This window comes from Trachemys scripta, chromosome 10, assembly GCF_013100865.1.
Source record: "Trachemys scripta elegans isolate TJP31775 chromosome 10, CAS_Tse_1.0, whole genome shotgun sequence".
Lineage (NCBI taxonomy): Eukaryota > Metazoa > Chordata > Testudines > Emydidae > Trachemys > Trachemys scripta.
The window spans coordinates 51,015,549-51,076,496 of NC_048307.1; the positions used below are offsets into that span (position 1 = coordinate 51,015,549).

Consider the following 60,948-nt stretch of genomic DNA (forward strand, 5'->3'; position numbering starts at 1 on the left):
ATAGTGCTTAGGAGTCCTAGTCATGGATCAGGATCCCATTGCAGTGGGTGCTGTACAAACAGAATAAAAAGAGGGTCCTTGCCCCAAGAGCTTTCTCAGCCTGTATCTCTGATATCTGTTCCAGGCCTTACTACTTTGGGTTCAAGTTTAGTACCTGGTTTACTAATAACCTTTCCAGTTATCTTTTTGAACAAAAATATCCAAGGTGTTATTTGGAGGGAAATCCTGTAAAGTGTATTCTAACCTGTCCCTCTGGTGACCATTCCTTCAGCAGGTATGCATGATATTTTATAGAGGCTAGATATGACAGTATTAAAACTCCCAAAGTGCTGTACCAGCACACATGGGTGTCTTTGTAAAACATAGGATGGATTATTTGGGAATGGCCCCTTCAGTTGTTCCAAAGTTCTGGTCGGGAATATGCAGGAGATCCAGCCATCTAGGAGACTTTTCTTCACAGCCTCATTTTGGGTTCAGTACGTTTTTACCCCTTCTCTGCACATACTAACCACCTCAGCCTTACATTTTTTTTTAAGATAGTTAAATAGGAGGGAAAGCTTGGTGCAGGGAATCTTGGTCAGTCCAGGTCCTAAGAGAGAAGACCAGAGGGGAAACCCCTCCCACACACCAAGGGATATACGAGAGACCTTAACTAGTCATTTCCTGGTTATTAGATGTTTGAGTCTGTGGTTGTGAAGTCCCCCCTAATGGAAGGGTACAGAGGCAGAAGGCACTGATGTGTGGCAAACAAACAACTCCATCTTAATAAAGTTTAATCCAGCATTGCTCCCTTGCTTTCTCTCCCCGATCCCAAATAAGCTAGGTAAAATACTAATTGTTAATGCTGTACATTTGTTCTCTACAATTTGGCTGAGGCTGAAGCCTGAACAGCAGGATGCTGAGTGCCCATTAGTTTACATAGTGGTGAAACAGACAAATCTTCTAATGGATGTGATGAAACCAAAGACTGGAGGGGGTCCTGAAAGAACAGAGTTATGCAGAGACCATGAGGATTCTTACCTGAGATGCCTATAAGTTTTACATGGAGGAGGTTGAAGCTGGGTGACCTTGGATAAGTCACTGTTTCCCTTCCCAATCTTTGTCTATGTCACCTATTGAGAATGTGAGCTCTGCAGAGCAGCGACTGACTTTTACTACATGTTTGTACAATTTCTAGCACAATGGGTCTCTTGTTTGGAGCCTCTAGGTCAGGGGTGGGCAAACTTTTTGGTCCAAGGGCCACATCGGAGTTGCACAATTGTATGGAGGGCCAGTTAGGGAAGGCTGTGCCTCCCCAAACAGCCTGGCCTCCGCCCCCTCCCACTTCCCGCCCCCGACTGCCCCCCTCAGAGCCCCCAACCCATCCAACCCCCCCTGCTCCTTGTCCCCTGACCACCCCCTCCCGGGACCCCCGCCCCCTACCCAATCCCCCTGCTCTCTGTCCCCTGACTTCCCCTCCTCTATCCACACTCCCGCCCCCTGGGACTCCCACCCCCTATCCAACCGTCTTCTGCTCCTCGTCCCCTGACCACCCTCTCCCGGGACCCCCCCACCCCCTTATCCAACCTCTCCCCCTGCTCCCTGTCCCCTGACTGCCCTCCCGACCCCTATCCACATCCCCGCTCGGTCCCCCCAGGACTCCCACTCCCAACCCTTCCTGTCCCCCAACCCCTGGCCGCCGCCCCCAGAACCTCCGCCCCATCCAACCGCCCCCTCATCCCTGACTGCTCCCCAGGACCCCCTGCTCCCCATCCCCTTACCAGCAGCCGCGACACCCAGCCAGAGCCAGCTGTGCTCCCCACGCTGCCCAGCGGGAGCGGCGGGCCAGACCGCGGCCCGGCTGCGGGAGAGGGGGGACAGCGGGGGAGGGGCCGGGGACTAGGCTCCACGGCTGTGAGCTCAGGAGCTGGGCAGGACAGTCCTGTTGGCGTTTGCCCACATCTGCTTTAGGTGATACCATCATACAAATAACTGGCCCAGTCACTATCAACATAGGCACTGGGTCACTGCAATAGGCAGGGCAGACTCTGATCTCAATATTCAAGCCAATGCTCCATATTTAAAGCAATACATTTGTTAGACCAAAATTCCATAGCAACTCATAGGAGCAGATCTTAGAGATGAATGGAAGGGCTAGCCTATAAAAGCAAAGCTGGCTGGGGTGAAGAGACTCTTCTCTTCTGGGACACTGGAGATTACGGCAAGTACATTACAGAAATATGATAAGACCAGGTGAATTCTCACCTGTAATTAGTGTGTTATTGATCAGACAGATGTTCCCTAGGAGTAAGCCAATGGCAAACAACACAACGGCAGCCAAGAGCAGCAGTCAGTCAATCTGTAGAAGATGACACAGTTTTATAAGTTAAACTTTGGTAAGGAAGAATATCAGCCCTGCCATTTAAGGACAAGCAGATGAAATATCTACTGCTGGTGACTGTGGCCCCTGTTCATGGTCAGAAAGACTGAAGCCAAGACACAAGGTCTCAGTGAGGAACATTGCTGGGTGTCAGGGGAGTTCTTTAGTGCAGCAGAAGCAAGGAAGAGGACACCTTCCTCTCTGGGAGGTGGAACTTATTTTGGGGCATTCTAAATCTCCCTCTCTTCTCAGGATACAGAAGTGGCCTGGCTGACCTTCTCAGCTAAGGAGCCCCTGAGCTCCCTCCTCAGCTCTCTAAGACACCTCAACACGAGGTTAGTTCTCTACTTGGTCTTCCTGGAGGAATTAATCCCTCAGCACTAGGTATCTTGCATTTTAACCCCAAAAGTTTTTATAATAGAAAAGAATGGTTCCTGGAACTGGCCCCCAAACATGTTAAATACAAATTGCTCAGGCCATTTGTTATCATCAAATTATCACGTACCTTAAATATGGTACTTTCCATCCTGGAGGACCTTCAGGGCCCTGAACAATCTGGTACAGGATGTCTAGAATTTACATTCAGAATGGATGAAATACTCAAGAATATTCCACAAGGAGTTGCATTGCATGGCAGCCCAGATGTCATGGAAATGGACCAAATCTCCAGTGTCCATGATTCTGTCGTAGTGGGATCATTTGCCTTCCATCCAAATGCAACCATCTCTGAACTAGTCATTTTGGAGCAGTGACATTCCACAACAGATTGTAGCAAAACATCAAGGGAGTGGGGAAGGGACAGAGCAGCCAGGAGGGAGGACGGTAAGAGATGGGCAAAGGAAGAACTGAGAAAGCCAGGGAAGTAGAAGGGAAGGGATCACAGCTTCACTTACACTGCCCCCTGCTGGAGAGGATCCCAGCTGATTCACACAGCTTCAAGAAAGTTTCACATTTAATCACTAACATGAAATGCCTTCACTCTCTATCTCTCCATAGTTCTAGAATTTCACTCACTTTGTCAGTATGAGAAGAAACAATGCAGCTATAGTCAGTAATAAAACAGTAGCCAGTCCAGATGCACTAGACTGTTTAGGAGACTTCGAGTACTATTGAGAGTATTGATAGATTATTTTTGTATATACAAGAGAATCTGGCAAACCTTTCCAGATGTCTCAAGTTGCTCAAAAGCAACCAAGTGCTGCTGCTCACACCTCCACCTCCTAGAAAGCACCGGGCAGGCTAGGAGCTTCCTGGCCTTACATTCAGGTAAGAGACAAAGGCAGGTAGATGGGTTAGGCCACTATGACATCACTGCTGCACCATTGGGACTGCGAGGTGAGGAAGGGAATTTAGCTGGGGGGGCCTGGATTTATAAATACCAAAGTGAGAAAGCCTCTGAATTCTAGAATTTCCAAAGAAGAGTTTAATTAGTGAACCAGAAAAATCTCTGGAAAACCTTAAAGGCAGAGACCCATTCCTCAGTAGCAGAAGGCCCCATCATAGAAGATGGCAAAGCAATCCTTCCCTCCCACTCTAAACCAGGTTATGTTTATGTAGAGAAACCCTCAGGGAGATGTTCGACCAACACCAAGTTGATAATTCTCTTATATTCTTCTTATATTCCAAGGTTCTACAATGACTGAATTTTAATCAGCCTTTGGTGGAGGGGGGTGAGGGAGGAAGACATCTTGCTGCCCAGTTCTGCGTGTAGCCAAACCATCTATCCACTCAAGAGTTTGGGAGAGGCTGAATCCATCTCTGCCTTGTAGCTCAGACCCATCTCCAGCTTTAATAAATTCAACTAGAATTTAAATAACTATCTCAATTATATAAAGACCCAGGGTCAGCTGCAAACTGTCTTGGTCTCATCATTAGCTGCACATATATCCTCTTCTGAAGGATATCACTGGGGTAGGAGTGGGGATCTTGTTGTTTAGGAGACAATAGTCTAGGGTGTAATTCTCTTCACCTTGTGTTGTCTCTTACACTCACTTTGTGGAGGTGTAAAGTGCTACCACTCTGATTTGGTAGTGTTTCACCCTCACTATTGTATGAGGTGCGAGGCTGTGGAGAATCAGGCCCTGAATGTTTGGTCTCTGGAATCACAAGTCATTATTACATACACATCTCTTTTCAGCAGGTGGCACTGCTCTTCTGTGTGAGAAGGAAGAACCAGGTGGCTCTGGAAATACCATTATAAAATTTCACTCTGATGAACTCAAAGAAAAGAGCAAGAGACAATTCCACCTTGGTCATTTTTCTTTAGGGGCTTCACAATCCCCACTTCCTGGGAACAGGAGTGATCCAAACTCCTGAGCATTGAAAGACAATCCCAGGAACTCTAGGAAAGGTTGGGATCACTCTCAGGCTGCCCAGCACTGGCATAGCTCTGCTGGGAATGTCAAATCAGCTCTCCTCTCTGCTTGGGTAGCAGCCCGTGCTTAGACACTGAGCTTCATATTGTTTTGCAACAAATGCTAGTTGGAGAGAACTCTCATTTTGGAGAGGGCACTAAAGATGCCACTCACCCCCCCGGCATGCAAAGGAAAATAAATCCCAATTTCCTGTAGTAACTCAGCACATTCTCTTTGTGTTATCATGACTACAACTATGATTGCCTTCCTTGTCGCTCTTGAACTTAGATCACAAAATAATCTTAAATGACTATTTGCCCCTGTATATATTGTGCACTTCTGCCTCCTACTGCACTAATAGACTCCATTATGCTATTATCCTTGTTGCAATTGTCATCTACATTTGAGATGAATTCTAGGCTTAGTTCATTTCCAGGCTCTTTTGGTCCTTCATTATTTTCTTGACACTTTCTGGGAAGAGTCTGTCTCTATTATCTGCTGCCATATCTGGAATAATTTTTAGAAGGTACGTTAATGTGCCATTCATTCTATCAGTGTTTTCCTTTCACAAGTGCTTGTTTTTATGCATGGGTTTTTGAGGCACCTTCCCACATGAATGCTTGGCTTTACGCAAGTCCAGAGCCTACCCTTTCACTTATTGAAATGCCAAGAGCCCTCAGTTCCGGCTGATATCATTGGGAGCTTTGCAGAATTAGGATTCTGAATCCGTTTACCCTGATGCCAGTTTCTTTTGCAGCTTCATGGCTCACTCCATCTCTTTTTCATCTCTGCTGCATCTCTGTCACAGCTAGCAAACAAATGGTTTTCTAGGCAAATGTAGCTCCAAATATTTATTATGCTGAATTATTCTAGCTGAATATTCTACTTTCTCAGAATTGTAAACTCTAGTAGCATTACTGTGTATCATCTTTTGGCTCACAGTCATGGTTTCAGAGGATCTTTCTTTGCTTGTTTCAAATGAAGGGAGGAGTTAGATGTTCCACACTGTTGAAACTGGAAAAAAAATCATAAAAACAAGTGTGAGCTATGATATTCAGTAAAGTGCATATCTCTAATTAAGATAGACATTTTTATTAGATGCTCTCCTGCCTTGTGACACAAAGCAACCCAGTTTTTCCACCTCTGTCTGACTAGTGCCACATTTCTTGCTCCCCTGTGTCTGTGTCCATGACAGTGACATCTTTCTCAATGGTTTTCTTATGTCTCATCTGTTGTCCTCTTTCCCATCTTCCACCAAGTGGTACCCAATTAAGGGCTTGTCTAAGAATACCTTTTTTTGACATCTGTACAACATGCCCAAACCACTTCAGTCTTCTTTTTCGGATTATTATCCCTACAGTCTGTTGGCCAGTCCTAACACATCAGCATTAGTTAGTTTTTCCCCACCTGCAGACTCCAAGTCTTCTCTGCAAGCATCTCTGATGGCATGCACGTGCATTACATTTCCTGTTGTGGGTGTCTAGCATTGGCTAAGTTTCAGAAGCATGTAACAATGTGGGGATCTCAATAATATTGTGAAACTTTATCTTGGTTGTTGTATGAGTCTCATTATTTTTCCATATATTTGCCAGTATTGAAACTGTATGAGCGGAAGTGGAGATCTTCTGGTGACAGCACACATTTTATCTGTACAACTGCAAGGCCATTGTTTAGACATATGCACATTTGGTTTTATCTGGTCACCTTTCCTTCAACTCAGTTACTCACCAGTCAAAGAATGATGAAAGGCTGAGTCAGGTCTGCTGGGGTACAAACCTAGACTCTGAACCCTATCCCTTTTCCAGACATCTGTCTGATGTACTCCCTTTTGCCTTCAGTCTCTCCCTCAAATAGTCTCCCTCTGTGGCTGTGACCTAGATTGTGTTCCCATAATATTATCAGCAAATGGTTTCTCATGACATTTCAGCAGAAACTAATCTAGAGCCTAACCTGTGGCCAGACTGACCTTGGTTTCCACTCATCCCCCAGCTCCTTGATCTGTGCATGAGTGATTCTATTTCTGCCTTGCATGTGTGTCTGTCTTTGAACAACAGACAACTAATTACTTGTTCTTAGAGACAGACTCACGTGCAAGGGAGAAATCATGGACATGAGCCATAATATTCATAAGTCCTTTCTTTCTCCGAGATCATATCTGCCACTGGCGGCAAAGCCATAGATGTATACATGCCTCTTCCAGATTTCCAGAATTTTAAAACAAAAATAATATTGAACCTGCAAGTAGAAAATAATAAAAAATCACAAATAACTGCAAAAACATTACATAGATTATTAATCATGCCCCATCAATTACCATATACCCCACCTTTACTATGCTAACCAATATGCCAATCCAACCATGTATTCTGTGTGGAATGACATATAGTCAATAATAAACCAACCATGCAGAATCCAAGATACATGCATTAGTCTCTTCCTTTGGGTTATTTGATGACGATATGGTGGGAAAAAACATATATAGAAAGAGCCTCAGATTATAAACCTATTTTGACCTGATGCAGTCTGTTAGATTTCTCCTTGGAAATAATGATCTTGAAACAGCCTTTTGGGAAGAATGTGCAGGTATTTAACACAGCTAAACACACTACTTATACACAGCTATAAGCCATACCTAACATGCCTGACAACTGGTGCTTTTTGTTTATTCATTTCTCCAAACCAACCCCTCTCCTCACCTATCTAGTGTCCCTCCCAATCAGCTCTGCCACAGTGAACCGAAGCCTTTCCTCCCAGCCCTCCACAGCAGTAGTTCCCCTCCTTTAGAGAATGAGCAGAGACTCCTGACATCAGAATGTTCAGCTTGCAAGGTCTCAGATCCTTAATCTCATGAGAGAAGGGCTCAATTAAAGACTTGCTAGTACATCCAGGCTCACAAGGGCTATCACCCCATTCCTTGAGCCTCTCCAGAGAGACTACTGTTGAACATGGATTCGGAAAGCCGAGCTCCTACCATGGGTTAGTAAAGACATACATTTCTGTTCACCCTACTCCAGGCAGTTCTGCAGGTACATACAAATTCAAAGGTATGTGACACCTCCAAGAGCACCCACAAAAGATGTATGTTAGTACTATAAAGAAAAAACTAGCATCCAGATCATCTGCTTGTGAGTTCATTGGGTTTATTGCTGCAAAGTAACTTATTCCAGGAGAGAGCTCAATGCAACTCACTACAGCTAAGGCACAGGGAAACCAACTACAGTAATGATTGGAGCCATGGGGGAGGGGCGGTGAGCTTCCTTCCAGGGACATCTGGCCATTGACCCTCCTGGGACCAGGGTTTTCAGGTCATTTCATTACAGCCAATAGGCTGTAGAGAAGGGAATCCTAACTTGGTGCAGCAGTGTCTTAATCACACCTTTTGGGACTTAAATGTTGGTAGGTATTGATTGAGGTGGGGCTGGGTAGAGAGAGGGTCACAGCTGCCCTCATCTTTCATATGGGGGTTGAGGTCCACAGAGACCACAGATTCTAGCATGCAATGTTCCATATTGATTCAGATGGTCTGGAAATTAAAAAGCCCCAATTATTGCTTCAGGCCATTTGCTTTCCACTACATGAAGTGTATCAGGCCTGGCCAGACAGCCTGGCCATGCAGAAAGGTGGATGCACTCAGCCGTACCTCCAGATTAAAGCTGAGCATGGCTCCCTTCCGTGCAAATTATGTGCTGTTCTCAGACTCCAAACAATTGCATGGAATGGGCCAGGTTTGGGCACCCCTGGACTGAGACACATCTGTTGAACCCAATAGAGTGAAAGTGGTGTGGAAAGGGCTGGAGTCCCAGCTCCACATGAAAAGTTGAGAAGGGAGGCACTGAAATAGTGGGGATGATGAAACTGGTTGTCTCATTGTTGGTTGCAGTTTAGTGCATGGCTGGGGAAGAGTATTTATAAGATACCAATTGCTCAGCAAGCTCTGTGAGGAATGGACCGTTTTCCCTACTGCGATCGTTGTTTCAGGAGAGCCACACCCTGTGCTAGATTTTCAGAGACTGGAAGCTTGGGAAATTCACATCCACCCATCATCAGTTCTGTGGCTCAAAACATATGCCAACTTCTCAACCAGGAAATGTACATGTTTTGTATAAGCGGGCAGGATTTCTCTCCTGCTCCAAAATATACACTGCTACCCCCACTGTCTTGCAAGGAGGTTTGTTTTCTTAACAAAAGCCAGCAAACAAACAATAAAATAGTTTTAACTCAGTCCTTTCAAATTTTAGCTCCACCTGGCTCAGGGGTTTCTGGCAGGTTCCCAGCTCTTCTTCCTCTCTGGGGCAGCAGTCTCAGGGCTGTGTCCTGGAGCACCTGGCCCCCTTCTCGAGGAGACCCACCACACTACTCCATGCTACTCCACTGTGGCTTTCCCTCCCCACCTACCTGTCTTACTCTATCTCTCCTCTTCCCCTTCCCCCCAGCAGCCTTTTATAGGTCGAGGTGTTGCCCAACCCTTTTTAATTGGCTGGATTGGATACACCTGTTCAGGTCCAGAGCTGCTGGGCCTAGTCTATGAACAGGGACCAGCTAACCTATGACATTTCCCTTCCTCTATTTTCTGTGGTTTGTATTATTTGCTGAATATCTGACAACACTCTCTTTACCTCAGCTGTGAGACTTTTCTATGGCTTCCCCTCAACTCTTGGAATTTCAGAAATAAATCACCCTATTCCCCAAACAAACTGAAGAGAAAAACTAATCCTTTGTTTTCATATTTATATTCTCAGTAATAGTTATGATTATTCAGTGGTCACAGATGACCAGACAACTGAACAAGACATCTAGATTCTAAGTATTTCCAGAAACAACAGTGTACTGTACTTCATCACATGCTACAGACAATACAAAGTCTGTGAGGCAGGCTTCTTGCAACTCCAATCAATGCCTTCTGGCTACTGTTGCCACATCCAGAATTGGAGGAGCGCATTTATTATGCTAATATAAGGCAAATATTGTTATTAAAGTCATACACACTTAGCACATTATATTATTATTATTTATTTATTTGTATTACCCCATAGCATTTAGGATTGTTTGTTAATTTTATATGCACTGTTGTTGTAGTCGTGTGGGTCCTAGGATATTGGAGAGACAAGGTGAGTGAGGCAATATCTTTGATTGGATCAACCTCTATTGGTGAGAAAGATGAGTTTTCAAGCTGCACAGAGATCAAAAAGAGCTATGTGTAGCTTGAAGGCTCATCTCTCTCACCAACAGAAGTTGGTCCACTGGAAGATACACCTCTACCCCAATATAACATTGTCCTTGGGAGCCAAAAAATCTTACTACATTATAGGTGAAACCACATTATATCAAACTTGCTTTGATCTGCTGGAGTGCTGCTTTATCGCGTTATATCCGAATTCATGTTATATTGGGTCGCGTTGTATCGGGGTAGAGATGTATTGCCTTACCTACCTCGTCTCTCTGTTACTTTTACAGTCAGACGTGTGGGTGGCACTTTACAGACATTAGAGTTTGATTCTTAACAGAAAGACCCCCAGGGGTGAAAGTAAGTTAAAGGACTTACTGGTACGCCGGAGTCCTGGGCAGGGGCGGGGCCTCAACCAGAAGAGGCGGGGCCTTTACATCAAGATTTAAAGCCCCAGGGCTCCGGCTGTGGCTGGGAGCCCCAGGGCCTTTAAATCACCCCCAGAGCTAACAGCTGCAGAGGCGGCTGGGAGCCCTGGGACTCCAGGGAGATTTAAAGGGACCGGGGCTCTGGCCGCCGCTACCGCAGCGGAGCTCCGGGCCCTTTAAATCTCCGACGGAGCACTGCCGCTGCTACCCCAGAGCTCAGGCAGCCAGGCTGCGGTGGTGATTTAAAGGGCTGGGGCTCCCCGCAGCGGCAGGAGCCCCGGCCCTTTAAAGCGCTGCCCAAGTCTGGCTGCTGTAGCCCTGGGGTAGCGGCGGCAGGGCTCTGGCTGTGATTTAAAGGGCCAGGGGCTCCTACTGCTGCGGGGAGCCCTGGCCCTTTAAAGCACCACCCGAGCCCCACTGCCTGAGCCGGGGAGCGGCGGCAGGGCTCAGGAGGCAATTTAAAGGGCCCTGGGCTCTGGCCGCTGCAGGGAGCCCTGGCCCTTTAAATCACCAGTCTGGGGAAGTCGGTCGGGTCCAGCACTGCGTACCGGCTCGTATCGGCTTACTTTCACCTCTGAAGACCCCCCACCCCAATAATATAAGGGCCTCATTGTGCAACACTTACTCACCTTGAGTAGCATTTAAGCAAGTCGCCCTAATGTCTTCTGTGGGACTTCTTGTGTGAATAAGCACTATTCATTGTAAGGGCTGCAGGACGGAGGCCTTAGTCAGATGGTAATAAACAGATAAAGGAAGTTTGAGAAAAGGATCTAACAAAATTATTACAACAGAACATAGAAATCAACAAGCATTTGTTAAAAATAGATTGTCAGATTTTAGTGGATACACCATGGCACTTGTCAAAAAGGAGGGAAATGCATGAAATTCTCAGCCAGTGAGCATCAGGGTATTTCCATGTTCTCACCCTTTTCTCTAGACAGCAGGCTGATCTCATCTGGTTATGACCAGCTGATGTGAATTGTCCCGTTTACCAGACATATGCTAGTGCACTACCATGAGACAGTCATGCTCCATTCCACATGAAAGAATTGTTCCCAAACCACTACATTTGGTGCTTCTGCTTCTGGACACCCAGCTGCAATGAGTGCTATTGATAAGCAGAACTCTTCAACCATCTCTTTATTTAATCAGCTCCAGGAATTTATTTCATTCCCTTTTTGCCTGTTGATAAATGTTTTCTAATTCTTATCCCCAAGTCCTCTCCTTTCCCAGAATATAACTGGATATTTCTTACCTAGACATTTCCCTTCCTTTGGTTTGCTGTAGCATACAAATAAAAACTGGCTAAGTGGCACCTTAATTACTTCAGCATCCCAACGACAAGCTTCAGGCAAAAAGATCATAATTACTTATTCAAAAGTATTCATAAAATTAACATATCCTGAATGAATTCAAACTTCATTTAACAGGCCACTGCACTTATTATGAGCATTTAGTACAGGCAATTGTTTAAACTTAGTGGAGAGCAACTTGCTCTTTCATAAGATATCAGGGTCAAAAGTGGATGAAGCAGCAGTTCGCCCTAACAAGAAGAAATGTCAAATGGTTTAGGGAGCTATACAGCAATCTGGTCACATGCTTGTAATTTAAAGGCATTCAATGAAGCCATTCCCAAGCCTTTAATTTGTCGCACAGAATTCTAACTGCTCCTAAAATGCTGTTTCTCACCCAATATTTATCAAGAAGGAAAAAAACTCCTGATGGGAAGAAATGATAAACTGTTCTTCTGTGGAGCTGATTAGGGGCTTTGTTCACAAGGAAAACTCTTCTGTGTTTCCAGATATTATAGTCTGACTTTTTGCACATATATCTGCAGTACCAAATGCACTTAATTCCCACTGTGGCTGTTATTTGGGGTGGGGTATATGTGGATTTTTTTGCACAGAAATGAAGCATATAAAACTGCTTTGTAACAATGTCGGTTTCCACAGCCAAATGTAAATGATTTATGAAAATCATGGGATTACTTGTACATTTCAGCAGTGCTATCCATCGTTAAAATCTGCTGGACTGCACAATATACCACTCGGTTAACAAAATGGTGTCTGTCACAAAACTCTCGTCATATTTTTAACTCTCCAGACAGCCAACAATGTGCTGGTAAAATGTACTATGTCAGGGAGGCAGGGGCATGCTGGCACAAGACCTGTTTCAAGGTGATTGCTAGAATCCATTTTAAAGGGAATAAAATTAGTTTGTGGGTGATCTCGATGGTGAACCATGAAACTAACGAGGCCGGCACAAAGAAAGCTCACTTATAGTCCCATCTATCTCAGGGTATGTCTACACAGCAATGAAACCCATGGTAGAGAGTCTCACGGTCTAGGTCACCTGACTTGGCCTCATGCTGTGGAGCTAAAAATTGCAGTTGATCTCCTAGACCAGTGGTGGGCAACCTGCAGCCCACGGGCCGCATGCGGCCTGTCAGGGTAATCTGATTGCGGGCTGCGAGACATTTTGCTGACGTTGACCATCCACAGGCATGGCCCCCCGCAGCTCCCAGTGGCCACGGTTTGCTGTTCCCGGCCAGTGGGAGCTGCGGGAAGCAGCAGCCAGCACGTCCCTGCAGGCCACACGTTGCCCACCACTGTCCTAGACCCTCTCCCCCTCACTGGGTCTCATAGCCTGGTCTCCAGCCCGAACCTGGCTATCTACTGTGCTGTTTTTAGCCCTGCAGCATAAGCCCAAGTCAGTTGACTCGGGCTCTAAGAGTCGCTGCTGCAAGTTATTTGTTTGTTGTGTAGACATACCCTAAAGTGATTATATGGCCTTATTACCATAGTGTCTGGGTGCCTCACAATCTTTAGTGTGCTTATCCTCACAACACTGTGAGGCAGGACAGTGCTATTCCCCACATTTTGCAGATGGGGAACTGAGACACTAAGTAACTTGCCTAAGGTCACAGAAGACGTCTGTGGCAGAGCAGGGAATTCAACATAAGTCTCTTAAATCCCAGTCTGAACCATCGAACCACCCTTCCTTTCCATCTACACTACAAATATTTATCAGAAACTAGAGACACTACAGGAAGCCCATGAGCCTCCTACTCAAAACCACCCTTCCTCTGTTCCCTAGCTGTTACCTTCTTGGAGAAAAGCTCACTGGCCCTGCTACCCCAAACTTGCTCCCTCCTCTGGTGTTTTCATGGAGCATCTTCTCCTCTCAAACACCCCTTAATGTTTTTCACTGTCATGTCCTTCTGCCACCTTTAATGCATCTCCTCCCCTCTCCCTTCATTGTACACTTTCTCCTCCATTGCTTTGAGGTTCCCCCTTCTCCTGTATTCTCCTGCCCCCAGTGCAGGTTTCCTCTTCCCCATCACTGTGGATTTTTCTTCCTACATAGCCCTCCTGCTGTGGGTTCCCCTTTCTCCTCAGTCACTGTAACATTCCCCTTTTCTCTCTGTTTCCTCCTTCTCTATGGAGTTCCCCCTGCCCCTCATTGCTATGCGGTTCCCCATTCCACTTGTGTCCATCCCTTACATAAGAACATAAGAACGGTGGTACTGGATCAGACCAAAGGTCCATCTAGCCCAGTATCCTGTCTTCCTATAGTGGCCAATGCCAGGTGCTCCATAGGGAGTGAACCTAATAGGTAAGGATCAAGTGATCTCTCTCCCGCCGTCCATCTCCACCCTCTGACAAACAGAATCTAGGGACACCATTCCTTACCCATCCTGGCTAATAGCCATTAATGGACTTATCCTCCATGAATTTATCCAGTTCTCTTTTAAACGCTGTTATAGTCCTAGCCTTCACAACCTCCTCAGGTAAGGAGTTCTACAAGTTGACTGTGCGCTGTGTGAAGAAGAACTTCCTTTTGTTTGTTTTAAACCTGCTGCCCATTAATTTCATTTGGTGACTCCTAGTGCTTGTATTATGGGAATAAGTAAATAACTTTTCCTTATCTACTTTCTCCACATCACTCATGATTTTATATACCTCTATCATATCCCCCCTTAGTCTCCTCTTTTCCAAGCTGAAAAGTCCTAGCCTCTTTAATTTCTCCTCATATGGGACCCGTTCCAGACCCCTGATAATTTTAGTTGCCCTTCTCTGAACCTTTTCTAGTGCCAGTATATCTTTTTTGAGATGAGGAGACCACATCTGTACGCAGTATTCGAGATGTGGGTGTACCATGGATTTATATAAGGGCAATAAGATATTCTCCGTCTTATTCTCTATCCCCTTTTTAATGATTCCTAACATCCTGTTTGCTTTTTGCTTCCTCTCCCCCACCCCACAATATGCAGTTCCCAGCCTGAACTTTGTGGGGCAGTCCCTCAATTTAAAGGGCTGGTCTCCAAGTACCTCAGTGCATTTGAGTAGGACTCGTGATGGCCTGATTTTCTCCTAGTCCCTTTGCTGGGCCTGCAACTGTGTGATGGCAACAGTGTCAGGCTGAGGCCACCTCATCGTGATGCAGAAGGGGCTGGCCAAGTGTGTGATAAATGAAGGGGGGGATAGCTCCCTTTCATGGACACTCAGCCAGCCAGTTAGCTATAAAATTCCTCTTAGTAGCTGTTCTCTACTTGCTTTACCTGTAAAGGGTTAAAAAGTCCACAGGCGGTTCTCTGGGAAAGAAGGGAACAGGGTGCAGTTATGCTGTGAGACGCTGAAGGCCAGATATGAAAATCATCAGATCATATCTAGAACTACTTATTTAACAACCCAGATATGTAAGTAGATCAGGAAGGTTTAGAAAGACACGATTAGGTTTATTTCTGTTTATTTTTTATTGGCTTGTGGACTCCTTGGTGCTAACCCCAAATGCTTTTCGTTTTGCTTGTAACCTTTAAGCTGGACCTCAAGAAGTTTATTCTTGATGTTTCATTTTTGTGAGTTGTTTTTTTAAATCTAGCAAAAGCCTAAGTTCCAATGTATTTTCTTTCTTTTTGTTTTTAATTAAATTTACCCTTTTTAAGGACAGGATTGGATTTTTGGTGTCCTAAAAGGTTTATGCATATGTTGTTTAATTAATTTAATTTAATTTAATTTAATAGCTGATTTCCTTTGTTTTCTTTCTCCGCTCTTCCCCGGAGGGTCGGGGATGTGTGTGAAAGGGCTTGAGGGTACCACACAGGGAGGAATTCCCAGGTGCGCCTTCCTGGGTCCCAAGGGGTTTTTTTGCACTTGGGTGGTGGCAGCACCTAACCATCCAAGGTCAGAAAGAAGCTGTGACCTTGGGAGTTTACTACCAGCCTGGAGTGGCCAGTATTAATTTTTAGAATGCTTGCGGGTCCCCACCTTCTGCACTCGAAGTGCCAGAGAGGGGAATCAGTCTTGACAAGGTGTCTCTCTGCTTTTCCACAGCAGGAGCTGGGCCTCTGGTGCCATGTTGTGGAGAGGGAGGTGGCAGCACTTTGGACAACTTTGGCAGTGGCTACAACAGCAGCTCAGAGTGATGCCCTCCCTGCATTGGGCCTCCTGCCCAGCAGTAGAGGGTGCTGTGTGGAGCCTGGATGCAGCCAGCTGCAGGTAGTGGAGCAGAGAAGCTGGAGAACCCCCAGGCACAGCCCTGCCCTCCTCTGCTGGGGTATTGAGAGATTCTCAGGTATTTTTTCCAGCAGAGTGACCTACCAGGAATTATTCACTCTTCTGATACTTCCTGCAGTTACTCAAACAAAAACATAAAACAATAGTTCTGTCCATGTAAGCGGTCCATTTATGGCACTCTTAGCGTTCCAATGGCTGGATTATATCATGGCCTGTTTTGAAGATTCTAACAGCTGTTGCATGAAGCCACCAACCATGATGTTTCTGTGGTAATCTGTCCTAAGGGGCCAGTTGCAGACTTTTATTATCCTTCGTGCCGGCACTAAACTGTTGACGTCAAATTAGTTGCTGGAATTGGGAAATAAATGGTATTTCAGAGATTATCATGCCAGTCAGCTCCAGATGATTCCAATTTATTTCACTAAACCACAACATTTTATATACGTACATTGTCTGCTGGCATGCCTGAAAAGGACTTGGACTTCTGGCTCTATAATATTTGCAATATGTCCGACTCCTCCGGCAATGTCCTGCTAAAAGAGTTTGAACTCAGCGTTAAAATGAAGGAAACTAAAATTATTAGGTACTCACATTGGATATGTGCAGTCCTGGCTTAAGCAGAAGTCTCATTTAGATCACTGCAAGTTTCATATGATTATGGGCTGCAGAGTCATGTGCAGCTAATCTAAATGTTCGCAAATAGCCCTGTTGTAGACTGATTCACTAATCGTCACTGTGGCACAGTACATATTTTGCACAGATGTTCACACACAGAACATTTTAAAAGTTCCTAAATACAGCAAAAGAAATGGCTTCAATAACCAGCAACCTCCTGGTAATATGAACATCTCTGCATTGACTCTGGCAATAAAATACTGGCTAAAGATCGCTATAAGGAATTACCACTGTAAATCATTTTGTCTTCAGAGGTAGCATGCTAGAGGCAGTGTGATCTAGTGAATACTGGACTGGGCCTCAGAAGACCTAAGTTCTATTTCCAGCTCTGCTTATAGCCTGCTGGATGACCTAGTGCAAGTCACTTCCCCTCTCTGCACCTCAGTTTCCCCATATGTAAAATGGAGAAATGATACTGACCTCAGTTGTAAAGTCCTTTGAGGTATACTGATGAAAAGCACTATATAAGAGCTGGATATTATTAGATCATAATCCCATTAGTGCATGTTTTAGGCCTTCATTGTAATGACTGAATGAAATCTAAACATGCAAAGGGCATCAGACCTGTTTTGCTGTTTATTTCACTTATATTGGGTCAACTCCTGCAGTCCTTATTCAGCACAAAACTTCCATTGACTTCAGTGCTGCTTTCTGTTCTCTCAGTGCAAAGTCTTGGGAAACTGCCTACAGATTAGGAGGAAGAAACCTTCTCTCTCCCTCAATTCAGCAGTTTGGTTTGGAGATCCTACACAGCTGCTCTTCTTCAGCTACTGTAGCCCCTGGGGTTCATCAGCCCAGTTGAGGGTGGGGAAAGAATGCACTAAATGCACAGGAAGGAATTGCAGAACTTTTGGGGAGCAGGGAACTCATGTAAATGAGCAGCACTATGTGTATTCTCAACCTGTGTCCTGGTGTACTGTATGCTGCATAAAATGGGCAATCCTGTTGGATCACTTGACATCTATCATGCTTTTATCACCTTTCAGCAATGTAATCTACCTGGGAATGAAAACTCCAGCCCTGGGAAAATTTACTGCAAGATCATCAGACCTGTCCTCCAATCTGTATACTCCAGTAAATAGCACACTGAGGTCAAGATCTTGGTCCTTTTCTTCAAGGCTCTTAACAATTTGGGTCCAGAGAACCAAAAAGATTATCTTGAGCTTCAAGATCACAGAGAGGGTATACAAACCTATGTAGAATAGAACAGAACTGACAAAGTCAATCCCATTCCTCTAGCACCATGGAGTTGTTACAGCCAGGGTACTACTCTGTGCAGGAGACGCAAGAGCTGGTCCAAAACTGTGAAACTCACTGGTACAGAACCTAAAAACCACCCCGAACATATAGTTGGACAGTTTGGCTTCTGTCCAATAGTGAGCAAAAATGCAGTTACTTGTATACTAACCCAGTGGTTCTCAAACTTTAGCAACCCGAGGACCCCCATTTTGATTTAAAAATGTTCACGGATGCCCAAGCCAGCTTCTAACTTTCCCTGGGGGTGCTCAACCCATGCTCAGCCCCAGGCCCTAGCCCTCACTCCACTCCTTCCCCCAATGCCCCACCCCTGCCCCACCTCTTCCCACCTCCACTCCACCCCTGCCCCTCCTCTTCCACGCCTCTTTCTGCCCCCTCCCCTGCGCACGCCCCGTCCCCACTCCTTCCCCCCGCAAGCGCTTCCTGCACGCTACTGAACAGCTGTTCCGCAGTGTGCAGGAGGCACTGGAAGGGAGGGGGAGGAGTTGATCAGCGGGGTTAGCGGCCCCGGACATGTCTTGTGGATCCCCTGGAGTCAGACATGACTTGCAGATCCGTGGACCCAGTTTGAGAATCGCTCCACTAACCAATTCATTGCAATATCACATCTCTGGCTGAGCTGTTCCTTTTCTCTTTTGGCTTGCCCAGTGTGAATCAGTTTGAATCCAACATCATTGCCTGTTCTGTTTATTGGCTTGTCTTTCTTTGTTTGTTTTTGTTTTGCTGTAGAAAAGAAAACAAAAGTTTTATGAGAGCACCACTATAACAACCGGCAAAAGCAGAGAAAGATCCCAATCTGAACCCTTGTAGTCCTGGGGCAGATGACGTGGCCTGATATCCCAGAACAGATTTTTTTTTTTTTAAGTTACACAAGTTAACTGGAGATCTCCGTAGAGATCAGGATAATCCTTATAGATGCCTTTATAGCATGTCATTCTCAGTATTCCATGCAATGCGCATGGTGGGCCTGATCCTACAAATACTTTCTTGACTCACATGAGTAGTGCAAATGAAATCAGTAGAAGACTGGTCGAGGGAGGATCAGGCCCTTAGATTGCAAGCTCCCCAGGCAAGGACCTTGTCTTTCATACATGCTTGGGGAACACCTCATTCTCTCTTGGCCCAGTATAAGCAATTCTTATTCAATAGTAATGCCCCAAGTTTGTGCCATCATCGGATGTGACAACTCATGGGAGATTGTTTCCCTCGCACATTCACTTGCATTGTCAGACATTTCCTAGTGACACAAGCAGAAAGACAATTGGCAACAGGCACTGGTCATCAGATGAGAAGTAGGGACTGCCTCAGGCTGAGGTGGATTGGAAAGACAGCAGACACACCGTGAACAGTTATGCTTATTGCAATCATTAAGCCACCCTCATGTCCAGATGGCTGTGGCAAACTGCATGTTTCACCTCAAATGCTACTAAGCCCTTTGACACTCGCTGCCTGCAGAATATAGCTTGGTGATGGCAAAAGTAGCTTCTGCTTTGCAGGAGGGGCTTGGCCTGCTGGCTAAAGCACTGAACTGTGTCCTGGTTCTGTTACAGCCTTGCTGTGTGCCTTTGGGCACGTCCCTGAGGACCTGAGCCAAAGCCTATGGAAGTCCGTGTAAATAGAGTCCTTTTGATCTCAATGGGCTTTGGATCAGGCCCTTAGTAACTGTGCTTTGTAACGCTGCGATAACGATACCCTCCCACCTTCCCTCACAGAGATGTTCTCAAGGACTTCATTTACTGATGTTTGTATAGCATGCTGAGATGGAACGTGCCACAGACGTGCCGGTTATTTGTAACTGCTATACTGAAATTGTATCATTCCCAAAAGTGGCCAAACTGCAGCAAATAAAAAAAGCCAGAGGTCTTTTTCAAAGCTTTTGGCCAATGGTCATTCAAAATCCCATGCGCTTAGATTTAGAACATTGCTGTATTGTAAGAGTCAGGGGACTCACTAATGCTGTTTGACTTTTGTGATCTTCCAGCTGTTTGTTGTAAGAATAAAACAAACACCTTGGGCCAGAAGGTACATCTACACACTGCAATCAGAGGTGTGACTGCAACATGGCAGCATGGGCTAGTCACCTGACTATGTACCCTGGATCCCAGGTGGGTGTATATAGCCCATGCTGCCACCTGTGCTGCTGCAGCTTCACTGCTATTGTTATCTGAGCTAGCTAGAGCAAAGCTAGCTTGGGTATTTGCTGCAGTCGCACCTCTGATTGGAGTGTAGCCAGCGTCTGCTCTCAATGTACACCCACATAAATCTAATGCAACACCACATAATAGGATTGCCAACCCTCCAGGATTGTCCTGGAGTCTCCAGGAATTAAAGATTAATCTTTAATGAAAGATTATGTCATGTGATGAAACTTCCAAGAATGTGTCCAACCAAAATTGGCAACCTTAAATCAGTAGAGTTGCAAAGTTGCTGTGATAGCACTATGACAGTAGGGAACTGCTGCAATGCCAAGCTGCAGGCAAGACTTCATTCCTGTAGCTAGTTTCCAGCACTAAAATAGATAAATTTCCTGTTACACAAAACAATCCATGTCTCAAGAATCTGCTTTTAATCATAACCTCACAACTCAGATTTACTGCTCGTATTTTGCTACATAGCAATTGCCAACTTGATGGATATCTGACCATTTTTGACAATCAGCGTGAAAACTCTCAAAAGGATAGTTGCTGGAACAGCAGAGTCATTTAGCACTATCCTTCCTAGAAAGCAGTCTCATGGGTCATGGCTTCCATTAAATACAGGCACTTGGTGTAGGGAAAGTTAGAGCGATGGCCCCGATCCTTCACCTAGATCCAGTGGCTGGAATCCTGCTTTGGGGAGCAGCCCCAGTGGCATAGCTGAGTGCAGGACTAGGAGGCCATGGTTACTCTTCAGATGCATTTGTAATGGGACACATTTAAAAACAATTAAGAAGCTCTGGCTAAAATATACCAATTGTCATGATCACCCTCAGTTCTGATCTCCCGTCCAGACAAGTGTGTGACTTCCATCTGAGCCAAAACATGCTGGGCCACATTCTGTTGAGCTGCATACTGTGGCCATATGTTGTGTGGCGAGAGAGAAACGGTCTCTGAGGCCTGGTCTACACTACAAGTTTAGGTCGAATTTAGCAGTGTTAAATCGAATTAAGCCTGGACACGTCCACACGATGAAGCCCTTTTTTTCGACTTAAAGGGCCCTTTAAACCGGTTTCTTTACTCCACCTCCGATGAGGGGATTAGCGCTAAGATCGGCCTTTGCGGGTCAGATTTGGGTAGTGTGAACGGAATTCGACATTATTGGCCTCCGGGAGCTATCCCACCGTGCTTCATTGTGATCGGTCTGGACAGCACTCTCAACTCAGATGCACTGACCAGGTAGACAGGAAAAGCCCCGTGAACTTTTGAATTTAATTTCCTGTTTGCCCAGCGTGGAGAGCACAGGTGACCACGCAGAGCTCATCAGCACAGGTAACCACGATGGAGTCCCAGGATCGCAAAAGAGCTCCAGCATGGACAGAACGGGAGGTACGGGATCTGCTCACCATATGGGGAGATGAATCAGTGCTAGCTGAACTCCGTAGCAGTAAACGAAATGGCAAAATATTAGAAAAAGTCTCAAAGGCCATGAAGGACAGAGGCCATAATAGGGACGCACAGCAGTGCCGCGTGAAAATTAAGGAGCTAAGGCAAGCCTACCACAAAGCCAGAGAGGCAAACGGAAGGTCCGGGGCAGAGCCGCAAACATGCCGCTTCTACACGGAGCTGCATGCCATGCTAGTGGGTGCAGCCACCACTACCCCAACCGTATGCTTTGACTCCATCAATGGAGAATCACGCAACAGGGAAGCGGGTTCGGGGTACGAGGAAGATGATGATGAAGACAATGAAGATAGCTCACAGCAAGGAAGCGGAGAAACAAGTTTCCCCAACAGCCAGGATATGTTTATCACCCAGGACCTGGAGCCAGTAACCCCCGAACTCACCCAAGGCGTGCTACCAGACCCTGAAGGCACACAAGGAACCTCTGGGGAGTGTACCTTTGTAAATATTACACATGGTTTAAAAGCAAGCGTGTTTAATGATTAATTATTAATTTTCCCTGACAATCGCAGCCAGTACAGCTACTGGAAAAGTCTGTTAACGTGTATGGGGACGGAGCGGAAATCCTCCAGGGACAACTCCAGAAAGCTCTCCTTCATGTACTCCCAATGCCTTTGCAAAGGGTTTCTGGGGAGGGCTGCCTTATCCCGTCTGCCATGGTAGGACACTTTACCACACCAGGCCAGTAGCACGTAGTCTGGAATCATTGCATAACAAAGCATGGCAGCGTATGGTCCCGGTGTTTGCTGGCATGCAGACAACATCCATTCCTTATCTCTCTTTGTTATCCTCAGGAGAGTGATATCATTCACAGTCACCTGGTTGAAATGGGGTGATTTTATTAAGGGGACATTCAGAGGTGCCCGTTCCTGCTCGGCTGAACAGAAATGTTCCCCGCTGTTAGCCACGCAGTAGGGGGGAGGGGTGAAGTGATCATCCCAGAGAATTGGGTGTGGGGGGTGGGGTAGTTGGGTTTGTGCTGCATGTTAATCCGGAAACCGCAGCCCCTCCTTTTACATTGCAAACCCATTTTAAATGGCCAACCCAAGAGGTGCTTGGTATGGGAAATGAGGGCGCTACTGTTTGAAACTATTCCCACATGTTAAGAAGGTTAAAAAATCCAAAAGACTGAGGCTTATCATGGCTGCCTGCAAGCCGAAATCTGTTGCCTGGCACTGTGTGAGTGATCTCTCACACCAAACTGGCAGGCCCTCAATATAAGAGGAAAAATGCGACCTTGTAACAAAAGCACATGTGCTGTGTAATGTGAACAGCAAAATTTAACGTGAAAGAGTGTACCCATTGTTCTCTAAAATGTGTCTTTTTTAACCACCTCTCCCTTCTCCTCCACCAGCTGCAAATGTTTCTCCTTCACAGAGGCTAGTGAAGATTAGAAGGAGAAAACGGCGGACTCGGGATGATATGTTCTCGGAGCTCCAGATGTCCTCCCACGCTGACAGAGCACAGCAGAATGCGTGGAGGCAGTCAATGTCAGAGTGCAAAAAAGCACAATATGAACGAGAGGAGAGGTGGCGGGCTGAATCGCGGGATGAACAGAGCAAGTGGCGGGCTGAAGAGGATAGGTGGGGTCAGCTTGCTGACAGAAGGCAAGAGTCGATGCTCCGGCTGCTGGAGCATCAAACTGATATGCTCTAGCGTATGGTTGAGCTGCAGGAAAGGCAGCAGAAGCAGAGACCACCGCTACTGTCCCTGTGTAACCAACAGCCCTCCTCCCCAACTTCCATAGCCTCCTCACCCAGACACCCAAGAACGCGGTGGGGGGGCCACCGGCCACCCAGTCACTCCACCCCAGATGATTGCCTGAGCATCAGAAGGCTGGCCTTCAATAACTGTTAAAGTTTTAAAGTTTTAAACTGCAGTGTGTCCTTTTCCTTCCCTCCTCCCCCACCCCTCCCGGGCTACCTTGGCAGTTATACCCCTAGTTATGCGACGAATTAATAAAGAATGCATGAATATGAAGTAACAATGACTTTATTGCCTCTGCAAGCGATGCTCGAAGGCGGGAGGGGAGGGTGGTTAGCTTACAGGGAAGTAGAGTGAACCGGCGGGGGTGGGGGGGGGTGGGGCGGAGGGTTCATCAAGGAGAAACAAAGAAGTTTCATACCGTAGCCTGGCCACGTCACAAAACTCGTTTTCAAAGCTTCTCTGATGCGCACCGCGCCCTGCTGTACTCTTCTAACCGCCCTGGTGTCTGGCTGCACGTAATCAGCGGCCAGGCGATTTGCCTCAACCTTCCACCCTGCCATAAATGTCTCCCCCTTACTCTCACAGATATTGTGGAGCGCACAGCAAGCAGCAACAACAATTGGAATATTGGCTTTGCTGAGGTCTATCCAAGTCAGTAAACTGCACCAGCACGCTTTTAAATGTCCAAATGCACATTCCACCACCATTTGGCACTTGCTCAGCCTATAGTTGAACAGGTCCTGACTACTGTCCAGGCTGCCTGTGTACGGCTTCATGAGCCATGGCATTAAGGGGTAGGCCACGTCCCCAAAGATAACAATAGGCATTTCAACATCCCCAACGGTTATTTTCTGGTCTGGGAAGGAAGTCCCTTCCTCCAGCTTTTGAAACAGACCAGAGTTCCTGAAGACGTGAGCATCATGTACCTTTCCTGGCCATCCCACGTTGATGTTAGTGAAACGTCCCTTGTGATCCACCAGGGCTTGCAGCAGCATTGAAAAGTACCCCTTGCGGTTTATGTACTCGGTGGCTTGGTGCTCCGGTGACAAGATAGGGATATGGGTTCTGTCTATCGCCCCACCACAGTTTGGGAATCCCATTGCAGCAAAGCCATCCACTATGGCCTGCACATTTCCCAGAGTCACTACCCTTGATATCAGCAGGTCTTTGATTGCGTTGGCTACTTGGATCACAGCAGCCCCCACAGTAGATTTGCCCACTCCAAATTGATTCCCGACTGACCGGTAGCTGTCTGGCGTTGCAAGCTTCCACAGGGCTATCGCCACTCGCTTCTCAACTGTGACGGCTTCTCTCATCCTGGTATTCTGGTGCTTCAGGGCAGGGGAAAGCAAGTCACAAAGTTCCATGAAAGTGCCCTTACGCATGCGAAAGTTTCGCAGCCACTGGGAATCGTCCCAGACCTGCAACATGATGCGGTCCCACCAGTCTGTGCTTGTTTCCCGGGCCCAGAATCGGCGTTCCACGACATGACCCTGCCCCAGTAACACCATGATTTGCACATTGCTGGGGCCTGTACTATGTGAGAGGTCTATGTCCATGTCAATTTCCTCATCACTCTTGTCGACGCGCTGCAATCGCCTCCTCGCCTGGTTTTGCTTTGGCAGGTTCTGGCTCTGCATATACTCCAGGACAATGCGTGTGGTGTTTATAGTGCTCATAATTGCCGTGGTGATCTGAGCAGGCTCCATGATCCCAGTGCTATGGCGTCTGGGCTGAAAAAAGGCGCGACACTATTGTCTTACGGAGGGAGGGAGGGGCGAGTGATGACATGGCTTTACAGGTACAATTAAAATCAACAAAGGTGTCTGTGCATCAAGGAGAAACACAAATAACTGTCACACTGAATGGCCCCCCCCAAAGATTGAAGTCAAAACCCTGGGTTTAGCAGGCCGTTGATTTCACGGAGGGAGGGGGAAGCAAATGAATACAGAACAAATCTGGTCCATCTGTTTTTTACATCTTAAGCTGGCAGCAGACAGTGCAGCATGATTGATAGCTATCGGCATCTTCTGGGTGCTTGGCAGAAGATGCTGTATTACGACTGCTAGATATCATCATCAAGTTGGTTCAATAGGACTGCGGGCAGGACTGAGTCTCCAGGAGACAAAACATGTTTGCCCAGGTGCCTCTGACCGAACTCACTGAGGAATACGATGACGATGGATACCAGTTGTAATACACCATCTACTGCCAAAAGGCAAGGAGCTGCTGCTGTATAGCAATACAGCCCCACGTCTGCCAGCACCCAGATGACATATGGTGACGCTGAGCTGAGCTGAGCTGAGCGGGCTCCATGCTTGCCGTGGTATGTTGTCTGCACAGGTAACCCAGGTAAAAAGGTGCAAATCGATTGTCTGCCGGTGCTCTGACCGAGTGGGAGGGGCCTGACGACATGTACCCAGAACCCCCCAGCGACACTGTTTTTGCATCATCAGGCATTGGGATCTCAACCCAGAATTCCAATGGGCAGCGGAGACTGCAGGAACTGTGGGATAGCTACCCACAGTGCAACGCTGTGGAAGTTGACGCTAGCCTCGGTACTGTGGACGCGGTCCGCCGACTTAAAATGCACTTAGAGCATTTTATGTGGGGACACACACAATCAACTGTATAAAACCGATTTCTATAAAACCGGCTTCTATAAATTCGACCTAATTTCGTAGTGTAGACATACCCTTACGAAGGTAGATTCCAGGCCATTCAGGTGTAGGTAGTGTGAGTCAAGTCTGGTAAAGGCTCCAGAAGATGGATGATCTGGGCCTGGTCTACACTAGAAGCTTTTCCTGGTAAAGCAATGTTAATTAGGGATGCAATTTTGTTTTTACAACATTTCTACTCTGGCAAAAGCTCTAGGCCAAGATCTTCACAGGTGTTTTAAATGCCTAACTCCCCCTGATTTAAGCAAGGAGCTGGGCCCTAACATAGACACAGTTATAACACAAAAAAGTGCTTTTGCCAGTATTGCTTATTACATTCATGGAACTAATATAAGCTAAATCGGCACAAGTTCCCTTTTTCAGGTATAAGCTGCATGTACACTAGGAGGGTTCGCTGGTATAGCTATACAGGCAAACTTTTTCTGGTGCAGATTAGGTCCGAATGTTTCAGATGCTGATGGTCTGCCTGTGTAAATCTTCTCTCTTATCTTTATGGACCTCTCTATCAGTTTTGCCCCATCACCACACCCTGGTAAATTGGGCAATATATTTCCCATTTTACATATCTAAGGCACTGAGAAACTAATGGCTTGAGTTTCAGATGTGCCAACCTCTTGCACCTCCTAGTGCCTTCAGCTGGAGACAGGGTGCACAATATGTCTGAAAAAATCAGGTCATGAGTGACTTGCCCAAAAATTCTCACAGCACATCTATGGCAGAACTAGGAATTGAACTGAGCTCTCCTGAATCCTACCCCAGAGCCTTAAAGACAAGACTTATTCTTTCTCCCATGGATTACTGTTGGAAGGGACATTGTAGTGGACTAATGCAATTCTTAAAAAATATTTCTTCCTCTCTTCAATTTTTCCTCAGCTAAGCAAATTTTCTCTTCAGTTTGTAACAGCCCCATGCTGTTGGATTGTTCTTACTTGTTATTATTAAGCTCGTTATATGCCTGCATCCACAGTAATTCAAGCCAGGTCAGAACTTGGAAAAGGAGCCTTGCAGGAAAATCAGGTGCTGCATGATATGATGTTAGCAATGGGAAGATGGGACTCTCGCCTCTGGTTTAGCGTTGAACCATGCCCAAGCACACTGTTATAGGATACTATGCTGCTGGACCATTCTTTAAAACCAGGTTCCTGGCTACTTGTGCTTATTAAAAACCCAATGGCATATGTATGTATGTATATATGGCAAAATAAGGATGTTGACTGTGATATCAAATTCCAGTGTAGGGAAATTAAATTCAGCCCACCTACATTTTCTCTGCAAGTAAATGGATGTGCTGTTCTTCACTTCCTGTCTTTAAGTGGTGTGTATTATTGTCAAAAAAGCCACATGTTTGGATCGTTGTCACATTGAGGGCAAATGTTTGTTCCATCTAACTGTAAGATGCATTCTCTCCATGTTGCAGGAAGCAAGTTACTCACGCTGCAGTTCAGATTATTAGTGAACCTGAAGGAGGATCTTCACAGACATAGAGTACCCAGGGAGTCCTCATTCAGATACCAGAGGAACATTGAGGACATGGGAGATTCTGTACAGATAGACAGATATTTTTAACCTGGCACATTGTGAGATGCTCTGAAAGCCACACAATGCATGCAAGATTTGCAGCGATATGTAGCTCTGTACATTTTTGTGGGTATTGGTTGTAGCAGGGTTTACCCACAGATGGATTTCTAAAAGCTACTAATTTTCTTATCCCCATCAGAAAACCACCACACTAATTAACAGTGTTGGCAGTTTGTGCTCAAGAACTCCCTGGGACAGAAATAGCCAGTTTTTCTGTTCTCATTTTTCTGGACACTTCATTATGTATGTTTTAAAGGGAAAGAGCAACATTTGCTGTGGTAACACTGGGGGGAGGTTGAGGGGGAGGGGGAGATTGTGAAGAAAAATGGGGTGCCTGACTCATTTGCATCTTAGTGCCCTGGAGATACTTCAAGCTTGGATCTAACCCGTAACAGTGCTGGTGTCTGAGCTCCACTCAGCAGGCATGGAGATACTTTCTGTGGTTCTCAAGCTATGGTCCACCAAGCCCTTTCTGGCTCTTCACAGGTTGAAATATTGAGGCACAAGTAGTGAGCGGGAAGGGGGTGCTGAGAGACGCCATGGGTCCATAAGAAATTCTCAGTGTTATAAGTGAACCACAAAAGGAAAAGTTCAGTAGGGGGTCTCCGTAGCTTTCCTCTGCTCTACCCTTTAATGACAAAGGATAGTAGGCAAGGTGTGTTATGGTCTGACTGCTCTCTGGAGAGATCCAAGATGTCCTGGTGTGATAGCAATCACTGTGAGAAATTACAAAAACATTGTTTGCCTTTAAATCAAACTTGGGGTTTTATTGTGAGTGGCTAATGGAGGGGCGAGCAAACTTTTTGGCCTGAGGGCTGCACTGGATTTCGGAAATTGTATGGAGGGCCGGTTAGAGGAGGCTGTGCCTCCTCAAACAGCCAAGCGTGGCCCAGCTCCCACCCCCTATCCGCCCCCACCCTGTTTCTCACCCCCTGACAACCCCCCCAGAACCCCTGCCCCATCCACACCCCCCCGCTTCCTGTCCCCGGAACCCCCACCCCTGACTTCCCCCCTGCTGTCCCACCTAACCCCTCCTCTCATTCCTGACTGTCCCCCCAGGACCCCACCCTATCCAACCACCCCTCTCTTTCCTGATTGCCCCCCGGGACTCCTGCCCCATCCAACCACCCCTTCTCCCTGTCCCCTGACTGTCCCCGGAACCCCTGCCCCTGGCTACCCCCCGCTGCCCCATCCAACCCTCCCTCCTTCCTGATTGCCCCCCAGGATCCCTGTCCCCATTCAACCCCCATTACCCGCCTTCTGACCGCTCCGACCCCTATCCACACCCCCACCCCTGATCACCACCCCAAACTCCCCTGCCCTCTATCTAACCCCCCTGCTCCCTGCCCCCTTTACCGTGCTGCCTGGAGCACCGGTGGCTGGTGGTGCTACAGCTGCACTGCCCGGCTGGAGCCAGCCACGCCGTCGCCACCACGCAGCACAGAGCACCGGCTCAGGCCAGGCTCTGCAGCTGTGCTGCTCCAGGAGCTTGCAGCCCCGCCACCCAAAGCATTGCACTGGCGGTGCAGTAAGCTGAGGCTGTGGGGGAGGGGGAACAGCAGGGGAGGGGCCAGGGGCTAGCCTCCTGGGCCAGGAGCTCAGGGGCCAGGCTGGAGGGTCCTGCGGGCCAGATGTGGCCCGCAGGCCGTAGTTTGCCCACTTCTGGGCTAATAGCTGTCACCACTGGGGAAAGTGGGCTGATGCCAGTGTTAAAATGGTAGTTCCCGCCTAGCTATATTGTGGACATGTAGTGGGAGGAGCTTTCCCCACCTTGCATGGCTTGCAACAGAATGGCAGTCCCTCCACTCAAAGCAGCACAGAGATTGTTCCCTGGTGGTGCCCTAAAGGGGGTGTGAAGAGGTAGAGCGGAAGCAGAGCCATGGCTCTCTGCAGGAGCATGCTGCATCCCTTAAAAAGGGGTAGTAGCTGTGTACTCCCCTTACACATTGGAGAGCTCTGGAAGGCATGCAGAGAGTCTCCAGTGCTTCCCAGGCTCAGTGGGACGCTGCACTGCCCCCAACATGGGGCTGTGCCCAGTTGGCCCATACTAGCCCTAGAATGTTTTGTTGGGCTTTCAATCCAAAACACCTAACAAAACAGCTGTGAGTTATGCCCAATAAATTTAATAACCGATACAAATTTTTAACTACAAAATACAAAGTAGACAGAAAAGCGATGGCATAAGAATCAAAAGGAACAGTGTTTGTTATGCAAAACAAAAGCAAAATACACTTAACAATAGATATGGATTCTGTTATGACACACTTGGTCACATACAACGCTGCATTAGTAACAGTACACATAGATATTCATTATGCAGGATTTTCTCACAACGGCTGCCTCTTCATCCTCTACTCCATCCCAGATGACAAGTCAATTGGTGTTCTTCATTCTCTTACATAAATTCTTGTGCACACAACATCATCGGCACCAAAAGTCTTGAAAAGAAACAGAAATCAATCAGCAGAGAGGTAATAGGCAAAAATGACATACAATTTTTAGGAGTATATTAATTTTACCATACTAGCTAGTGGTATAGCACACATTAAATTGCAGCTTTGCCAAAGCAAAGGTTAATGTACTGGAGGTGGGTCTCTTTCCCAGACACAATGAAGTTTGTCAGAGAGAGAAATAACCCGGAACCTCATAATTTTTCTACAGTTTCTTAGCTTGCATTTGTGAATGGCAAGAGAAGTTGGAATGTACTAGGCTTTTATATTTGAAAACAGTCACAATTTTTGAATGGTTTTGTCTGAATTAAGGGTGCTATGGGTGGGATTCAGATCAGATTGACTGCATGTACAAGACTGACTGCTCAGCTGCCCAGTTCCTCAGCTGGTGTAAATCAGTGTAGCTCCAGTGAGGTCAATGGAGCAATGCTGATTTTCACCAGCTGAGGATCTGGTCCATATATACTATATATATATAAAACCTGTCAATGTATGATGCTGCTGTAAGATGTTGACATGACAGACCTACAGATTGAAATCCTCTTTTTCCAGCTATAGTGTAGACCGCATCAGTGTGAGTATCCCCACGCTGCTCTGACCGGGAGTCCTGACCCTGACCTGGATCTTTCTCCTTTGGGAGTGAGAGGGTAGCTGAGTCTCCTTGCATTACCCATTCGATCCTCGGCCCTTCTGCTGAATCTACCAATAAACTTGCCAATTCTGCTGATGATTTCTGACATGGGCACTTATCCACTTGGAATCTGTCTGAGGCAAACTCATTTCCCATCACCAAAAAGCCATCAGATGGCATCAACTTTTGATCATAACTGAGAGTCACTGATCTAGAGATCAGGGACTCTATATCCCATTAGCAATCCCCTAAGACATCCAATTCCCCAACCCCAGCCTCAGTAGTTGACCAGTTCATGGAAGCACCGGGTACCAAGAGCCGTATTTCTGGTGTTTGAATGGAGTTATAGATAGGCCCCCCAGATGTCTGTTGTGTTTTAAGTCACCAGTAGTACTGTAGTGCACTTAAATGGTAATTCTACTGGAGTGATTTCACAATATTGATTAATCAGGACATTGGGGGCAGGATAGTTATTGTGGGGGCCAGCCGGGGAACCTGTGTAAACACCAGTGTGTTTGTAGATACCTGCACTGCAGAGACTGATCAGACTGACTAACTAATTGCAAAAGCTAAAGATTAAATAAAATATTACTGGTGAAGGAATCAAGCAGAGAAGAGTCAGAAAATACTGACAAGAAAGAGTTCAAATGCAATATTCACTTAGCCATGTTGTACATTCAGTACTCTAAACTGGTGGTTTTTCAGGCCTGCATTTAGCAAGTTATGGGGTAGGATCCTCAGCTGGTGTAAACTGACATAGCTCCACTGAAGCCAGCTAATTGGGCTCAGATCCAGGGTTATGAAGATTTAGCTGTGGTTTACTTTAAAAAAAAAAATTCCAATGCTTTTTTTGGCCCACCATCTCTTTAAAACATTGTGGCCTAAAAACCGCACGTTTTTTTATTCTGTTGGCCTCGATGAGAAGAAAAAACATTTAATAGGTTTTGGGAGGGGGGGCAGAGGGCTGGTGGGGAGTGAAAAAAGTTATTTTTATGTGTATAAAGAGCTTATCGTATAAACCTTTATACCTTTTTAAAAAATCTGAACATCAAAATGGCTGGAAATGAACAGTTAAAGGATTCAGCCAGTTCCCCACAGCCATATAATCCAGCATCGCACACTAATACCCCACCAGATTTACCCCATCTTAAGATGGTTTTCTGATAAAATTTGCAAAAATATGCACACATGCCAGGTAACTTCAGCAGGAGCTATGCCAGAGAAAGGAGTGTAGGAATGGTGCCCCTGAGGGGTTTTATTGCTGTGATGGTTTTAAGCAATTTTATTTTGTTTATAAGAGTTTTGAGGCTGGATTTCCTTTTTATTATGTATGTACAGTGCTCAACACAATGGGGGTTGGGCCTTTAGGTGCTACTATAATACAAATAATATTAATAGAAATAAAACAAAATAAAACTGACTGTGGGCACACATTCTCTGCAAGAGTTAGGGGGCAAAAGTCCTCTACACTTCTTCCCTAGCTACACATGCAAAGTTTCCACGTGATTTAGAAGACTCTTTGCTAATAGTCACCTATTGAGTGCCATTGACATGACACTTCAAACAGAGCTAGACATTGTTCCTTTCCTGAAGAGCCAGACTAGATTATGTGGTTTCTCGGATGCTATAGGAGTGTGGTGCATTTTTTAGCTCTGATGTTTTATATTTTATAGGTAAATTTTTAAAACTTGGGTGCCTAAAGTTAGCCACCTGAATCCACAGTTGGACACCTAATAAGTGGTCTGATTTCCAGCCCCTTTGAAAGTAGAGCTACTTATTTAGGCGCCTAAATGTGGATTTAAGTTGTTAACTTTAGGCACCCATGTTGGAAAATTTTGAAAAGCCTAAAAGTTTAGCATAGTAGCATTATTAGTGAAATGGCATTAAACCATATTGTTGAGCAGAGAAAGTTATGAATTGGAGGGACATACTCATACTTGCTGCACTCCTTTTCTTTGAAGTTACACATGACTTTGCTTCACAGATACATGTTAAGGACACAGTTGTGCACCTCATACATTGGTGAGCATCTAGTCTTGTGAGATGTCCCATTAAAATCAACAGGAATGATCATATAAGTGTTCCCCTTCATAAGAATGGCACAATCAAGCCATAAATCAATTTACCATTCAACTCTAAACTACCAAAAAAACAGATGTTGAAGCCCTTCCCCACATGTAATGCCCATTGAGTTCTGCACACTGCTGGACCGTGAGCTCAGTTCCTAGACAGAGGAAAATACATTTTAATGGAGACTCAGAAGAGCTCTGACTAGACTTCTGCACAGTATAGGTCCAGTCCTGCAGCCATTTCATGAGCAGAACACACATCAACTTCAATGGGCAATTCCGTTGTTCAGGAAAGGCAGGACTCAGTCTCTATGATTCCAGTATATTATCTGAACTAAAACCAAACAGCATGTTCAGGCACAGGCCGGAATAAACCTTATAATGTATAAGACAATAAAACATGTTATATAAACTGTATGTGCCAGCATTTCACTTAGCAGCTAGCAGGATCCTTGGAGCATTAGCCTCACTGCTGTGCTGTACATGCGCAAAATGAAATGCCAGCAATTAGTCCTTGGAAATCTTGGCGAATTTGCTCAGCAATGTAAAATCCTTGTAATTTCCGAAGACCATCAATCAGCCTTGCTGAGCTGCAGCCACTGAACAACAACAACAACAAAAATCATGGGAACATTGCTCTTTAATTCAGCCCATTTGTAAAGGTCTGCTTTAAAAAGTTACACACTAAAAATATAAACAACCAGCTTGCATGGAGTTTAATTTATCAAATGTGCCCTATAATGAGAAACAGAGGGAAATAAACCCTTCAACCACTGCGGAATCCTTCACTTTCTAACTGAAATGGCTAGATAGAGAGAGGCCCAAATTTAGGCACAGATTCAGATGGAGGGATTCTAATCTAACAACCCCCTGCCCTGAAATTCACTGGATTTAGGGAGGGGGAGTGGTTTGAGGAGACAGGAGAGTCCCTCCATCTGAATCTGCCCCTAAGGTTTGGGTTCTAGATTGGAAGAGATGTGGAAGAAATCTCATCAGAATAGCAGATCTCATAAGAATATCATTATACAAGAGGGTAGAAATCAAGATAGACAGTACAGCGTGTCTGGGACTGAAATCTTCAAAAAGCATCTTGGAAGAGTCCAGCACTGTCAAATCTGAAACCAACACTAATGACAAAGGGGGGGATTTCAAAAGGCACCTAACATCCATTGTAAATCAACAGGAACTGGGCACACAATTCCCTTTAATGCTTTTGATATTTCCATCCTTTCTCATTAGCCTCAAACCTAAACTTTCATCTAAACTTAATCTGGATCCAAACCCAAATAATTGACTTTTAACCAGTCTCTTGCTTCTGTCTACTAAGTACAAATTTAAAGGAGAGCTATCATGTGAAACATAGGAAGCCAAGAATCAGCCCTGTCTAGACATAACAGCATAATGGGTGGAATTCAAGACTTTGTTTATATTAATATATTCTGCCACTGGCTCACTGTATAACCTTCAGACAGTCACGAGTCTTTTTCTGTCTCATTTTCCCCATCTGTACAATAGGGATAAAACTCACCTTACAAGGATGCAGTGAGGCTTAAGGTTTGTAAAGTGCTGGGGTATGTGCTGTATCTAAGTGTAAGTTATTATAGTGTCTTAAGTTTATTATTTCTGAAATTACAATATAGCATCCTACACAGGGCCAGCTCTACCTTTTTGTCGCTCCAAGCAAAAAACAAAAACAAAAAAACAAAAAGCCACCTGAACTGCCAAAGCAAAAAAAAAAAAAAAAGGCGCCCAGACTCTGCCACCCCAAGAATGGACAGAATGCCGCCCCTTAGCATGTGCCGCCCCAGGCACGTGCTTCCTTCGCTGGTGCCTGGAGCCGGCCCTGATCCTACACCTGCCTTGTCACAGCCTGTACCTGAAAGGGACAGAAAATTCAATGCAAACACAGCCTATGTCAGGCAGCCAGGGCAAAGGCAGTCTAGTCTAGTGGTCAGTGCCTAATGGTCAGAGCAGGCATCAGGAACCAAGGACTAGGGTCAGAGCTGCAGTCAGTACTTGGAAGCTGGAGCCAAGGGTCAAGCTGGAGGTCAGGAGCTAGATACCAGAGCTGAGGGAGTTAGGAATTCAAGGCAAGGGTGAGACAGAAGCAAGGCTGAGTGCAAGCACCCAGGAGCAGCAGGAAAGGTAACACAGGAGTAGGCACAGTGGTGGGCACAAGCACTTAGCAGCCAATGAGCTGCTGCTGGCTTACGAGCAGGACTGCTGGCCCCTAGATGGCATGGCCAATCAGGCAGCCTTCTGCTGGCCAGCTCTAGTGATGAGGCTGCTTGGAGCCTAGCTCTACTGCAGGCCCTAATTCCTTGCAGAATGGGATAATCCATCAATTTGCACTCTGCAATTTCACCCAGGACCTGATCAGTCAATGAACGGGCTCCCATTGACAACAGTGGACATTAGGGTGGCCAGATGAGATGAAGAAAATATCGAGACACTGGGGCTGGCAAAAAAAAAAAAAAAAAGGCCGAGTGCTGCCGGCCGAGCAAAAAAAAAAAAGCGAAGTGCTGCCGGGGGAGCAAAATATCGGGACAAATTGCGTCCCGACCAGAAATCGGTCGGGACGTGGGACAAAGAGCTAAAAATCGGGACGGTCCCGATTTTATCGGGACATCTGGTCACCCTAGTGGACATTAGCTAGGTCCCCAGTACTTTAATAGAGAGACTGCCACAGCTTTTTCATAGATTCCAAGGCCAGAAGGGACCATTGTGCTCATTTAGTCTGACCACCTGCATAAAATGGGCTGTAGAACTTCCCCAGCACAATTCCTGTTTGAACTAGAGCATATCTTTTATAAAACATTCAATTTTGATTTAAAAATTGCCAGTGATGAAGGTTCCACCCCAGCCATTAGTAGATTGTTCTAATGGTTAATTACCCCCACAGTTAAAAATATATACCTTATTTACAGTCTGAATTTGTCTAGCTTCAACTTCCAACCACTGGATCTTGTTATACCTTTGATAATGGTCTCTTCCCTCTAGCAGACAAATAGTTTTCCCCAAGAACGTATTTACAGACTGATCACATCACCCCTTAATCTTCTCTTTGTTAAGATAAATAGATTGAGCTCCTGGAGTCTATCACTGGGTCACTAATGTCAGTTTCTAATCCTTTGATCATTCTCATGGCTCTTCTCTGAACCCTCTCCAATTTATCAACATCCTTTTTGAACTGTGGACACCAGAACTGGACACAGTATTCCAGCAGTGGTTACACCAGTGCCAAATACAAAGATAAAATAACTTCTCTACTCCTACTCAAGATTCCCCTGTTTATGCATCCAAGGATCACATTAGCCCTTTTGACCTGAGCATCACACTGCGACCTCAAGTTCAGCTGATTATCCACCATGATCTCCAAATAATTTTCAGAGTCACTGCTTCCCAAGACAGAGTCCCCCGCCTTCTAAGTATGGCCTACATTCTTTGTTCCTAGATATATGCATTTACACTCACCTGTATGAAAAGGTATATTGTTTGCTTGTGACCAGCTTATCAAGTGAGCCAGATTGCTCTGTATCAGTGACCTGTCCTCTTTATTATTTACGATTTATAGTGCCCATCAAAGTCAATGCTCAGTACCCCTCAAAATCAGGCCACTTATTTGGATGCCTAAGTTTAGAATACCCAAGTTTGAAAATTGTCACACAGGAAGTGACAAAGGCAAGAATAGAAGCCAGATCTCCTGACTTGCAGTCCAATGGTCTATCCAATGGACAACTCTATCTCCTAACTTGTATTACTAAATACCCATATCAGTCAGTCAGTTGTATTACAGATGGTATTACAACAGGATGCATATTCAAATAATGCTTAAGGTATCTCCAGTACTTAAACATATATGGACATTGGATTCTGAGCTAGATCTTGCTTTTGTTGAGGCCAATGGCAAAACCTGCATTGACGTCAGTGGGAGCAGCAATATTTAATTTGTATTTCAAGAGGTGATGGGGCTCAAGCAATCTTTTTTACTTTCATAACCGATGCAGCAAGCCCAGAGTTGCCGGAGCTATGAACTGCCAAGCCTCGAGGTGCTGAGGCTCAAAAATTAAGCACTGGGGAGCAGACCCTCCACTTGATTACTTAAGATCATACTTTTTTAAAATATAGGAAGCATTAAACCTTTAAGTGGTTTAATTCCAAGGCTTAAACCCCCACAGACACACTTTGGCACTCAGCTGTGGAATATCTCTCCAATCTGTGTTGGGCCATCTTACCTGCCATGTTTAATTTCAGAATCCAGAAATATAATTTAAAAAATGTTCAATCATTCATCTATGCTCCACAGTTCACCAGTTTTAATCAACTATGGCATGATTTTTCCAGGGAGAGGAAGGGGACTGGAAACCAAGCTTCAGACCCCTCAAACATCTGATCTTTGACCCTTGCTATAATTGATTCTGAGAACCCCTGTGTGACATGTGAACTGTGCAAAATTTGGTTTGAAGCTGTTTTTTAAAGCCATGCTTCATAAATCATCTACTATATAGCATTTGTGATACAGAACATACTAAAAATTATAAGGGGCTGAGCAGTCATGAAAGAAGCAACACAGAAAAGATAGAATATAAATTATTCTAATTTGAACAGCTAATACTTGAAGGCAGCAACCTTTAATTCTGGGTAAGAGCAGACCCTTTGTCCCTCCTAATTTGCATGAGTGATGGACAGCTCATTAATGTCACAGAAGAGTGCAATAACAGCAAAAAAACAATAGAATCACAATTAGTGAGTAAGGAAAAAAGACCTTATTTTAAAATGACCTCAACCATACATCTTTATTTTTAGACCTGTACATGAAATACATATGCTGTGTCAGACTCTGGTCCTGATTACACTAGTATAAATCCAGAGTAACTCTAGCGAATGATGTTCTTGTGTAAATAAGATCAGAATCTGGCCCAGTATCTGCATTCGAATTTAAAAGTTAAGGATAGTTAAGGATACTCTCAAAGTAAGAAATCTGAACTTTCACAAGTTCCCTCCTCACCTCCCTTTTTGTTTGGACATCCCATGTAATCCTTTATATCCATTTTTATTCAAAAATATTTGAAAATCCAAGTTTTCAATACTCAAAAAAACCCCAAACCAAACAAGCACAACCTAACATTTCTGAGAAACCCTATACTAACAAATCTGTGATGGAGAATAATAATACTATTAAATATGAAGGCGCCATTGCCATACTTCCAATGGGATTACTATAAATAATAGTGGAGAAAGCATCTTTAAAATACTTTTAAAAAGTGTTAACGTGTCTTTTTTAAAAGAGGCATCTGATCCTGCCTCCATAGACCATCTGGCCTTAGATGAACAAGATTTATTCTTGACGTACCAAAAACACCTTTCCCAAATTTTCCCAAGATAAGATGAACAAAGAGCAAAGATGATTTTGGGGGAAGACAAACACAGATGCAAAAAAAAAAATCACCTTGGTAGTGAAATGTATGATGCTATACCTGAAATAACTCAATACTGTCTCTTTTCAAAGGATCAGGTACCAGCCCTGCACGGCTCATACACTACCAGCACAGGTTCTGCTCCATGCAAGGCAGCTGTCCCAGTTGCAGAGACCCCCAAAGCGCACAGGAATGGGGCTCCCTCCAGCTCATCTCCTGAGCTCTGCTAGAAGGGAGCTGGGGTAGGCTGACTGGGGAGCTATGGGAAGGATTACAGGAGAAGGAGGTGTTTCTTGAAGAGGAGGGAGGCCTGAGAAGGAGGTTAGAGCTGGGAAACATTAAGCTTTAAACCAATGCTTGCAGAAAATTGCACCAGGGTGAATTTCAACTCCCAGTCATTATGGTTCAAGCAAAAACCTTCAAAAGAGAAAGCCTTTTAAAATTAAGATTGGATATCTTTCTAAAAAAACATGCCCTAGTTCAGTGATTTTCAACCTGTGGTCTGCAGACCCCAAGATTTCCAGAGATTCATACCTCCATTTGAAATTTTTTAGGGTCCACAAATGAAAAAAGGTTGAAAACCACTGCTCTAGTTTAAATAGGAATTAATTCTGGGAAGTCCTATGGCCTCTGGTGATAGAGGAGGTTAGACTAGCTGAGTACAATGGTTCCTTCTAGCCTTATATTCTATGAGTCCATATTGTGTTTCTTAACCTCACTCTCCTTTCCCAGTTGGGTCAGTTTGTTTCGTGGCTGCAAGAGGTGACAGCATTACAATCGGATCTCCTGCTTGTACTGTAAGAGTTGGCCTTGGTTTTGCAGACGCCTCATGAGCAGGTTGCTTAGATGACAAAATCCAAAAATGCTTTGTTAGAGAGATGGAAAAATGACACTTGGAAATAAATTCTGTTTGTATCAGTAAAAAAAAGATATGTAACAGAGGGTAGAGCTCCCTGCTTCCTAAGTATCTGGGTAACATGAAGGCTTACTAAAGTTGAATAAATAGAAATAACCAAGGATCTGGGTGTTCATATTTATGGAAACCAGTGCGATTTCACTAATAACATCCACCCCATTCCTAGAAACACTGTTCCTTACTGTCTGAAATAACAACATTAACATTCTAAAAGCTTCTTGTCTACACAGGATCAGATCTAGGTTCCCCCCAGCCTTTTCCGATGAGACCTTAAAAAACAGAGCTCCTGTCTGGATTACATGAAGGTTAGATTGTATTGGTATCTTTCATAAGAGCAGAGGTATGCCCCAGTGTTCTGGACTAAAAATCCCCTCCTCATTGTTGTGTGTGCTATAAGTCAGTTGACTGCCTCCATCCCAGACAGCATGTTCTCCAGAAACTCTATTCCCTGGCTGAGGTACTATTCTGTCTGTCTATCTAAGATACTTATATGGTCCCCATCATTGTAGTATCTGAGTACCTTACAATCTTTAATGTACATATCCTTACAATACTCCTGTGAGATAAGGCACTGCTATTAGCACCATTTTACAGATAGGGAACTGAGGCATAGAGAGGCCAAGTGATTTGCCCGTGACTGCACAGGATGTCTGTGGCAGAGCAAGAACTACCTTGGATCTCCCACAGCAGAGACTACTGCTCTAACCACTGGACCATCCTTGGGATAGCTTGCTAGATTTACCCAGAATGCACTGATACAAACAGGCAATGCAGTGACTTTGGATGTGCAAACTGCTGTTGTGGGGAAAGGCTATTGTGTGGGCACAAATTGAATTGTGATACTTGTAATCATGTTAAAGTGACCATGTCTCTAGCCAGTTACAGATCACAGCTGCAGTTGTAGCAGGGCTGGGCACTGAGGTGAGATTCAGAGAAGAGATATCAGTACCAAGATGACAACTGTAGAAGAAATAAATAGACTGAATGTGACTGAGGGTACATCTACACCCCTACTGCGAGGGTGGAGGGTCCCAGGGCTCAGGCTCCAGCCTGAGCTTGAACATCTACACAGCAATTTTTAGCCCCACAATCTGAGCCCTGTAAACCCAAGTCAGCTGACCCAATCCGGCTGCGGCTGTGCCACAGGTCTTTGATGTATCCTGAGTAGATGTATCCTCACTGGCTCAGGTGGAGGGATCCAGTTCCAGATACATGAGGCAGAACTACTCCTGCCCGAGTGTGGAGTGTTATATAGGAGTGGCAGAGGGAACGCAAGGACTGAAGAAGCAGATTGATCGGAGCTGGACATAGGTGGATATGATTTCAGACATAAGGAAGAGCAAGTCCAGGAATCTTGAAAACAGAGGGCAATTCTGAATGGAGTTCAGAGATGAGCAGGGAGTCAGAGGTGATAAGAGGATGGGGTGACATGTTCCTACTTATCGGAGGGAGGTTATATAGTGCTAACAGTATGCCAGGCATTCCTTTGTCACACATCATGTGATAAGAAGCAACTTATTACACATGTACCAAAAAAAGGACGAGGAAAAGGATATTTTTCCAGATAAATCAAAGCAGGCAGTTCTCCAGAAATTAGGTCAAATTCTCTGCTCTGACTTACACTGATAAAATCTGCAATTACAACTGAAATCACTGGAGTTACTCTGCATTTATAGAACTGGAGTTGGCTCATTATGGTTATTTTACCACTAAGTGTTTAGACGCAGCTAAAACAAAAGAATATATTTTGGTAATTTTTTTGAGAACAACGATTTTAAAAAGCCATTGTCTGTGAATTGCACTGAAGAGGGGTTAGGAGCATCCTGGCCTTTCAAATGCATTTAATATATACAGCGTGTTTCACAATAATGAATGGAAAAAAGTAACAGTCCGATTACATAGCAACAAAACCTATTAGTACAATGTATGCACTGGAAAGGTGAAAGGTTCTTACCAAAATCAGCTCATCGTTAGCTAATTCCCGAGTCCAATATGTTTTAGGGCCCCCTCCCTCAATAAGAGTTTGTTTGCAATAGATCTTGTTTTCATTCTCCCAAGTGGCTAAACTCTGCAGGCAAGAAAACCATTAGTAACATTAATTATATTCCCTGGCAGCATGAGGCAGAGAGACAACAATGAACACTACAGAGAATAATTGCTGCAGTAAAAGAGCAACACATGGTAGATAATAGCAAGGGAGAAAGGCATATCAACAGAAAGTGGTAAAATAAAGAAGGTTGGGGATGGCTGTTTTGGAGATACACACGTATAATTAACAAGAATAATTGCAAATTTGACGTCTCAATGTAACACTGTGTTTATTTCCGTGCATCCAAATTAGGTCCTTTAATTCTCATAAAAATCTTAATGATGAGAACTGAGAAGTTTTATTAATTAACATGTAATAACTTAGTATCTTTGTAAAGATCTGGCATGAGCTGACATGTTATTTACCACCTCATGGCATAAAAGCAGCTTATAATCCATTTATAATCTTTATTCTATATGGCACTGTTCTAGGTTACTTGTAAGGTTAACATATGGTTCTAACAAGCAAGGTACAAAGCAACTAAATTAAAGTAGTAGCACTAGAATTTGGATATTTTGGGTTTTTTAAAAAATTAATATGGGGGAGGGTGTGAAGACTGAAATACACTAGGACATTTTTTCAGAGCACTTGGAATTATTACTATAAAGCTATTTTGAGGTGAGAAATCATGGCATTTCATACTGTTTTAACAAGCAGGCAAGCACAGGCTCTCCATTGCTTTTCCTCCTAGTGTTGAATTATTATTCCACAATGCAGTGGAACAGCTGTGCAGAAGGATGCCCCGTAATGAATGCACAAGTAATTGCTTTACAACTAGCACATGGGAGACATTCATTAGTCTGTGATGATAAAAAAAAATTTAAAGTCAACACTTCCCTGACTTTCCAAAGGAAAAACTTTTCTTTTATATAAAAAATTGCCATTTCCTTTATATAAAAAACAATGATTCTTTCAAAATTATAGCCTTTTAAAACCAATATGGCAGAGTTATACATGTTATGCTTTTCATTCCAACTATCCTGGATCCTTATTTGTTTGTGTGAACAATAGATCAGGTCAGACTGCAGAATAAGACCCTCTTTTCTTGTAAAGTGTTTCAGAATCTATAAACATTCAGCTATTTTGTCAGGTACTGCAAGCTATATCATGATGTTATTTTTCTGTCAATTTCTATATCATAGCCACAGCTCAATTTTATATTGAGCTCAGCAATATAATTCACTCATATAATTTCACACATGGAAAAAATTTACTGCATCACAAAACTCATTTTTAAAAAATTGCCCACTTTCAAAGCAATAATTATTGTTTTTCTATATGTAGCAATAAAACTTAAAATGGAGTCAGATGTGTTCTGGATGATCAAATTCAATTTTACTTTCACCAAGAGAAAGAAATTAACAAAACCAGTGAGATATTTCTTGAATTAGCTGTTTAATCTGTATACGTTGTTCATCCTAGAGATTCAATGGGAGTTTGCGGGTGCTCAAGATCTCCCAGGATCAGGCTCCCAGTTACACCAGTTTAAATCCATAGTAATTGTACTAAACTTGATGAAGTTACTCTGGATTTACATCAATGCAAATGAACTCAGAAGTTGGTCCTGGGATGATCAGAAATATTTTGCTACTATTTTGCCTTTTTAAAATATTACTCTTTGTTTGGGGCTAGATTCTGATATCTTTTAGTCGCACTGAGTTGCTTCTTACTTTGAAAGTAGTTCCATTGATATCAATGACACTACTCACACTGAGTAGCACTTGCATTGATGAGTAGTGTCATTGACATCAGTGGAACTACTTAGGGAACAAGATGCTACTCAGTGCGAGTAAAGGGCATCAGAACCTGGTCCTGTGTGAACTTTTTTTCATACAACCCCCTCCTCCCACCACAGAGGTCCCAATTCTCTATTTCATTATGCCTTGTGTATTCATATCAGTGTAAAGTGGATGTAAGATGCAACTAAATCAGAATGTAGTATTATACACCCACTTTGCACAAGTGTAAATGACTATACAAGGTACAGAGCAATGGAAACATGAGGCCCAGAGTTTCTCATCAAAGTGTAAAAAACCAAACCAAAACAAACAGATGAGACATCTCAAAGATAACACTGAACAAAGAAAGTGGTGTAATGAGGATGGACAGCCATTGAAGTTTACACTCATAAAATTAAAAATCACAATGTAATATTAGATCAAAGATACAAGCAATTAATATCTAAGCAAAAAATTAAGATATACATTTGAACTATGATAAAAGAATTTCAGGCCAAAGCTAAAAATATCCTGCAATTCTTATTTGAGACTAGGCTGTTTTGTTTTAGGATAAAAGTTATGAGCAAGTTTGTGCCACTAATTTCTGCTCAGCACTCAAGGCAGAGATCTTAGTTGCTTATCCACAGTCTGTGTTACAGTAAATCAAGGAATGTCTTTCACCAATAGGGACATATTAAAATAGAGAGAAGGAAAAGCAATCAGAAAAATTTCTGCATGTAAGGGATAGGGAGAAGAATTGTGTAAAATCATCTTGAGCTCTTATTTCAGGTCCTGATACTTTTTGCTGCTTTTCATTTTAAACTGCCCTCCCTGAGGAACAATGCCAGACTGAGGCCAAAAGCCAAACACTTCAGATTAGGGATGGATGAGGCAGAGAAGACCGAGTAAAGGAGTAAGTCGGCAATGCCATTGTCTTGAGCCAGTGGAAATTTATCTATCTGCCGCATATAAAAATTACAGAGATCTTAGAGAAATCCACTCTGGGAGAGCAAAGGGCTTTTCCTAGGACACAGGGGAAGCTGTGTCCACCTTTGGTCTGGTGTGTTCTATTCAGACTCTTACTCAATCCCCATTACCACTTTTACCAGGGTGGGGTTTCTGTTGGGAAAACACCATCAGCCAAGGCTGCGCGCGCGCGCGCACACACACACACACTCACTCACTCTCTCTTACACTTCTCCCTCACCCTTACCCTGCATTTTCTGCCATCCACAGTCTCCTCTTCGAAGCTCTCCCCTACTTTGAAATTGATCTCAGTGGTGCGGACGGTGGTAGACGTTTTGATGTAGAACTGGTCCCCATCCTGGCGGATCTCCACGTGCGGTTTGGAGGCGGCTGCCACTGCCACTTTCCTGAGCATCGCATTGACACCTGGGCAAAGGGGGAGACCAGGAAGCAGAGCATTAACCCAACCATCCGCCTCCAGGACCGGTAACCTCCCTGCTGTACAGCATGTGCACTATTAACCAGAGGGCACGCACCGCAATACAGCTGTTATTAAGAGGATTGCATTTAGTAGCGGGATCTTTAGTTAAACGGTGGCACTATTAATTATGAATGTGCCATTAATCATTGGGATGAATAGGTCTGCCCTGGATACTTGGGTTTAGTGATAGGACGGCGTTTATCAGTAGGGTTAGCAGTGATGGCTTGGCGTTTGCCAGAACCGTGCAGGTGCGTTAATCACTCAGACTACGGACAGGTTTGCACGGACCATGGTGGCACTGGCTAGTGTGAACGGCTCTGCGTGTGCCAGGCGGGCTAGTATCCACCTGCTGGCACGTCTCTTCCCAGGCTAGCATCTCTCACGGCCCCTCCGTGTGGCGAAGTCTCCGCAGCCCCCGGCCCCGCGGCTGCGGTGAGACGGCAGCAGACACCTGGCCCCGCACCGCCAGCGCAGCCGGGCCGGAGCCACGCGGCTGCAGATTGACTGACTTCACTGCAAACTCTCCGGGTCAGCGGGCTGCTCCCGCCGGCTCAGCCCAGCCAGTGTCCCGGCTGCCCGGCGCTGGGCAGACACGCGCCCCGCCCGCCCCTTACCCAGCGCTTTCAGGAGCTCGTCAAAGTTCTCGCTGCTCTTCATTTTCCAGGTGCCGGCGAAGTTGGGCATGTCGGAGGCGGCGGGGCGTGCGCGGCGGGGCAGGAGGGATCGACCCGGGCTCTGGCTGCTCTCAGCTCCGGCACCTTGTGAGCGGGGCGAGCTGAAGCGCCGGCTGTGTGAATGAGTCACTCCCACCCCCCGCTTCCACCTCGCCCCCCTTGGGACTCGGCAGCATCCATCCATCCACTCCCCCGTCCATCCATCATCCCGCCCTGCCTTCAGCCAGCTAGCCACCTCCTGGGGCTCCCCAAAGGGAGACCCCAACTGTCACTCGCCCTGCAGCTGGGAGCCGGCTAGAGATTCACCAGCTATTGAAAGGAGCAAGAGGCAGAGGGGGATCCGCAGAGGAACAGTGCCCAGGATGGACTTTAGCTGGGGCATTGTCCAAGGAGGCAGGCAGGGTATAGCCAGAATGATACATTAATTCCTCCAGTGACAGCTCCTCAGCCTCCTAAAGGGGGAAAGGTCCCTTTATCATCCCGCAATCTTGCAGGCATATGGGCCAAACACATGCCTGGTGTAATGGAATGAACCTAGCCAAATATTTCTGGTCCAGAAAACCTAGACACGGAAATGGGCCTTGACTCAGAAATGTAGCTAATTACAAACAGACAAGGAAAGGGCGAGACACACCTGAGAAACAACCCAAAACACCAAACACAAACCAATTTCCCCCGGTTTTTTGTTGTTGTTGTTATTGTTGTTTGTTTCAGTGAGAACTAAAGAAATTCAGTTTCAGTTCAAAACAAACCAACAATTTCTTTTTCAAGATTTTTCAGTTCGTCCTTAAACTGAAAAAATCCATGATTCCCTCGGGTCTAAATAAACCTCATCCCATCCATGAGACTACATACAATCAAGTATCAAATCACTCTTACTCACCTAACCCACTGAGTTAGCCTAGGATAGTAACAGAAATTAATCCACTACTCACTGCCATAATATCTCTCCTTCCCATATGGCTTCGTGCAGTTTTGGAAATGGGAGGGCAGGATCTGAAGAACTGGAAATTATTCCTGCCGCATCAGAAACTGCAGCGCTCATTGAAGAGTCACAAATTTTGAAAAAGCATCACAACAGGCTATTTCCCACGTATTTGCAAGAGAGGTGAGTTTGGTAAAGTGTATCTATACAGTATTCAGGAGATAACTATTGTCTGAGGTCTTTCATGCTTCCTTCCCCATTGCTGCTGCTTTTAATCCCTCCGTTTCCTAGGTATCAGAAGAGCAAAAGAAGATTTCTCTTTCTCATACCAGGCCCAAGCCTGCTCACCTTATAAGTGTAATGGGACTACTTACATGAGTAAAATGTTGCACTGTTGTTGTAACTGTGTTGTTCCCCGGATATTAGAGAGAAAAGGTGGGTGAGGTAATATCTTCTATTGGCCCAACTTCTGTTGGTGAAAGAGACATGCTTTGGAGCTTACACAGAGCCCACACCTGAAGAAGAGTGCTGTATGAGCTCCAAAGTGTGTCTCTTTCACCAACAGAAGTTGGCCAATAAAGGATATTACCTCACCTACCTTGTCTCATAAGTAAAATGAGCAAGATTTGACTGGATGCTGTTATTTACAGACCTCCTTCCCATAAGAATACATTCTAATCATGCAGAAAGGACTCTTGAGTTTGACCCACAACTGTGCCTGATGCAATTTAACTATGCAAACAACTTGGCTGAGCCCGTTTCATGGCATACACTCAGCCACTCTTCACTTGTTTGGTTGATTCTGGAAAATTCAAAACAATAATTTGGTTATTTGGAGTATTTAAAAGCAAGTGTCCACAACTGGACAAATGTCTAGAAATGGGGAGTCACCAGTCACAAACTGGGTCTAATCCTCAGGCCCTCCTCAGGTGAAACTGATAGGAAGCTTTGTCCAAGTAAGGACTGCAAGACAGGGCTGAATATGTGTCTGCATTTGGTCACTTTTCTACAGATATTTTCTTTCTAGATGTAGTTTCTTTGAAGGGAAATTAGTAGAACTAGTTGATGCTTTTTGTCCACAATGGTTTTTTCAAAGAAAAAAAATTTTTTTTTCAATCAGGATGGAAGTTTGTGTGAGCAACGTCCATTTGTGATTACATTTTTCATCTTCTGTCAAAAACATTGTTTTCCAATTTTTGTAACAACCAAAATTTTGGCCAAAACCTGAAAAACGTCAGCATTTATTTTTTTCAATGAAAATTTCTGAAGAAAAACTTTTCATTTTTGTCTTCTTTTTATGAGAGTGGAGGGAGAAGGGACACAAAGCATTTCCAGACCAGCTCCAGCAGGCAGGTTTTTCCCCTTTGTGGGAAAGGTTGCAGGGTCCACTAGGCAATCTAGCAGTTCCCCAGGAACCTGTGCAGAAGAGCCTCCCTCATCCCTCAACTCCAGCTGCATGGCTCCATTGTAATGTGACACAGCCTTGCTTCCAGGATTCAGAATCACACAGCCACATATGAGAACTCAGAGATAACTCACATTTTTCATTGTTTGCAGGACTGGGGCCTTAACTGTCTAAGATAACTATCATGTGTAGCTCCCACCCAAGTAGATGGGAATCACCCACATGTATCAGAGAGCAGAAACTGGCCAAGAGATTTTTTTTGGGGCGGGGTGGGAGTCTTTTTCTTTAGAGGAGAGTTTAGTTTCCATGCCCGTTCATTCTTTTGCTGCTGTGCTGAGACTGCCAATAAGGGTTTCAATTGATGCTAGCTGTGACACTATTCTGGGGATGTGGTATTTGTCTACTAGGTATTGTACTGAAGCCATCAACCCATGTCATGAAGACCACGAAACAACCTTCAGAGTGTCATGACTTTTAAAGACTGGAACAGAATTGAAAGAACAAATGGCTTAGAAGTTAAAGGCTCCATTTTGCATTAGCAACACATGGAAATGCCAGTCCTTCTAGATGCAAGTATAATAAATTACACTTTTATTTAGATGATGATCATGCCCAAAGGCTGCTGGGTGCCTATGCATTTATACAGTGCCCTTCATAAAACAAAAGCCCAGATAAACTATCTAATCAGCTTTGTCTGACAAGGTCTATGCATTCCAAGGCAAGCATCTCATTTGTACAAAAGGCCCCATTTCCTTGAAGTACTGTATGGTGTGGGATCAACAACTCTGTAGAATTAAGCCTAAAGATCCAGACATCCTATGAATTGCCCATATTTGAGAATGCAGAGGCTTTGTTCATAGCACAGAGAGGGAGACAGGCATCAGCATTTCCAGAACAAATTTCATCCTCCTCCTCAAATATTCTCCAAGTGGAGGGGACACAGAAATCAAATGCTGCCTGGCATTTTCCCTTGCCTTCTTGCTTTTTGTTTTGCTTTGCTTCTTTCGTGGTTTTTTCCTTTCCCTTTTATTTCCTTTACTTCCTCCCTTATTCTCCTTTCTAATTGCCTCCTCTTCACATTCCTCTGCCTTCACTGATTCACTTCAAAGTCAATAGTAGTAGTAGTCATGTAAATGAGGGCAGAATGTGGCCCCAAATCTACAGGTACAGTTATTTCATTCTAACAAAATGGCCTTCAAGCAATACAATGCTTTTACCACATTCCAAAGTCCACAATATGGCTGAGCCTTGCTGAGGAAAATGATCCTTTGCCTTTTCCTCCATATGTTATTTAGATGCTCCAGAATTTGATCCCATTGTGCTGCAGAGTACATGGAGCCCAGCTTATACTGGCCAAGCAATGCAGTTAGCTATTACTTAAGTTGCAGCAAATTTCATGTATTTTGCATTCAACTCATGCTAAATAAGGTGTATACACATGGATCTTGATCAGTGTACATGCTGCCTTGAATATATTTGACAGGTAATGGCTCAGATCCTCAGCTGATGTGAACTGGGGGTAGCTCCACTGACAATAGTGGAGCTATGGTGACACACTGCTGAGAATACTGCCCATGTACTCTAACCATGTGCATAGATCTTTACCCTAGCACAGCGTCTATAAGGGGCATTTATCATGCTGGTGTTAAAATGACCCAGATTAAGAAGCAGGTTTATTTTTCTTTCAATCTATATAGATATATTTCCCCATTAATGTCGTGGAAAATAGCTTTGATTTTCAAAGTGTCTCCTTCAGCACTTCTTCCCCTTGGCATTTATTTTAGCTACCTGAATCCCCTAAGGCTGATCTTTCCTTGCAGATGGATCTAATTAATCTTCCCAAAAGTGCCCCTAAGACAAAAGAAAGTAATAATGTACAGATGGGACAAGGTACTCCATCATCCATCCAAATAAGTGACCAATAATGTGACCACAACTATCCCCCTGTGGTTATTGACTGACCACTGCAAAGTCACATAAGGCTCAGTGGAAACAATAAATTTTATTTACTAAGGTGGCACCGGAAAAAAAGATTGGTCTGAGGGAATATATAATAAATTATTTCTGACATGAATAAATTATACATATGGAAGGCAAATTGCTGTCGTAAATTTATCTGCCAAATTAATTTACAATGGGGCTCCCAGTGTGACAATAGATGAAATGTAATATAAATGTATGTGGAATAAAAAGCATTTCTGCAGTTCGGCCTTGTATTGTCTATTACACTCTCATTAAAATGTCACTGCATCATTAGTTTTGTGTTTAGCATCAGCTGACAGGATACCCACTGTTCCCTGAGCTAAAACACTGGAGAGATTCCCCCCACCCCCAATGTAATGCTTATTGCAGCAAGGTGGATGGAGCCCTGCACTGCAAGAGCTTGAACAGTAAAAAGTCCATCCATTTAAAATACTATTATAAGCCTACACTATGAATGGAAAAATAAATGTGATTATGTGCCCTCATGGCTATGATCTTCCCAATATTCTCCCCATGTCACCTCCTCCCCCGCCAGGAATGCAGTTGACCCCAATTCTCTTCCAAAGTCAGGCCTCAAACTGGCCACCTGCTCCTTCTGTCTCCTCCCTTATCTGCCAGGGGAATACAATGAAATTGCATATGTTTTTATAAAATAAAATACAATCTACTGCCCTTACTATTTTGTGTCTTTCAACCTTAAGAACAGGGAGCCTGATTCTCTTCTCACTTGGTGCTCAGTCTCACGAGAGGCTGAGCACTCTGGCCCTGATCCAGCAGAGCACTTAAGCACATGCTTAACTTTAAGCATGAATTGTCCCATGCAGCTGCTCATGCACTTATGTGCTTTGCTGGATCAGCACCAGAGTAAATCAGTTGAAGTCAATGGAGTTATATTAGTGTAAAACCAGTGAGAGGAAAATCAGGACCAGTCCCCTTCCCAGACTAGCAATTTGCAAGAGTCTTTCCATAACGTTCACTATCTAGGAGAAACAACTACAAATTGCTGAGTTGCTTTGGAGAGGGCACTGACACAGAGTCATAGTAATATATGACCAACATCTAATAATTTTTAGCAGACATCCTGTTTAACAAACATGCACAGAAAACCACTGAGACCATAGACTGCTGGGCTCCAAAGGAGCTGTCTGTCTGTCTGTCTATCAGGCCAACAATCCTTGGGTTAAACCAAGCAAAAGTTAACAAGGCAGAATAGAATGATTTTGAAGCAGCATTTACAGTCTGTCAGTTTTAAAATACGATTTTGTAAGACTAGGGAAACCTATTTACATAATTAAATAGAGCTGTTATGGTCTGCTGGATAAATAATGTGCTTAAAAAACAAGAGGGGGTGGTTAGTGAATTTCAGAGTCCAAGACAGTGAAGGGCTGATAGAATTGGTTAGAGCCAGCTTAACGCTTGCAGGCATCGTACAGGCTTCCTCTGCCAGCTCTCTTCATGCACATCGGCACTGAGATGTAGCACTACAGCTTTTCCAGTACTGCCAGAACCATCCAGGGGGCAGCCAGAATACCGGCGCTGAGTTGGGTGTCCTTGAGTTAGGGATTGGGTTGATTAGCATGCACAAAGATACCAACCTCTAAGGACTAGAGGCTTGTTGTGGGGTGCCCGTCTGCGGGAACAGAATTCTGTGGAACTGCTGAGATATTTCATTTAGTCAAACTGCTACTGCAGAGCCATAATTATTGCTTTATGACCAACATCTAATAAAGATTTTCAGTAGACAGCCCTTTTAAAGCTTACGTCAGTAGACCACTGAGATCAGACTCACCAGGTTCCAAACGAACTGTTTCCATCTATCTGGCCAACAAAGGAAGCTGAAGAGCTACTTGTAAGTGCACCCCCATACTTGTAAGTGCACCTCCAGCCCACAACAGAAAGCCTCCCCTCTCATATCCTTATTCAGGAATGGCTGGAGCGTGAAAGTCACCCCTGTAGAGAGCCAGCACAAGGCCTGTTTACCACTTACTGGGGTTATGTGGGTCTGAAGTAGTGCAGGTGCTGGCTGTCTACGCAGAGGTGAATTTCTCCCTAGATGAATACCTAGGCCATGCAGCATGTAAGAGAGTCCATAAACATAGATTTCACCAACCCATCAGATGAGTCTCTAGCCTCCAACTCTGTCTCCCATCACACCCCTAATTCAAGGAAGCCCCATGAAAGACTCTACATGATACTGACATAAGCTTCTAAGAAATAAAATAAATCCATATCTGAGCTGGATGAACTGCTGCAGAAGTGTCTAATGGCCAGTGGCCAAGTGGCTGGTCCCCAATCAGAGGACTTTTAATAAATACATAGTCTAGTGTTTTTAAATAGAAACCTGGTTGTGTGTCCTTGAGTCAGATGAGATGGAGATATACAACCAATTAGGCCTTGAAAACCATCCCCTTCCTTTGGGCAAAGAGCAGTGAACTCACTGAATGAGCTCACATAAGTCATCTGATATCATCACTGTGGGCAACTTACCTTATATGATCCCGGAGGAAGTGTGGCTTCCTGCTTTGGGTGTTTATAGAACCCTGAGCTAAGGCTATGACATCGCTTAACATTTGGCTGTTGAATTGAGATTTCTGTCTATGGGCATCAAGACAGAAAAGTGTTGTTGTTTTTTTAATGATGATAACAGTTACAATAGAAACTAGAGATTTTTACATTTAGAGGTTTCTATGGAGTCACCTCACTTCTCATTTGACTTAATTTGTCTTACTCAGCAGAAATGGTTGAACAAATAGCATTAATAAAACTGGAGCTGTCAATGTAAGAATGATCAAACCATGTCAACTTCTCTCTGAAGAGGCCCCATATCTGTTAAGATTCACTTGCCCAGGCAGATGGATACAAATTTATTGACTTTCTTAGTTACTGGAACTCTCAAAAGATCTTGGTCTCCAGAGATAAAAGGATCATGTGACTTCTGCACATGACCAGAAAAAGAGTGAAAACCCAAAGGAAGATATCCTTGCTTAGGTAATGGAGTCGGTGGAAAGACTTCAACTGACTTCAATGGTAGTTGAAGGAGGCTGTGAATCTACAGTGGCCCAAACCATTTGCACAAACCTAGAAGGTTTTCCTTTGCCACCTGTTCCTTGCTGTGAATATACCAGATTCAAAAGCTTCTCACTACCACTGAGAGACCAAGAGAAAATGTTTGTTTTTAATTTCCTGATAATACTGAGTACTTTGGCATTCCATATAAATTGGAACCGATACACAGGAATCCTATCCTTTAATTTAATTTACAGAGTTATAAATGCTCCTTAGAACATTGCTCATCATGCTAACACAAAGCACTAATAAATTTAAGATGTAAGGACCCAATCCTCAGCTGGTATAAATTAGTGTAGCTCGGACAAATTCAGCGGAGCTATTCTGATTTATACCGGCTGAGGATACAGCCCTAGGTATCTCCAGGTTGCTGGTGTCCTGACTCCCATTCACTCTTCTACATTTTTGCATTGCCATGATTGCTCAGAAAATGGCCTGGAGAAAAACAGCTCCTTCCATTGTTAACTCTCTGACCTTCTAAACTAACATCCTTTGCTCTTTCTATTAGGAAAAGTTTCTGGGTCTTATTAACTAAACAGACTGAGTGACCATTTCCAAATGGCCTCCAACATCAGAGTCTCCAACAAGGAAGTCATTGTTGCCCAAGCTTCCTTCCCTCAGTACTTGGTTGGCAGATTTCATATTGAAATAGAATAAGGCAGGCATTGTTTGTTTAAGCATTACACTGCTCTACAGCCAAAATGCTTCTGAAATAAATGTAGTCAAACTTTACTAATTCTGAGTCACTGAGAACGAAAATGATGCTTAAAATTGTTGACTGGCTCTAGTTTTCAAGCTATGCTGTTGGGTCAGTATATACGACCCTTGACTTGGGAATGGCAGAGGATAAGTGAGTTATAAAGGGAAGGGATCTCAATTTAAATCAGAAATGACTAAAATACATCTTTGACTGGATCTATGAATAAATCTATGACTGGGTTTGGACAGTACTTGCTTTTTAGGCAAAACAATGAATGATGTAATCTGAAGCTGGTATTGCGTCATACGTGATATGAATTGCATCATGTTATTCCTAGAAGTCATGGATGATGCAATCATAACGAAGCTTACATCACTCTGCTGAACAAATTGCCCTATATCAGCTCTAGAAATCATACAGTGTCGTGCTCTCTTATTTGTCAGTGTTTGATTTTGCAAAGGGACACATTTCTGTTTAGCCAAAGTGAGCAGAGATGCCTCGTACTTGTGTGAACAGTGCAGATAACTTCTGCTAGGTTTGTGGTGAAGTGACTTTTGCATCACAAAAGCGCAGTATAACCACTATGGTTAAGAAAGCCTATCACCTTTATTTTGGCTGGAAAATTGGAGATCAGGACAAGAGGTGGGCCCCACACATATGCTGCAACACTTGTGCAACAAATCTTTGCCAGTGGTTGAACAGGAAAAGGAAATCTATGCCTTTTGCAGTGCCAATGATTTGGAGAGAGCCAACAGATCATACCAGCAATTGTTACTTCTGCATGGTGCCTCCAGTTGGGAAAGGTGTGTCAAAGAAGAAAAAGTGGACTGTGCATTATCCAAACATTCCATCAGCTATATGCCCAGTACCCCACGGAGAAGGACTGCCGGTTCCTGATGCACCAGAATCATTCTCACTTGAGTCAGACGAGGAAGAGGAAGAGGATGAAACTTCTGGTCCTGAACCATCAACGTCACAGGACCCACATTTTCTCCCATCCTCCTCCTCTGAATCAGACCTCATAACACAAGGTGAACTGAATGACCTTGTCAGGGATTTGGAACTACCCAAGAGTAAGGCAGAGCTGTTGGGCTCCAGACTACAGCAGTGGAATCTCCTGGCAGGTGATGTTAGGGGTTCCGTGTTCCGTGACCGTCAAAAGGATCTTGTCCCTTTCTTCTTCATGGAAGGTGATCTTGTAGCCTGCAGTAACATCGATGGTGTGATGGCAGCCCTCAACATAGTTCATGATCCAGATGAGTGGAGACTGTTCATTGATTCATCGAAGACGAGTCTTAAAGCTGTTTTACTGCATAATGGCAATGTTTTGCCATCAATTCCAGTTGGTCATGCAGTCCATATGAAGGAAACCTATGACAACATGAAACAACTTTTGAGATGCATACTATGACCAACATCAGAGGCAGCTTTGTGGCGATTTGAAGGTTGTTGCTCTCTTGCTTGGTCTGCAGACTGGATACACAAAGTACTGCTGTTTTCTCTGCGAATGGGATAGTCGTGCAAGAGATTCCCACTACATCAAGAAAGATTGGCCACTCCGACAGTCATTGGAGCCTGGGAGGAAAAGTGTTCAGCATCCACCACTTGTTGAATCAAGGAAGATTTTGTTACCACCCTTACACATCAAGCTGGGTCTGATGAAGAACTTTGTCAAGGCCATTGACAAAACACAAGCAGCTTTCAAGTACCTCCATGGAAAATTTCCAAGGTTAAGTGAAGCTAAGATAAAGGAAGGTGTCTTTGTTGGTCCTCAGATTCGTGAACTTCTTCGAGATGATGCATTTGACCATGCACTGAGTGGCAAGGAAAAGACGGCATGGAAAGCCTTCCAGTTAGTGGCAATAAATTTTCTTGGAAACAACAAGGCAGACAACTACAGGTTGTTGGTGGAAAACCTCCTCAAGGCATACAAAAGCCTTGGTTGCAACATGTCACTAAAGATACATTTTTTGCACTCTCATCTAGATTTTTTTCCACCGAACTGCGGAGCAGTGAGCGACGAGCATGGCGAGCGATTTCACCAGGACATTGCAACAATAGAGAAACGCTATCAGGGCAAATGGAGCCCATTAATGCTTGCAGACTATTGCTGGACAGTGACAAGAGATGCTCCATTTAATGAATACAAGAGACAAGCCAAGAAGCGCCGAGTAGACACTGAATAGGACTAAACTATGTACATAATAGTTTTTTGCCTTTTGTTTCATAATAAATTTTATTTATATAACCCTTTTGCTGATTTTTAAAGTGTTACATAAACAGGACAGGTGAAATATTATCATGTACAGCAACCATAAACACATGAAAAGATGTAGGTTTACAATTTATGATTAAAACTCTACTATCTACACAATATACATAGACATAAAATGTAAAAACTTAAATATCTTAGAAACAGTAGCCAATCAGTTGCTTTAATTGTCATATTTGAATTCAGCACATCAAAATACATAATAAATAGCACATTTTATCTCTGAAGCAGATGACTTCTCAAAAATTGTAGACCAGTGTTACAATACAATTACAGCATTACAGTACAGTAACCACTGAATCTTCTCATGTGGTTCTCTCCAGTTGTGTTGCAAATACCCTCCCAAAGAGTCAATCTAAAATCTCACATCTCCCTACAGCTAGAGCTGATGTCTCTACCTATAAGATTTTACTTACCCATTGAAATTGCACATTACTAGTTCCTCTCCACTCTCCTATGAAATATCACGCACAGAAGATGCACTTTACAATGAAAGCAGTCCAGGGGCATTTTGAAATATCGATTGAGATATGAATAATGCAGTACTTAGACTTTGGGTGGATTCTTTTGAGGAAGGGGCTTTTGATAAAAATGAGCCCTCTTTGAGTTGTGGCTTCCATCCACTAAGTGGCTGCCTTAGTTTCACAATATAGGTGTATTGTCCTATGGGGGATGAAAAACCCTTAGTGTGTTCCCATGTCTTGGCCAGAGTGTTCTGCTGTTCTACGGTATGTAAGGCAAAAGTCCCTATTCTGATAAGATAGTTCACAAGATCTGACTTGTTGGGTCTTTGTGATCCCTTAGCTAAAACGGAGAGCCAGTGGTGCCAATTCAGATATTTCTTGGGGCGGAGGTGGGAGGGAAGAGAGAATTCCAGTCATTCCCCCTGCGTGGACCCTGTACAGAGGGGCAGCTGGGTCAAATTTCAGTGGTGGTGTGACCACACAGTGATATGGACTGCTCTGGCAGCAGCCATATCAATTCAGTACAGGATTGCTGCTTAAAAGTAATCTCCCCACCCGCCCAGCTCTACGGTCTTTGAGCAAGTGCAGAAACCTTCGGGGAAAGAGGGGCATTTGCCCTCCCCTAATTGGCACCTGATGAGGGCCAAGGTTTTTCGAAAACAAGTGCTTACAGTTAGAGTGGGATTTGCTGGGTGCTTAGCACCTTTGAAAACCAGGCAGGTTTCAAACTATGGATTTAGGGGCCTGATTTTAGGGTCCTACTTTTTAAAATCTTGGCTGGAGACCTTGGCCAAAATTTTCAAACTTGAGTGCCTAAAATGAGTCACCTAACAGTGAAGGTAGACTCCTAAACAAAAGTGCTGTTTTTTTCAGAGGTGCTGAGCAGCCTTAACTTCTGCTGACATCAATGGGAGCTACAGGTGTTCAGTACCTCTGAAAATTGGGCCCCTGTAATGTAGGTGCCTAACTGTAGGCTTTTGTTAAGTAACTTTAGGCATCCAAGCTTAAAAATTGTGGCCATAATCATTGGGGCCTTTAAGAATGGCTCTTCAAAACCAAGAGACAGGGAAGTGGCTTGAGTTATCTTGATGCTCTCCAGATCAGAGCTAGCTGGAAAATGGATTTTTCATCCCATGAAAAATTTCATTGGAGATGGAAAAGTCAAAATTTCAATATATTTCACTAAATGAAATTCAGAAAAAAATAGTTTTGGGTCGTTTTAAAATAAAATAAAATTTCAAAACCAAAAGTAGTTTAGAAACAAAAAAAATCAAAACTTTTTCTCCAGTTTTTTTAAAATGAAACTTTGCTGATATGATTTCACAAGAAATTTCTGGAGCTTCCCAAACCATGCAACAGAATCTGCTCCTCTTGTCATAGAATCAAGGCAATGTGAATGTTGTATAGGATAGACTGTTTGATTGCTTAGTACATTACTATCTTGTTTGCGGCTTTAAAAATCAATTTTAAAAGAAGAATCTGCATAATCTGAACATTTTAAAAGCCAAATCCTTTCTTTATCAGAGAATAAGAGTTAAATATTTTTGTACATCAATCAAGCATACTTTCACACAAAGGACACTTTTGGCTTATGGCCAAATACAGTGTAAACCCTAATTGCTGTTTCTGATTTGCATGACAGTATCATCCAGGGGCCCAGTCAGGATCAGGGCCCTATTGTGCTAGGTGCTATACAAATATCTCTCTGCCATTTTGCATCTACAAATAGCAGCAAGTGCTATTTTGTCAGCACAAGCAAATCCATGTACACATCAAGATGTGGAGAAATTGGAAAGGGTCCAAAGAAGAGCAACAAGAATGATTAAAGGTCTTGAGAACATGACCTATGAAGGAAGGCTGAAAGAACTGGGTTTGTTTAGTTTGGAAAAGAGAAGACTGAGAGGGGACATGATAGCAGTTTTCAGGTATCTAATAGGGTGTCATAAGGAGGAGGGAGAGAACTTGTTCACCTTAGCCTCTAAGGATAGAACCAGAAACAATGGGTTTAAACTGCAGCAAGGGAGGTCTAGGTTGGACATTAGGAAAAAGTTCCTAACTGTCAGGGTGGTTAAACACTGGAACAAATTGCCTAGGGAGGTTGTGGAATCTCCGTCTCTGGAGATATTTAAGAGTAGGTTAGATAAATGTCTATCAGGGATGGTCTAGTCAGTATTTGGTCCTGCCATGCGGGCAGGGGACTGGACTCGATGACCTCTCGAGGTCCCTTCCAGTCCTATAATCTATGAATCTATGAATCTAAAACTGATTGCACCTGCCTCTGTCTTCTCCATACCCTCCTTTGCGTCTGTGACAGTTTGGGGATATGTCTGTGTCAAATTAAGAATTCCATTTTGTTTTATGAACACCATTTATGACCTTCCTTGTGATTAGAGCATCTGTTTTGTAGCAGAGACTTGACTATGTGGATCCACTGTCAGAGAAGCTGTGACGGAGCAATCAAGGGTCATCAACAATGAATAGTTCTTTTCTACTGGAACAATGGGGGTTCCACTAACAGGGCTATTGATTTTGAATGGACTCTCTCTACATAGAAACCTGTCTCTGATGCGGGGTTTGGAATCCCTCAGTCAAAGCACAAGACTTTATTTAAGGAGGCTGCTTTTCTGAGGACAGGAGAAAGCCATTCTACCTCCAGAAGCAAGATGGCCAAACCAAGAAGGACAGAAGGGCTGCCTGGTCTAAGAACTTGGCCCAAACCATAGATACACAGCTATGACAAGATCAGACCCAGGGGCTTGCATTCAGGAGCTTCTTGTTTTCCACAGATCTGTAATTCTCTTGTGCTTTTTAAAGAGTAAAGAGTTTGTGAATAAGAAGTTGTTTTGATAAGCCTGTGTTCTTTGCTTTATTGCCAGTTGGTTTTCTAGTTACTCCCTTGAGGGACAGAGCTCCCACAGCCAGGTGGATTCTTGGGGAAACATGTCTAAGCAATTCGGGGCTTGGGAGGGCTGTGGTACTGGTTCTGGGCTCTAGGTGGCCAGAGTGCAGGGCCTCACTACACAAAAAGGGTGTCAGACACCAGGCCTGCACCTGGAAGTGTGCTTGGGAAGCCCAGACTAGGAACAGTGACCAGTCACTGCCCAGACCCAGGGGGCTTAGAAGAAGCACATGGGAGCCAGCTGTTGGATCCACTCACAATAGATTGGTGTCCATCCAGAGAGTGGGACTAGGCCAGGCTGTGAAAACACCCAGAATCATTCTTGACCACTGTTGCTCATGAGAGAAGTTTGCTGGCACAAAAGTGAACCCCATACCTGCCCTGTGTGAAAATGGAACCAGCTCTAATGGCATTCTACAAACAAGGCTTGCCCCGGGGAAGCTGGTTGCTGATCATCACATCCTAATACTGAACATTTGCATTGGCCAATTATAATGATTACTGCCCACTGAAAATATACAATCCACCATTACTGTCAGGGTGAATTGTAAACATACAAACTCCTCATGACTCACTATTAGATCGGATTTGCATTACACTGAGATAGTCATCACTTCAGATAACTGTGCCTTTGGCTACGATAGGACAGTTTGTACTTTCACAATCATCTCCAAGGCATTCCTTGTATTAATGTTCTAATGATTGTGGCAAGCAGGTTTACTGCTGGCCAACGGTTCAGAATTCTGTCCTATTTAACAGTTATAAAGGACCTGATTCTGCCACACTCACTCATCTGGAGTAGCACCTTACTCTGTGGATAATCACACTGATTGGAGTCAAGGGGACTAGCACACAGTAAGGTCCTACCCAATGTGAATGAGAGCAGAAAAACAGAGTCCAATACGAGTAACTAGAGTTAGGCACTATCTCACACATGACTGAAATGACACACAGTTCCAAGTGAACTGGCACACACGTTGCATCGAGTTCCTGACCTTGGAGGAGGCAAGGAAAGGGTGCAGCTACAGTGGCAGAGCATCTGATGTGGCATGTTGGATCTCCAACATTTTGGGAGGTGGAGGCAACCAACACAGCTAAGTACCTAATGGGATTCCTTCCAGCAAGCATTTTTGTCAAGGGAAGGTGTACTACCATGGCGGAATTCGGACAGACTGAAATGTAGGGAAGGAAAGGTAAAAGTGAGAGGAGAGGAGTGAAGGGGCAAAATGGAGGGAAGAGGGACATGCTGAAAGGGAAAGGTTAGACAGCTGAAGATCCAAGTAAAGCCTGCACCCAACTAGTACCATGGAATCACTTGAAGTCAATGACTGTGCTTAGCACATTTGAGTGGGAGTCATGGGTGCTCAGCACCTGGCAGGATTTGTGGCTAATGATTTGGCTTGGGTCTTGCATTATAAAAGGACTCCAATCATTGCACCAATTAGTGAGCCATGGTCTAGCAATTCTGAATGGTATACAACATGGAATGTAAACAGTGTATAAAACCAGCTGGGCCTCATCTTGGGAGTCACTCTGGATTTAAGCGTATTATGGGTCTGAATATTATGTTTAAAAGACTGTTTGCTGCTGCTGTAGAGGTCCAAGCAGAGCAGCAGATGCACATCAACACCCAGGTTTGCGAATAGATTCAAACCTTTCATTTCCTGGGCCTGAACACTGACAGCAACAGAAAAGGGAAGGTCATTTATTCCTGATATGGCAGCTTGCTATGAAGCAACTCTGCTTGACTGATTCTTTGTAGTCTCTAGACATCATGTGGCGTGCTAGCAGATGATAAGTCAGACAGGCATTGTGTGTGTGTAGAAAGAGTGTGAAAGTGTTGGAAACAATTGTTGTACAATGCCATCTAGCCTACCAACCTCTCTATTGGAGCAATTTTTGAATCTGTGTTATTTTTCTCAGTCCTACTGTCTCATTCTTGGGAGGAATCAATATTTAGATTTTTATTAAAATAATATAAATAAAACCTGATCTCATATCCTGAATCATAAAGATTGTTGCTGTTATAAGGATCTACTGTTTAATTTCTTATTTCAATTTTGTGTTCATATTAAAATGCTACACTTTAACGGGCACCATCAATTAAAAAAAAAGAAAAGAAATCACACTTGTATCTGATTTTTAGTTATCAAGTAAGTAAACACTTAAGATTACTGTAACTGAAAGGAGTTGGAGAAAAAAATATTCTTCTGATATTTTTACAGTTTTACTCTGTGCATTTTACTCTATAGTCAATTTCATAGTTTCTCCTAGTTTGTCCTTTAGGCCTCAATCCTGCAATTAGATTCGTATAGGCAGACACTGGCTCTTGGGTGGTGGAGGCCTAATGACTTCAGTGGGGCTCTGCATGGGCACAAGGGTCTCTCACATGGATCCATTTGCATGATCATGGCCTCAGTTATTCAGCTTCTTCCACTGTGTCTTTCACACAATAGCAGGGGGGAGAAAACCAATTAGGAAAATGTGGTTGTGAAACAACAAAAAAAG

The 60,948-nt window shown here is 44.2% G+C and overlaps 2 protein-coding genes across 2 annotated transcripts in view; both read right to left on the bottom strand.

Moving 5' to 3' along the window:
* LOC117883907 (general transcription factor II-I repeat domain-containing protein 2A-like) overlaps positions 1–263 on the bottom strand; it is a 5,341-nt gene extending 5,078 nt beyond the window's left edge. Inside the window, exon 1 of the mRNA XM_034783762.1 lies at positions 245–263. Within this exon, the coding sequence (XP_034639653.1) occupies positions 245–263 (19 nt within the window). The remainder of the gene's footprint in view (positions 1–244) is intronic.
* Positions 264–29,416: 29,153 nt separating this feature from the next.
* CRABP1 (cellular retinoic acid binding protein 1) lies at positions 29,417–44,855 on the bottom strand. The gene is made up of 4 exons (XM_034784575.1): positions 44,667–44,855; positions 43,819–43,997; positions 40,753–40,866; positions 29,417–29,753 (listed from the first exon to the last, which is right to left on the bottom strand). The coding sequence occupies exons 1-4, from the start codon at positions 44,734–44,736 to the stop codon at positions 29,703–29,705; spliced, it is 414 nt and encodes a 137-aa protein (XP_034640466.1). The 5' UTR covers positions 44,737–44,855; the 3' UTR covers positions 29,417–29,702.
* Positions 44,856–60,948: the final 16,093 nt, after the last annotated feature.

Bases quoted from the DNA above. Each gene is read 5' to 3' on its own strand.
- CRABP1 (XM_034784575.1), bottom strand. From the start codon at position 44,736: ATGCCCAACTTCGCCGGCACCTGGAAAATGAAGAGCAGCGAGAACTTT. The intron at 43,998-44,666 runs GTAAGGGGCGGG...CCCTTTGCCCAG, and splicing joins CGAGCTCCTGAAAGCGCTGG to GTGTCAATGCGATGCTCAGG. The intron at 40,867-43,818 runs GTAAGGGTGAGG...TCTTGCCTGCAG, and splicing joins TGGATGGCAGAAAATGCAGG to AGTTTAGCCACTTGGGAGAA.